Source organism: Dysidea avara, chromosome 8 (assembly GCF_963678975.1).
Source record: "Dysidea avara chromosome 8, odDysAvar1.4, whole genome shotgun sequence".
NCBI lineage: Eukaryota > Metazoa > Porifera > Demospongiae > Dictyoceratida > Dysideidae > Dysidea > Dysidea avara.
In genome coordinates, this window is record NC_089279.1 from 31,624,039 (window position 1) to 31,696,127 (window position 72,089).

Sequence of the window (72,089 nt, forward strand, 5' to 3'; positions counted from 1 at the left end):
GTTTAGCACAGAGCAGACAATCTTCCTTCCGGTTGAAGGGTGCTGTAGCGGATCATAATCTCTTTGCACTTGGAATTTCATCATCAGCAACAGGATTTTGAGGACCGGGCCTTCTCTTGTCAGTAAATTTTTTATGGCCTTCAAGATGTACTAGAACAGTTTCAACTGGGTCAGTACTGTTACATTCATTCAGATAGATATAAAGGTCATCTCTTCCATATTTCTCAAACACTCCATGATGGTTAATATTCCCTTCTTTGTTACACAAACCAGTTCTTTATTTACAAACCCTAGCTTGCATATTACACAGTGATCCTTCCTGAAGGCACTAGTAGGGTGCCCTTCAGCCATTTGAATTTATATCAAAATGAGTAGAAACTATAGATAACCTAGCTGTAGCTTCAACATGATGTGTAACAAACCTCAGTTTCCAGCAGCTCAACACATGGGTTCCAAACCTCACGAAGGTACACTTTTCATCAAAAAACTGCTTAAGTAACTGAACACATGGCCCACAAACTTCAAGCAAGTTTTAACTTGCTCCCAAAAACTGCTGAGTCATTTCAAAATTGGCTAGCACATTTTTAACACAAGTATAAACAAAAATTCTGCTCATGTTTAGGGACTTCATATGCTTCAAACTAAATTGGGTATAGAATATTTTCCCCATAGGGGATTTCAGGGGATTTTGAATATGTTGTTCTGTAAAAAATTTGCTATCTAATGATACCAAAATCAGCTTTCTTCGAATTTTTCCGGGTTCAATCCTATTTCTACTGAACTATTATGTCAGCATAATCCGGCTTGAGAATAATAGGTCACATTCCGGAATTATAGGATGGTTACAGGCATAATTTTAGAATAATCGGTGGAATTAGGGAGCGTGTCTCTTCTTGATTACCTAGAAGAAAGAGTTAAGCTACTACAAATGATGATATAAAGCTGACAGGAGTGCTGGCTGAAAGGAGCTGAAAAGCCTCTTAAAGATCTAACACTGTAACAGAACGCTCAAATACTCTAATAGAGCAGTCAGATCGTTTCATGTTACCAATCTGCAGCCAGCATCAGGGATTTAACTGCATGATTATCTGCAATTCTGAAACTTGTACATCTTATACCAGTGTATCTTCTTCAAGTCTTTGAGCATTGTTGTCTACCTAACTTAGTAGCTATACATAGTTACAGCATATTATTATAATATACTAATAATTAAATACACTTGAATTATTACTGTAGATACGTAGCTAGCTATTCTAAGTCTGCTGTAACTATTGTGGATAGAAAAATGATGTGTAAGGTGGAATGTTTCATTTAATTATGGCTATTAATAATTCACACAAAGCTACTTATAGCAGCATCTTGATAACTAAGCGACTAGCCACACATATATACTGAATGAGAATAATTATGGAATAATAGGCTGGATACAAGAATAACAAAAAGAATAACAGGAGAATTTTTTGGGAAATTCTGGAAAGAATAATAGGTAAAATTTTGAGCATATTAGGCTCAGGCATATATTCAGTGCTAAATTTTGTAACAGATATTTTTATATGCAGGTTTCCATGTTTGTAAGGATAATTGTATTGCATGAAGTCAATAAATGATGCAAATATATTAATCAAAAAAAACATAGGTTTAAGCACACACACTAAGAGTAGCCAAGTACAGTTACATACAAAGATGTAGCTATGTCAGTTAGTAGGTTCTGATATATAATATCCAGGTTGCGGTCCTGGATTATATCCCAGTTGTGGTCCTGGATTATATCCGGGTTGCGGTCCTGGATTATATCCTGGTTGTGGTCCTGGATTATATCCCGGTTGTGGTCCTGGATTATATCCTAGTTGTGGCTCTGAATTATATCCCAGTTGTGGTCCTAGATTATATTCAGGTTGTGGTCCTGGATTATATCCAGATTGTGGTCTTGAAGAATACCCAGATTGTGGAAAATGATGGGGTGTAGTTACAGAAGCACAATCATCAGTAGAAGGATTGGTATAGTGAACAGCAGGGAGTTGAGTTGGATTGTAAGCGCATAATTGAGAACTGGAAGGAGCTGTTGCCATTAACTTTTGCTGATTTGGTTGCTGAATAACAGTACAGGAATAATTCTGTTTTCTCACATGGTAACGCCTCAAACAAATAATAGCAACAATTAGTGAGGCACCAATGAAAAGAAACAATAAGATACCACCAACTATAATACCAGCAGTAGCTCCAACAGACAATCCGCTACCAGTTGAATCATGATAATCTATAGAAACTATATACATACCACAACAGTAAACAAGTACTGTATCACCACATACATACAGAGGAAAATGATGTACTGACAGAAAAGCATCACATAACCTCTTAACCATGTCACATGATGTACACAGTTTGATGTGTATATACACTTGCCATAGAGGTGCAATATAGTACTATTGTACTGTATAGTAGGGACCACTAAGGAGTAGGTGTTGCCCACAAAATAACATCACCCAGAACCAGCCTCAATTTTTCCTGACGAAGATGAGGCAGTATTGGTTAGGCAAAAGTAAGTCCTAAAAAGCTTTCAGATTGACCCAAAATGCTTTTAACAAGTTGCTACGGAATTTAAAAAAAATATTTAATGGAATTTTCTACTGACTGCCTGACTGACTTACTGATAAACACTGTAGTTTGTTGTTGCTGTATCCCTTTTCTTTGGTTGTTATTGTATGACACATTTTAGGGGGGAGGAAATGTAGTAGTGTAATGCGCATGTGTATAAACACATATGTGTATTGTAATATATATGACGCCATTGTAACTTTAGTCAGTATTGTTGTCTAGTTGTTGTATGGTGTACAGTGGTGTTTTGCTCGAGCCTATCTATTTGCTGTTGTAGTTGTTTGCGTGATTTACATTTGTTGATTAAAGAATTACTAATCTATATACCCACGATACCACAATGATTTAATTCAATATTTGATAATATTATTGTAATACTCTAATGGAGTGCACATTTTTTTGAGGACTTCTAATATAATAGAACATACATAGAATGTTCTAGAACAATTTAGTACTTCTATTGGTAGATCTATGAAATTACAAACATTTGATTATAAGCAGATTTCAACTAGAAATTTCATTTACTGTATAAAGCAAAAATTAAGTGAGGTGATCAACCAAAGTAAATATACTCACGGTGTGGTCGCCGGCTTTCTTGGCCACACGACACATTACCATGTGTCTTGATACTTACTGTGTGGCATGCCAGATTTCTTAACCACAGCCTTATGTCTTGAACTCACTGTGTGGAGCACCCACTCTCTTGGCTACATGACACACTACCACGTGTCTTGATTACAACTTAATAGCCAGTATGTAAGAAATTCCCTACTTTTGGCATTGAACGAAAAGTTGTAATCACATGCCAATGTAAGGATTTTTCCACATGGTAGCTATGTTGTATCATCATCTGGTTTCATTACCTCATAGCACATGCATTAGTACAATGAATGTTTGCTACTTACAATCACAAACCAGTCCTGCATCTTCACTATGGGTACAATCATGAGTACCAAATCCATTATGGCTACAGTAGATTAATCGAGTCTCAGATCCTGTACATAATAAATTGTCCAACCATATTGGTCCTGTTCCTTGTCCAAAGGAGGCGGATTGCGTTACTCTTACAGATGAATATGTATATGAATATCCAAGTTGACGACAGGCAACAATTCCATCATTAGTACTCCAGCTGTCATCACACACAGTTCCCCATTCACCATTATGACACACTTCTACACGACCTTCATAGATACTAGAACCACCAACGAGACGAATACTACCCTCAGTGCAAGCTATAAAAATCTTCATCACACCTTAATAGCTAACTCATTTTCATTACATACTTGTTCCAGTGCAGGCAACACTGGCATCTTCAGAATGACTACAGTTGTTGTTTCCCCAGCCATTATGACCACATTCAGACAAGTAACGGTCTCCAGTAGCACATTGTACATCATCCAACCAAATTGGCATTAATGAGCTTCCGCTTCCAAACCAGCTACTTGTGTAAGCCCTGACAGCTTCACTGAATCCAAGTTGCTGACATACAACACTGTGAACATAAGAGAGTGCAAACAGATCACAATCTATTACTTTTAGCAGTTACATACTTGGCATCTATTATATCCCAGTTATCATCACAAACTGTTCCCCATTGTCCATTGTAGTACACCTCCACACGACCTTCAAATTGGGTATCACCATTTGCTAGACGAACTGGGACTAGAAAGAAAGCATTAGTTTAGAGCATGATAATGAGCACATACCACTTAACTCACAATCATTGTCATAAGGCCTCTATTTAATGTATCGGTGCCACATGTAGATTTCCATTGCCACACTTATTTCCCTATTGTTAGCATTGTTTGTAATACAGTGGAACCACTTAATCAGAATGGGGACACTTATGTAATCTGGACACTTGGTAATGGTCTTAAATTACCCTTATCATGTAGAGTGACTTGGAAAGTCAAGACCTCTTCACAAAGTAACCATGCTTGCCCATCTAGGCATTTTTTTCCCATAAGGAATTCAATAGTACTGATTAAAACATTAAACGCACATAACTGAAATTCTCTATGATATCTCTAGACTTGTCCGTTCACCATAACCAGTGATTGAATCTTATAGACATGTGTATATTACAAGTGAACAAATTTAAATTAGGCAAATATTGGAGCAGCATTGGATATGGACACAATCAAAGGTTACCGGCCTATTGACTCTTTTGTGTGTTTGTACACATATTAAATTGCTCATTGTAGCTAATACATAGTAACATGCATGCCAGTTTTGTGTAAACATGATTGTGTTCCAAAACGTTTGTGTGCATTTAGGTATTAAAGTACACAAGTGTAAAAAAATAGGGAGTCAGGGATTGTTGATATTCAGTCAGGAGTACGAGAAGCACCTATGCCAGTCATACTGTGAAAATAAAGCACTGAAATCATGCTGTGAGTTATCACCAATCAAACACCTATTTAGTAGTGGAGAAAGAAGTAGGACACAAAGGAGGATAAAGGTAAGTCCATGACTGCAGTTGGCAAAAAAGCTTGAAATTTGTATAAAATACAAATTTTACTACAGTATTGTTGTGTAAAGACTTTTGCCTAATTTACTGTCATGCCTACAGTATAAACAAGCAATAACAGCATGCTCATTTAAAATTAGCCTTGCATCCTAGGAGTATGGTTATGAATAATTAGAATGCATATCACAGAATATAACTCTTTGATTAAACACAGCAAAATTTAAAGAGAATTACTTTGGGTTCTAAACAGTTTTACATCAAACCTATATCCAGTTGTATAACATGGTTTTGATGTTAACAATTGTGATTGCCAACCCCAACAAACAACTTACCATCACAGATCAGGCCTGCATCTTCACTATGAGAGCAATCATGGCTACCAAATCCATTATGAACACAATCAGACAATTGATTCTCAAATCTTGTGCACAACAAGTTGTCCAACCAGATCTGCCCTGTTCCTTGCCCGAATTTAGCAGTTGTGTCAACCCTAACATATGGAAATCCCAGTTGACGACAAGCAACAATTCCATCATTAATACTCCAACTGTCATCACACACAGTTCCCCATTCATCATTATGACACACTTCTACACGACCTTCATAGATACTAGCACCACCAACAAGACGAATATAGCCTTCAGTGCAACCTATTAAAATTTCAGTACATCTTAATAGCTAACTTTTTCTCATAACAGACCCGTTTGAGTGCAAGTAACACCAGCATCTTCAAAATGAAAACAGTTATTGTTTCCCCAGCCAGCATGACCACACTCGGACAAGTAATGGTCTCTTGTAGTACATTGTACTTCATCCAACCAGATGGGCATTGATGTATTTCCACTTCCGAAGAAGTTATTTGTGTAAGCACTGATAGCACCACCAAATCCAAGTTGCTGACACACAACACTGTCAACAAGAGAATGTACAACAATCAGTAGTTATCAAGAAATTGCAAAGCACATGTCTACAATTAAAAGACACATGGCCACTATTGTGAGTTATTTATGTGTAGGGATGGTTTTGCAATATTAGCCTGAACATCTCTTAATAGATTTGCACTGCATTATGCAATTAAAAATCTTTTGTAGTTGTCATCAATTTCTTGCAACCCAAATAAATATATTTCTCTACCTTGTGTTACAGCTACCGTCATATTATATCAGTCAACATAACCGTGTATGTACTATCCATCTAACACTGGCATTATCTATAGCCTGGATTGCCTCTATATTTATTTTCTTTGATAAAACCTCTAATTCAGACAACAACTTTTAAAGACACAATGTGGACACAAATCCTAATAACGTAAAACAAGTTGTGAAAACGTCAATATCATAAGTTCCTCAGGGAAAGCTTTTCAAGCATAAATCTTGTAGACTCTGTTTACTGCCATATATGCACCATGTGGTGCATTAAAATTATTGCTTTAAGGTGTGTCTTGTTAGAATACGGAGAAAATGAAACTTCAAATAAAAAGCCTTGTTGCATAGTAACACACAAGCAGTCACTCACAAGATCGCATCATGGCTTTCACCATGCACGTTAATTAGTACACATAGCTAATTATATATCATAATAAACATCAAATTAAAAATTGTTTCCTAATACTTAACTTTTGATGACACAGCAGGATAGTAACATAACATGGAAGTCAGGAAATAGCTGATAATTATTCCTTAGTACATAAAAATTCATGACACCCTTGATTTTTACTGCGTTCTGTCAATGTACACTGACAATTGAAAACTACAAAAAGAGCACTTAAAATAATAGATAATATCCAATTCTTCTGTATGATCACTGACCTAAAATTCACAACACTCTTTGATCGAAGTTATGTACCATTGACTGCTAATAAGTGAACTTCTATGACCAAATGACTACCAAAAATCAACAGGCAGGCATTAAATACAATATGGGTGCTAGCAAAATATAAGTATGGCATGTAAACTGATGTGGGTATTAGTTTTGCTGCCACCATAACAGTACACATACATCAAGGGTGTTGTGAATTTCCAGGTTAGTCTACATACTAAGAAATATTGTATTATCTCAGATGATTCTCAAATTTTCAGAATTAGGTGTGTACTCATAGGCGGTGGAAAGGGGGGGGCTAGGGGGATAAATCCCCTCCTCAGAATGATACCACGCTGAAGTTATCCCTCTTGGAGTGGGGCTGAAAACCATGATAAAGATCGAGATACTCTAATAGAGCAGTCACTCTAATAAAGCAGTTACAGTATTAGAGCAGTGTGTAGCGAGCTATGTAAGGATTTTTATGTAGTTTATCAGCTATGAATGCATAGCTGGTGAGGTGGGCAGCTATTGCCAGCTGGTTGTGATCTTTTTTTTTGGTCTAACCATACCAAACCAGAGACTAAGTCTGGGTCAGCCCAGCCCCCTCATATCAACTACTTTCTCTGCCCCTGTGTGCACTGACAATTGAGAACTACAATAATAATTCATAGGATAATACAATTCCTCCGTATGTTGAAATTGATGACACTCTTTGATTTTACATGCAGTTCCTGCCTAGTGGGACCTACCTAAACATGAACACTTGAAAATGCATAATATCAATACTTGGAGATGATCTGCAAAACTTATGAAATTTCTGCTGTCCTGCTAAGATGTCCTGACAAATGGTCAGACAGCTACCTAAATTGACTGGACATGAAAGATTTGGCTTATTGTATCCACTATAGCATAGCAGAAGTACCTTATGTTGTTATTATCTAATCCAAAACAGCCAAGCTGTAAAACAAGTGTGCGGCCCTCAAAAAGGCTATGGTGAAAAAAGATGTGAAATCCAAGGTGGCGGCCAAGAAATGGCTGTGATGGTAGGTTAATGGTAAAAAAATTAATAACGACAATTCAGGTGAATTTGGTGCCGCTTGGTCTTGGCACAAAATTCACCTGAATTGTCGTTATTAAAATTTTTACCATTAACCTACCATCACAGCCATTTCTTGGCCGCCACCTTTGGATTTCACATCTTTTTTCACCATAGCCTTTTTGAGGGCCGCACACTTTTTTACAGCTTGGCTGTTTTGGATTAGATTTCATTTCTTTTTGTATTTGTATACCCCAAAGCCGGCCTATGGCCAGCTTTGGGATTTTTTTAACCTAGCTTTTTTTCTTTACCACAGGAAGAAGAAAAGATGCAGTAGATGTACTTTAAATATTTTATCAGTAAATGTAAAAATTATATATATAATACATATATTGATTACAGAAATCTCCATGGTGGTTTCTTTGTAACTGAACACTCTACAAAGTGACTTCTTCTGGATGCTCTCTCTACAGGGTGAATTGTTTGTAGCTGAACGATCTACAAGGTAACTTCTTCTAGCTGATCTCTCTACAGGGTGATTTGTTTGTAGCTGAATTCTGTACAGGTGATTTGTTTGCAGCTGAACTCTCTACATGGTGGTTTCTTTGTAGCTGAACTCTCTAAAACGTATTCTTCTAGCTGATCTCTCTACAGGGAGATTTGTTTGTAGCTGAACTATCTACAAGGTAACTTCTTCTAGCTGATCTCTCTACAGGGAGATTTGTTTGTAGCTGAACTATCTACAAGGTAACTTCTTCTAGCTGATCTCTCTACAGGGTGATTTGTTCGTAGCTGAATTCTATACAAGTGATTTGTTTGCAGTTGAGCTCTTTATAAAATGGTTTCTTTGTAGCCGAACTCTCTACAAGGTAACTTCTTCTAACTGATCTTTCTACAGGTTGATTTGTTTGTAGCTGAACTATCTACAAAGTAATTTCTTCTAGCTGATCTCTCTACAGAGTGATTTGTTTGTAGCTGAATTCTGTACAGGTGATGTGTTGTTTGCAACTGAGCTCTTTACAGAATGGTTTCTTTGTAGCTGAACTCTCTACTAGGTAACTTTTCTAGCTGATGTCTCTACAAGGTCACTAGTTTGTAGCTGAACTCTCTACATGGTAGTTTCTTTGTAATTGAACTTTCTACAAGGTGACTTCTTCTACCTGATCTTTCTACAGGGTGATTTGTTTGTAGCTGAACTCTCTACAAGGTAACTTCTTCTAGCTGATCTCTCTACAGGGAGATTTGTTTGTAGCTGAACTCTCTACAGGTGATTTATTTGCAGCTGAACTCTCTACATGATGGTTTCTTTTGTAGCTGAACTCTCTACAAGGTAACTTCTTCTAGCTGATCTCTCTACAGGGAGATTTTTTTGTAGCTGAATTCTCTACATGGTGGTTTCTTTGTAGCTGAACTCTACAAGGTGATTTCTTCTAGCTGAACTATCTCTTTCCATAGTTGCATGAACTCCCTACAAGGTAACTTCTTCTAGCTGATCTCTCTACAGGGTGAATTGTTTGTAGCTGATCGCTCTACAGGGTGACTTGTTTGTAGCTGATCTCTATACAGGTTACTTGTTTCTAGCTGATCTCTTGAATTCTCTTCAGGTGACTGCTCTATTAGGATGACTGCTCTATTAGAGTATCTCGATCTCTTACTTGCTGCACCAAGTTGGATTTCGTGTTATAACTCCGTGGCTTTAAGTCTGATTCTTCTACACTATTGATGAGTCATTCTAAGATGATTACTCCATCTTTACAACAATTTTCGAAGCATTACCCCAAGCGGTGTATCTGGTAGGCGCGGCAAGCAGTCGTTTTTTTATTAGCTAATCTTGATTGCGTAATTGTTACATACTGTTGGTTTTTCATTGTATCTTCCTGGTTTTCAGCTCGATTTCTTTCAAATCACAAAAGGTTTGAGGTTCAATAGTTAACCTATTCACCCACCGATTTTCAGCTTCTTCCCATACGCGGTTTAACCTGTAGGCGTGACAACATATTGGTGTTATTTTTCGTCAATAATCGCTCATAACTCTTTACCTGTTTATCGTATTCCAGCCAAAGTTAGTAATGGCCATCACTTCAACACCGACGATATGTGACTAGATTAAAAGTATTCTACAACATTGTTTACTCCTCATCAGTCTTAACAGTCCCAAATTATTTCACTAACACCACATATCCCACCCGCCACCACCACCCCTTTCATTTTGAGATTCCGTTTGCTAGAACAGATCATTATAAATTCAGCTATTACCCCAAATCTATCCGCGATTGGAACAATTTACCAACTGACACAATAGAATCCCAATCTCTACAAGTATTTTTAGATAAATTATAACTGACTCTTATCTATGTGATTTGTAATGTTTTTTCCTTACCTGAACATATCAGTTTGTAACTGTGTTTTCAGTAATCATAATCATAATCATAATCATAACGAGATGCGCCTTTATACCCCCCTTCTTTGTGCCAAATTTCACGGCAATCGGATATGGCGTTCGCGTTTTATAGCAGTTTTTGTAAGTGTGCGAAAAGAGGAAGAAAAATAAGAAGAAAAAATACCAAGAAACTAAGCCAATTTTTGAAGTCGCATATCTCGGGAACGCTTTAAGCGATTTCGCTCTAATTTGGAATGTGGAGTGCTGAAGTTGGAGGGAGTGTCCACAGCAAAAATCGTCTTGTTTCGTCAAGGAAGCACAGAACTACGGAGGTGCGAAAATTGCGTTTTCTTTCTTCCTGTCAATATACTCACGGGTGTTGCGCGCCGGCTTCTTGGGCCGCACGACACACTACCGTGTGTCTTGATATCACATGTCTTGATGCAGCTGATTTGTGGTTACAATACATCGGAAGGTTAGCAATGATACATTTGTGGTCACTGCCTTAGGTTGTAAAAATGTATATCAAGACACACGGTAGTGTGTCGTGCGGCCCAAGAAGCCGGTGTGCCACCCGTGAGTATATTAACAGGAAGAAAGAAAACGCAATTTTCACACCTATGTAGCTCTGTGATCTCTTATCCGATTGGAACCAAATTTGCTAGAGAGGTGCCGGCCAGCTAGGGAAGTCTACATACCAAATTTGAAAAAAATCGCTCAAGCCATTTCCGAGATACGAGCGAACAACATTTCGTTTTAATTTCTTCGTTTTTTTCTTCTTCATCTTCATTTCGCACACTTCGCAAAATTCGCCATAAAACACGAATTCGTGCTCGGATTGGGCTAAAATTTTGAACAATTAAAGGGCTCATTAAGGCGGATCTCCGTACCAACTTTGGTAGCAATACGATGAACATTCACGGAGTTAAGATCGATTATTTACGTAAAATAAGGTCGAAGGTCTGTCACGCCTACAGGGTAAACCCCTTGGAGGAATCAGTTGAAAATTGATATGTAGATGGAGAAACCATCGTAGGAGTGCCTTTTTGTGATTTGAAAGGAATCGGAATAAAGACCATGGAGATATGACACAAAACCCAACCTGTGTCAAAATTACGCGATCGATTTTTATGAATAAAAAAACTATTAGTTTTCTTGTCTACCAGGCAAACCGCTTAGACCAACGAGTTGAAAATCAGTATTTAGCTGGAATAATCATCATAGAAAGTCCTTGCAGTAGTACAGAAGAATCGGATTACAAATCACTGAGTTATGATTCGAAAGGCAACTACGTGTAGCAAATGCGAGATCGAGATACTCTAATAGAACAGTCACCCTAATAAAGCATTCAGCTGAATTTATAATTTACTCAGTAATATTACATTGCAAGTTATTCTGTAGGGAATTCAGCTACAAACAAGTCACTCTGTAGTCAGATCAGCTAGAAGAAGGTACCTAATAGAGAGTTCAGCTACAAAGAAGCCATCATGTAGAGAGTTCAGCTCAAATAAATCACCCTGTAGAGAATTCAGCTACAAACAAATTACCCTGTAGAGAGATCAGCTAGAAGAAGTTACCTTGTAGAGAGTTCAGTTACAAAGAAACAACCATACAAAGAGTTTAGCTGCAAACAAATCACCCAGTAGAAAGTTCCGCTATGAACAGATCACACTGTAGAGAGTTCAGTTAAAAACAAGTCATCCTGTAGATAGATCAGCTAGAAGAAGTCACCTTGTAGATAGTTCAGCTACAAAGAAACCACCATGTAAGAGAGTTCAGCTGCAAACAAATCACCTGTAGAGAGTTCAGCTAGGAACAAGTCACCCTGTACAGAGATCAGCTAGAAACAAGTCATCCTGTAGAGAGTTCAGCTAGAAGAAGTTACATTGTAGAGAGTTCAGCTACAAAGAAACTACCATGTAGAGAGTTCAGCTGCAAACAAATCGCCCTGTTGAGAATTTAGCTACACACAAATCACTCTGTAGAAAGATCAGCTAGAAGAAGTTACCTTGTAGAGAGTTCAGCTAGAAAAAAGTCACCCTGTAGAGAGATCAGCTAGAAACAAGCCACCCGTAGAGAGTTCAGCTAGAAGAAATTACATTGTATAGAGTTCAGCTACAAAGAAACTACCATGTAGAGAGTTCAGCTGCAAACAAATCGCCCTGTAGAGAATTCAGCTACAAACAAATCACCCTGTAGAAAGATCAGCTAGAAGAAGTTACCTTGTAGAGAGTTCAGCTACAAATAAATCACCCTGTAGAGAGTTCAGCTAGAAACAAGTCACCCTGTACAGAGATCAGTTAGAAACAAGCCACCCGTAGAGAGTTCAGCTAGAAGAAGTTACATTGTAGAGAGTTCAGCTACACAGAAACTACCATGTAGAGAGTTCAGCTGCAAACAAATCGCCCGGTAGAGAATTCAGCTACAAACAAATTACCTTGTAGAAAGATCAGCTAGAAGAAGTTACCTTGTAGAGAGTTCAGCTACAAATAAATCACCCTGTAGAGAGTTCAGCTAGAAACAAGCCACCCTGTACAGAGATCAGCTAGAAACAAGCCACCCGTAGAGAGTTCAGCTAGAAGAAGTTACATTGTAGAGAGTTCAGCTACAAAGAAACTACCATGTAGAGAGTTCAGCTGCAAAAAAATCGCTCTGTAGAGAATTCAGCTACAAACAAATTACCCTGTAGAAAGATCAGCTAGAAGAAGTTACCTTATAGAGAGTTAATTCAGCTACAAATAAATCACCCTGTAGAGACTTCAGCTGGAAACAAGTCGCCCTGTACAGAGATCAGCTAGAAACAAGCCACCCGTAGAGAGTTCAGCTAGAAGAAGTTACATTGTAGAGAGTTCAGCTACAAAGAAACTACCATGTAGAGAGTTCAGCTGCAAACAAATCACCCTGTAGAGAATTTAACTACACACAAATCACCCTGTAGAAAGATCAGCTAGAAGAAGTTACCTTGTAGAGAGTTCAGCTAGAAACAAGTCACCCTGTAGAGAGATCAGCTAGAAACAAGCCACCCGTAGAGAGTTCAGCTAGAAGAAGTTACATTGTAGAGAGTTCAGCTACAAAGAAACTACCATGTAGAGAGTTCAGCTACAAACAAATCGCCCTGTAGAGAATTCAGCTACAAACAAATTACCCTGTAGAAAGATCAGCTAGAAGAAGTTACCTTGTAGAGAGTTAATTCAGCTACAAATAAATCACCCTGTAGAGAGTTCAGCTAGAAACAAGTCACCCATAGAGAGATCAGCTAGAAACAAGTCATCCTGTAGAGAGTTCAGCTAGAAGAAGTTACATTGTAGAGAGTTCAGCTACAAAGAAACTACCATATAGAGAGTTAAGCTTCAAACAAATTTCCCTGTAGAGAATTCAGCTACAAACAAATTACCCTGTAGAAAGATCAGCTAGAAGAAGTTACCTTGTAGAGAGTTCAGCTACAAACAAATCACCCTGTAGAGAGTTCAGCTACAAAGAAGTCATCCGGTAGAGAGATAAGCTAGAAGGATCACCTTGCAGAGAGGTCAGCTACAAAGAAATCATCATGTAGAGAGTTCAGCTAGAAACAAGTCACCCTGTAGAGAGATCAACTAGAAACAAGCCACACGTAGAGAGTTCAGCTAGAAGTTACATTGTAGAGAGTTCAGCAGTTTAGCTGCAAACAAATCGCCCTGTAGAGAATTCAGCTACAAACAAATTACCCTGTAGAAAGATCAGCTAGAAGAAGTTACCTTGTAGAGAGTTCAGCTACAAACAAATCACCCTGTAGAGATTTCAGCTACAAACAAGTCATGCGGTAGAGAGATCAGCTAGAAGGATCACCTTGCAGAGAGGTCAGCTACAAAGAAATCACCATGTAGAGAGTTCAGCTGCAAAGAAATCACCCTGTAGAAAATTCAGCCACAAACAAATTGCCCTGTAGAAAGATCAGTTAGAAGAAGTTATCTTGTAGAGGGCTCAGCTACAAAGAAACCATTCTGAAAGAGCTCAGTTGCAAACAAATCACCTGTACAGAATTCAGCTACAAACAAATCACCCTGGGGAGAGATCAGCTAGAAGAAGTTACCTTGTAGATCGTTCAGCTACATACAATTTACCCTGTAGAGAGAGCATCTAGAAGAAGTCACCTTGTAGAGTGTTCAGTTACAAAGAAACCACCATGGAGATTTCTGTAATCAATATATGTATTATATATATAATTTGTACATTTACTGATAAAATATTTAAAGTACATCTTCTTCAACTTTTCTTCTTCCTGTGATAAAGAAAAAAAAATAGGTTATAAAGTCTCAAAGCCGGCCTATGGCCAGCTTTGGGGTATACAAATACAAAAAGAAATGAAATCTAATCCAAAACAGCCAAGCTGTAAACAAAGTGTGCAGCCCTCAAAAAGGCTATGGTGAAAAAAGATGTGAAATCCAAGGTGGCGGCCAAGAAATGGCTGTGATGGTAGGTTAATGGTAAAAAATTTAATAATGCAATTCAGGTGAATTTTGTGCCAAGACCAAGCGGCACCAAATTCACCTGAATTTTCGTTATTAAAATTTTTACCATTAACCTACCATCACAGCCATTTCTTGGCCACCACCTTGGATTTCACATCTTTTTTCACCATAGCCTTTTTGATGGCCACACACTTTTTTTACAGCTTGGCTGTTTTGGATTAGATTATACTATCTCCTAACAACCAAGTGACTGTTATTATTGACAGAATCAACAGACTTGCGAACTCAGCCTTTATGCTTCCTCTTTGACTTTGTGCTTTGATGCGACACTGAATCTGAACAAATTGTATCATGGTCAGATATCAATGCAATTTGACTGGATTTTGTCCAGTGTCTGCACATTACTAGGCCTGAGTTCATGTAATAAACATTAATCCATTGCAGCCATTGCAAGGATCCCTTCTCTGGAGACCATTTCCCATGTACCTGTAACCTCCGACCCGCCATTAAGACAGGGACCAACATCAAGTCAAGACCCAGAACAAAGTGATGATGCCCCACCAAGAGGCACAACGGACAGTGTTACCTTCAGTGCAGGGTTCCCACCAGTACCATCCAAGCTGGTAAAGCGGATTCAGGATGGTGAATATGTGGACTTGGCCGAGCTGACAATAGACTGTCTAAGCATGCCGGGTCTTTCCGACGCGAGCAGATCAACCCAGATCAGGAAACGGCCTATTACTTCCATTACTGAGTGGACACAGTGCTTCAACAACTACACTTCGATCCGTGGACGCACCCAGCCAGAAAAGATCCATGATTTTTTAGGATATGAACACTTGATTATAGAGGCACACCTAGAGTATTTTGGAGATGCGTGGGCAGTGTACGACCGTCGTTTTCGACAAATTGCAGCATCCCACGGAGACATTATTTGGGCAAGACGAGACATGGACCTGTGGCACACAGTATTCGCGGGTTTCCAACGCCGACCATATTGCAAACACTGTTTCGGGCCAACTCATTCAGAGGATCAATGCTGTGCAGCTTTGGTGCCCCTACCCAGGGAGAGAACGACTGTGACACCTCAACCTTCGAAACCCAGAATCTGCCGAGAATGGAACTTCTCGCAATGCTCTTTCTTGGGTTGTCGGTATATCCATGCTTGCTTGACCTGTTACACCGACCCAGACTCCACAGGCAGCAACCACAAATGGATCCAGTGTCATCGAAACCCTAACCGACGCCGAGGACCTTCAGCACCCCCTCCAAGGGGGGTGCCCCCACTGATGGGGATGTCACAGCCCCCTTATTGAAGAGGATGCTAGACAAACACTTGCATGGCTATAATCCAGGAACCGTCTTGATTAGCACACAGTTAGGATCACTAGGCAATTACAATTGTGAATAGAAATCAACACGAGCACAACTCCAATTTTGTGACCCACCCCCATATGTTCCTTTTCTTTTTTTCCTTTTGTATATGTATTAAGCCATTGTCATTAGCGTATGGTGTCATGTGATCTGCAATTAAGATAATAATGTGATAGTTATCATTAGGGATAAAGGGTTATGCCTGCCAAAATACCCCCCCCCCCTCCCTCTTTTTTTCTTCTCCCTGTAGTGCCCATCTATGACTTACCACCAGAATTGTGGGATAAAGAGCTGGTGCAACAGGCTCCCAGGCCACCTTCCCCTGACAGCTGGTTACAGCAATGGTCATCCTCACTCCAAACTAATTCCCCTTTCCAAGTGCCCATCACAGCTAGCTTGGTACATACCCCACTTTGTGCCCCGGCATGGTATTCAATGCTGATAAATCACCCTCATAGGCAGCTGGTGCAATTCACACTATGTGGTATCCAAGAGGGCTTCCGTATTGGCTTCACAAAACCCACATCATTGAAGTCTGCCAAACGCAACTTGAAAGGAGCACGAAAACACCCTGATGTAGTTTACGACTACCTTGCAACAGAGCTATTCCTAGGCCGAATTGCAGGACCTTTCCCCCCAGCAGCAGTCCCTCAAGTCCACCTAAATCGTTTTGGCGTAATCCCCAAAGGTCAGACAGGGAGATGGAGGCTCATTGTGGACCTGTCCCACCCCAAAGGTCAGAGCGTGAATGATGGCATACCTAAACATTTATGCTCCCTTAAGTACGTAACCATTGATGAGGCCATAAAGGGGATCGTCCAGCTTAGCCGTGGCACTCTACTGGCCAAGATTGACATAAAGAGTGCATTTCGCCTAATCCCAGTCCATCCAGCAGATAGGCACATGCTAGGGATGAAGTGGGGAGATGGAGTATACATTGACACCTGCCTCCCGTTTGGGTTACGCTCAGCGCCCAAACTGTTTAATATCCTAGCAGAATTCTTAGCTTAGATAGTTAGACAAAGCAATGTGTCATTCTTAATTCACTACCTGGATGATTTCCTAACGATGGGGCCTCCCTCCTCCCCAGTCTGCCAACACAATTTAGATACAATCATTCAAACCTGTGATTACCTTGGTGTCCCACTGGCTTTGGAAAAAGTAGAGGGTCCACTTACCACCCTGCCATTCCTAGGCATTGTTCTAGACACCAGCAGGATGGAGGCAAGACTACCTGAAGAAAAGCTTTTGAAACTGCGGAAAGAAATTGTCGACTGGATCGGCTACACCAATGCAACAAAACGGGAAATTCTCTCCCTGGTCGGATCTCTGCAGCATGCTGCAAAATTGGTATGCTGCGGCAGAGCTTTTGTCTCCCGCATGTATGTAACAGCAGCCAAAGTAAGAGAGCTACATTTCTACACCAGATTAAACGTGGAGTTTAGGTCAGACCTGTGTTGGTGGCACACTTTCTTAACGGGCCTCAGTCTGCTCCGCTGGAATGACAACAACTGGTCTCCCAGCCACATCATCCAGACTGATGCATCAGGCTCTTGAGGGTGTGGTGCCTTTTGGGAGGGCCAGTGGTTGCAATGGTGCTGGCCACCTGAATGGGCCCAATGCAACATCATGATAAAAGAACTGGTTCCCATAGTTTTGAGTTGCGCTGTCTGGGGTAAACAGTTGGCAGGGAGTAAAGTACTGTTTGAATGCGACAACTCCAGCGTGGTCTCTGCAGTTAACAAGCAATACACAAGAGAAGCAACAGCCATGCACTTACTACGGGGTCTCTGGATTTTTGTAGCCTATTTTGATATTGACGTTAAGTGTAAGCATATAGCAGGGGTAACCAACACAACAGCAGATCACTTGTCCCGTGGTAACCTACATCAATTTTTCTCTTTACACCCTCAGGCATCCCTCCAGCCATCTCCACTGCCTCCACCATTGCTCCAGATCATAGCGGGAGGGCCAGATTGGACATCACCTCTATTCAGGCAGCTGTACAATACTACTTTGAGAATGGTTTAGCACCAGCTACTCAACGATGTTATAGTGCCGGCCAACAAAGATACATACAATTCTGCACACAAGCTAATCTAACACAGATACCCACTTCAGAAAGCACATTGTCACTGTTTGTAGCTTATTTAGCACGCACAGGTTTAGCACACAGCACAATAAAAGTATATCTTTCCTCTATTGGTAATTTACACTTATCCTGCAGTCAGCACCACGTGTACCGCAGGGCTCTCACTCCACGCTTGGAACAGATCCTCCAGGGCATCAAACGAGAACAAGCCAGTACACGCCCAGTCAGAATACGCCTCCCCGTCACAGTGGACATCATGCATAGCATCTACTCAGTTTTGTCTAAGACCCCAAACCAATACCAGGAAATCATGCTGTGGGCAGCATGCTGCACCGCATTCTTCGGTTTCCTCCGAGTGGGGGAAATGACCGTCCCTACGAAGACTGCTTTTAATGACTCCATTCACTTGTCCTTATGGGACGTTGCTCTTGACAGCAGGTCAACACCAACCATAGTTTGGCTCACGATCAAGCAGTCTAAGACTGACCCCTTCCGCAAGGGAGCCAGGTTATGCCTGGGTCTAACAGATTCGATAGTCTGCCCAATCAAGGCATTGCTTCCTTACTTGGCACTTAGAGGTAGCAAACCCGGTTCATTATTCCTTGTGGAGGACAAAACACCCCTGACTCGGGTCCAGTTTAAGTCTCTCCTCTCTGCTACATTAAAGAAGGCTGGGCTAGATGACTCACAATACAACACCCACAGTTTCAGGATCGGCGCAGCCACTGCAGCAAAGGCAGCAGGAATCTCAGATGCACATATCCAATTGTTGGGCCGCTGGAGGAGTTCAGCATTCCAAGGCTACATCAAAACACCCGTCCAAGTTCTCACAAGGCTCTCCAAGCAACTGGTATCTGCTCCTGGGTCTCAATGGAAATAGCTTACAAGAAACAAGTGCGTCATACATTAGCATACCAAATAATTATACCTTCATATGGCATACCTTTGTATAGACTGTTGTACTCACATATTTGCACATGTTATATAGAGTAATCATTGAATATTATAAGGGCACAAGAAAAGTGAAGTGATCAACAAACAGGCTGGCTCCTGGTGGATATGCAGAGGCTCCTGCTATTCCTATGGCTTGGAGGGAAAGGCAGTAGCCTTTCTTTGGCCTGTAGAAATTTTGTGGCTTCAAGTTGGGGGAATCCCCAAGAATTTCTACCTCCAAGCCTTTATAGTAAATAATTGGCCAAATATATTTCGGGTACTAAACTTAATTTGCTGAAAGTGGCCTCCTTTGTTAAAACAGCTAAATAGGAGAACCAGGGAGCCCTGCACAACCACCAAGAAAACCACCATCAGCTGATGGTGGCATTTCAGTGTTCAGTGGGATAGAGGAAGGGACCAGGCTTACTGGGTCTCAACTAACTAGCTACATTAAAGAGTGGTCAAACTATAAATTCTTAGATCAACACTCTCGAAGTCACTTTGTAGTGAAACACTCCATTAGAGCTCAAGGATTGAAATGTTACAAGATTAAGGTAAGAAATGCTGTTAATCTAGAAGCATAATGGAAGCATAATGGGGGCACTTAAGAGCATGACAGGTGGAAATTTTGGGAAAATTCCTGAAAGAGCATACTGGGAGGATATTCAAAGTAGACTTAAATATAATTGATACAAGATAAGTACATTGTAACCAGAGGTTACTTAAGGAGGGCTTGTGGTCACCATCAAACCATCAACACATAACTTGAGTAAATGCTAAAAACCAGATGTCTGGCTTCTCTCATAGCACAGTATACATCATCCATGCCAAGTTTACTTGTACGTATAATTTAATTCAATTGTTGTACAGAATTGACAAAGTACAATGGTACTGTGACAATTCTGAAGGTCTACCAGTAACCTGCACTGTTGGCCTATGACTAGATAATTAACAGATGATTACACTATACAAGACTACACTTAAATTTACACGTACAACTATACTATCTACAAAATATACCAATGTTTACAAATAGTTATAATTGTTTGTTGCAGAACTCTGGCTGCAGCAGGCACAAGGACACATGCAGTGGAAGCAACAGTGGGTATATTGCTGAAAAGTGATTCCAAAAGAATTTATTTAATCACATCTAATCATTGAGACAAGTAAGTTATAGGTAAGCATTTCCACAGTTGGGGTAAACGATAAAAACATAAATTCATGATGTAATTTGATGAGGCTGTCTTGGGGTAAAGCTCAGATCTGGTGGTAAAGTCAACATAGTTTGGGATATTGAATTTGTCAGATGGTTGTTTGATGGATTTTGTAAAGAATAAAATGTCAGCAATTTTGTAAACATACATTAATGGCAGTATACCAACTTGAATTAACATTTTCTGTAGGTAGATGAGTGATCAGATAAAAATTGAGTTGCTCTCCGCTGTACTCTCTTAAGTAACTCAATGTCCTTTAGCAAGTAAGGCTTCCATAGAGGTAAGCAGTAAAACAATTTATCTTGAACCATTGCGATGTTGAGAGCTTTTCTAGCCTGGGGGCAGTGGGTATTCTTAAAAACCCTGTGTAAGAGACCTAGAGATTTTTAGGCCTTAGTGGTGATCAGTTCATAATGATCTTGCCATGTCAATGAATTATTGAAGATAATCCCCAGGTCATTGCAATTTGAGGGTTCGTTTGTTTTGTGGTCATTGACATAGTATGTTGTGTTAAATTGGTGATGAAATCTCATAAAGACAAACTTTGACAGATGAAAAAAGATTATCAACAGACCAGTTGAATAGTGAGTTGAGGTCTTCTTGAAGACACTGGATGTCAACTGTAGAAATGATCTGTCTGAAACACTATGTGTTGTCAGCAAATTGTGATGTGATGACAGATGGTAGGTTGTTTATGAAAATTAAGAAGAGTAGGGGACCCAGAATGCTTCCCTGAGGTACTCCAGAGAGCACAGGTAGAGTGTTGGATAGATGGTTTACCACAACAGAAACACACTGGGTTCTGTTGTTTACATACATAACAGTTTAACCAAATCCATAAGTGCCAGTTATTCCTATGTTCCACAATTTGATCAGCAGTTCATTGTGAGGCACACTATCAAAGGGAATTCAATATATATTGTATCTATTTCTTCTTTTGAAGTGATGAGTTGGTTGAAACAGATGAGCAATTGTTGTAGAGTTGATGAGTTACTTTGAAATCCAAATTGGTGTTTTGTGATAGACTTGGACACTGACATTATTATCTTATTGTAGATTAGCCTTTCTAGGACTTTGAATGTAACACAAAGAAGGGATATTGGATGATTATTATTGACAGATGTTTTGTCACCACACTTGAATACAGAGATTATTTTGTGCAATTTCCATTCTGTTGGTATGGTTCTGCTATTTAAGCTGAATTTAAACAAGTGATGGATAGGTAAGAAGAGGGCGGAAGCAGGAGGAATATTGTCTATACCACTAGCCTCAAGATAATAAAGAGCATCCAGTACTTCTTGTTCAGAAGGTGACATCAAGATCACTAAGAGAGATAGACGCTTACTACTTCTAAGTTTGTTGGACTTGGAATCTATCTACTAGGTAAATTACTACTGATTGCCAACATAACACCACTGCCCGGGTACCTCTGTCTTGCATATAGATTGTGTAATCTTGAGGTAAAATTTCATAATCCGTATATATAATAGCCTCAGACAGCCAGGTTTCAGATACCAATGATTTGAAAATTAAATGTATATATAAAAGTTTGGAAAGGGAGTAAGCTTTTTGCCAAGCTCCACACAAACTTTGGACCCCAAAGGGCAGAGTCGCAGTGGTAGCAGAAAAAGTATCCATGTTTTTTTTGAGAACTGTTGCTAGAGGACTTATTGAGACTGAATCCTGACCTGCCTGCTTTACCATAAAGTTTGCCTTTGATATAAATTTTGTTACCACATATTTTGATGTCAAAATTTGGTGTTTTAGCCTGGATGAGTGACCACCGGACTTTTAACAGATGTGACACGTGCATCTTGTGGAAGGTCAGGTTTGATGACATAAGGTTTGATAACATAAGATGGCTTTACTTGTGCTCTCTTAGATAGGATGATATTGACATCAGATGATCTGAGGACTGGGATTCCCTAAGGGATTGCATTTTCCAAGCCTTATGGTGTCTCTGATTGTGTGAGGCTGGGTTGAACTGTCCAGGTCAGTGAAGACTGTAGCTGCATTGTTTAAGTCAGATTTTTCTCATTCCATCTTTTTTGTACTCTTGGAACATTCATCAAGGCTGAATAGTATGACATTAAATTTTCTAGCCGTGTCAAGCTTGGTAGCCATTGTAGGTACACGTGGAGTGTTCAGTGATTGGTTTACACCTGGGTTGGGGGGAGCAGCAGTGGCAGTAGTGTCACTGCTTGAGGTCAAGTTAGATGATGGTTGCTGTTGAGAACTGATTAAGTTTAGAGACATGTGTGCTGATTTGATCTTTTAGGCCTGCTATTACATTATTGTAATGGAGTTGCATACAAAACAGACAATAAAATGGATTTTCTGTCTCACTTGCAATGTCATAGGCACACTTTGAGATTCCCACACGTTTCCTATGGTACCAAGCTTCCTACCTACCCTTGCAGAACAAAGTTTTGTTGCCTGGGTCTTCGCTGTCATCTGAGGACTCATTGATTAACTGTTCACAGGCAGGACAAGTCAAAAGCTCTTCCCTCGTCTCCTCCACATTGCTTGTACTTGAAGAAGAGTCATCCTGCATGGGTCTGGCGTATGGCTTGTTGTTGATGATTCAAGACTTTCGAGACTTATCTCCTTTGCCGTTTTTGGGTATAGCCCGTCAGTGAGTGACCTCCAGTCACCTACTTGGGTACCATTCATGTAGACTTGAGAGGAGAATGTACATTTAGCAACCATCTTCCTTCGTCAATGTTTTTACTATATTTGAAAGTGAACACCGATTTGACAACAACACCATTGGGTAAACCGCCTAACATGCACTGGTATGAGAAAGCGTTCCTTTGTCCAGAGGAGGTTGGTCATGCATCATAACCCAATTATGCAACCAAGCATTGTTCCAGGTGTTAAATCTTAGGAAAATGGCACACTGTACTGACTCTACTGGGAAAGCTTGTAAGGGCTCTGAGACACTAGTACAAATATATAAGGCACACTGATATGCAGTGTTGGGCAAGTTACTTTGTAAAAGTAACTAGTTACATATTACATATTACTTGCAACTAAACTATTTAGTTACAGTTACATATTACCCATAAAATAAAGTAACTGTAATAATATTACATATTATATTACTTTGTGTCCACAGCCTTAAGCTGTCACGTGTGAAACTACCACCTTATCACGTGACATGATTGCATTAATCGTTGTTGGACAATATGCAAATCTTGGTTGTAAGTAAGAAGCTGGTGAATAAGCTTCATTCAGTAGGCCTCGTTACTTCGTTGTGGCTAGGCATTACTCAGTGGATAACTAACGAGATTAGTAACTTCGTTACTTGTAGTAATAATATTATGTAGTATTAGACTCATTACAGTAACTATACTACTTAATAGGTAATGCGCTATATTTGTAAGTAAAGTAACTTGCATTATATTACCTGCTTTTATAGCGTACAGTGGAACCTCGATTATCCAAACACTGATTAACCGAACTCTTGATTATCCGAAAACCAAATCGACTGCTCAATTAGAGTATTTTGTCAACAAGTGTATGCTTTATTAGAGTAGTTTAGCAAAGCTCTGTATATAAATGTATGGAAGTTCGATTTTACGTACTTTCGATTTTATGAACACCCTTTCCCCCAATTAGTTCGGATAATCGAGGTTCCACTGTATTTCATTATATTACTTTGTTACCACAAAAGTAATAGTATTATGTAACGCGGGTGAGGGCAAGGTTGGGATTTGCTTTGGTAGGGCTACTATGTTGTGTCTGTGTGGTTCACGGACTAGTTGGAGATACTTGGGTTTTGAGGATAGTGCGGCAATATACACTATAATTATCTGGACTATCCATAACTAAATTGTTTAATTTGTTATACTGATAAGTTTATTTGTTTGTACTATAGTTGTGTAATATTGTGACTGGTTTTGTGAAAAGGGGTCTTCCAGTGCACATATCCAATTTACCAACTTTATAAAAATTCATAGCTTCAGACAGATTGATACTTCAAATCTGGTCAATAGTTAGCACCAACATTGCTAAAATGGATGAAAAATTTTAGGGCTATATACAGCTCCTTTTTGGGTGAGTGTTAAAGACCTATATTTTCAAAAGATTAATTTACAGTACATTATTATACAGTGTGTTTAGTGGTCATGGACCTGCAGAAAAAGTTCACAAGCAAGTATAAGAAAAATTATGGTAGGGACAACGTAGTACCATGATAAAAAGTACTGAAACAAGCTGGATTGGAGTAGTATGTAATCCGCACAAAAACAGCCAAGCTGTGAAAAAAGGTGCGGCCTTAAAAATCTTGGGTGAAAAAATTTGTGGTGGCGGCCAACAAATGGCTGCAATGATGTTAATGCGAATAAATTTTAACAATACACATAGCCATTATTAAATTTATTAGCATTGCAGCCATTTGTTGGCCACCACCTTTGATTTCACAACTTTTTCACCGAGGATTTTTAAAAGGCTGCCCCCTTTTCACAGCTTGGCTGTTTTTGTGTGGATATCACTTGTTTTTGTAATTGCAAGTTCCAAAGCCAGCTTATATGGTTGGCCTTGATAATTCCTTTTGATCTTTTCCCCCTTTAATATACAGGAATCATCAAAGGCTACATAACAAATGAAGAACTGAAATAAGATAAATTTTTGAAGGCATGTATATCTTTTTGAATTTTACTTTTATTCCTAGGGTTATATACCAGCACCCTTTGCCACCCCTAGCAGGCTTACAAAGATGTTAGAAGTGCTAGACAAACTGGTGCTCCTAGTGAAAGTGGTGGACAGCCCTGATGTGTAATCTAGCTCCTCTCAAACACATAATAGTGCAGCGTAACAAAGAATAACTAATCCTGCAACACAGCCATAACATCACAGGACTCCTTCTGAAAAGACAAGGAAAGAAAGTCTTCTAGTAAAATACAGCAGCAGCATGATCAATACCACCAAATCACGGTTGAAATACAAGTGAGGTAAAAGAACCCATCTCATTTCCATAGTACTACCTTGTTCATAGTTGCATTGTTTCTCACGTTCAAAACATCGATAAAGTGAGGATACTTGGGTACGTGGATTTTTTCTCCTTTCTCCACCTTTTCAAACACAGTTTCTGTAACAACTTTAAACAGGCTGTAGGACCAGGTGTCCTACAGACCTTCAGCACTTGTGCTGTAAAGCCTTAATAAATAAAAAATAAATACCACGATATGAAGGTACATTAGCATTAAACACTTTGACATCAAAAATTCCTTCTGTGGCTTACAAGCCTCCCAGAATCCTGAAGCAGAAATGTCCAGATAAGCTCCATCCTCACTCATTTCACGAAGGCACGTATATCCCAATGATAGCTGGACAGGTTTGACTCAAATTGGGAATGAAAGCTTCCATAACAGAAATGGTTATCGATTAACACCGATCAAGACTATGGAGAAATGGATACATAAAACGGCAATTTTTGATTCTGTAAAATGAGTATGGCACCCACCCACCCACCTGCATCAGCTGTACTTGGCTGCATGACACACTTGGAGGAACACAGAAATACCTGGGAATTATATTTGACAAAGAATTAAAGTGGGGAGAACAGGTGAGTAATGTATGCAAGAAGATATCATATTATCTGTAGCTATATGCTAAGTGTTAACCGGAAGTCACTAGTATTTGAAGTCTTGAGGATACTAATTGAGTCCCTGATTCTTTCCAGAATTGACTATGCTTTACCCACCTCTCAAAAAATCACAAGTGGCACGTCTACAGCGTCTACAAAACAGAGCAATTTGAATGAGAAAGTATGATCATGTCCAGTGATGTGTTTGCGAAAATATGATCATCAGGTCTCTTTACATCGTTGCCAATTAAACTGGCTACTGATCTCACACCAGATTATGTTTAAGTCATCCTGTGCCATGTATCACCACTACCATCATGATAAACAGCCTTGTTTGCTCCTCGATCCTCCTATTGTGTTCGGAGCACAGCATAGTTACAACACATGGTGTAAAGACTGTTGGTGTAAAGACTGTTTTTCCAACCCACCTAGTTACCATTTATCAACCACTAAAAAATATTTCCGTTCCTCTGCTACAACATGGTGGAATTCTCTTCTAAAATCTATTCCAATTGATTGTAATTACAATTCCTTTATATTCTCTGTCAAGGACTTTTATCTCAACACTAAAAGCAATTAATTGTGATTTTAGTTAGTTTCTTGTGTCTGTATGTTTTTGTTTTTGTACTCTGTTGTATGTATGTGTGCTCCAGTAGGGAAGAACAGCTCTGCTGACTACTGCGAGGATATACAATCAATCAATCAATCAATCAATCAATCAATCAATCAATCAATCAATCAATCAATCAATCAATCAATCAAGAACTGTGATGGTAGGGCAAATACCCAAACCTAGATACACCCATGCTATTAGCTAGCTTTATCAGTTACTTTTGCTGATAAATCGGGGGCACCAGAGTTAAAGGTGAAAGTGGTCTCAATCCTAATGCTTTAGTCTATAGGGGGTCTGGGAGCATGGAAAGTAAGTGCTGTATGTTGGCTACATTTAGTTTTGACTTTAATAATAATGACTATGTATTTAGCTATCAGGTTATGTATTCAAGGTAATATTGCATCTGCTCGCTATAAACTGCTATTCTATGCATTATGGGACATTATCTGTTGGTTTACCTCCATCTCTCCTCAATCCTTTATACCTATTAATTTTATTGATTCTAGAAAACCTGTACACCTTGTCAGTATAGTTGCAACAAGAACACCTGCATAGGAAAATGATGATGATGCGCTTACTGAGACATATGCCTCCTCAAACATGCTTTATGTAATAGCTTTAAACAGGCTATAGGAACAGTAGTCCTACAGACATTCAGCATTTGTGCTGTAGAGCCTTAATAAATAAATAAATAAATATGAGAGGAGGCTGGCATTTCCTTGCAGTGATATAACACAAAACGTGCTAAATTATACAATATAATCTGAGACTTATTTGTATACAAATTAGCTGGGATCAATGCTGGTAAGCATTTCATCATATCACCATCCACCAGTGCTTGTGCAATGAATCTAAACAATTACTTAAACCTGTTTATATAAATGAATGCTAATGTTGTGCACAGGTATACAATCAGTTCATTATTTTCAATAGTCTGTATCGTGAATTCAGCTACACAATGACACCTCTAAATTAGACGAAATTAATAGCTAGCTGTGTAGTAACTTTAGGCATGTCAGCTTAATATTGCATAAGGTGCCATTTACTACAGATATGAGATATTCAAAAAATATATGATCGCTAAATGAATGTCACAGTAAAGATAGATCTACTGTAATAGAACAATCAGTAGTATGTACCGTAGATCGGGAAATATTCGACAGTAAGAATATTTCATGGTTGCCTATATCAACGAAAATAAATTACGCGAAATATTTTCACTCTTGAATACTTTCTATTTGCGAAATATTTTTTGGAGACTGAGCCATCAAAACCAAGGTCAAAGCACTTGAGGAATGAGTGCACTGTTGGAGAAGAAAGACTAATGGCCTACCGTCAGGGTTCCAATATCTAGTCTCGTGTGGCATGCATGGCCAGTCACAGCTGGGCATCCATCACAATTTCCCATTCAGTGTACAACAGGTACCTGTATATCAACTTTTATCGTATCTTGCATGTTCATTTCTGGCACACCAGTGGAATTGTTTGCTGTACAGAAAAATTCGCTAGTAAAATATTTTCATCGCTTAGGCTGTCCATGAAAATATAACACATTGAATTTCTAAATTATCTCGAACGAAAATTTCCCGATTTATGGTATGCCTTCTTATAACATTGTCAAGCAAGATGACAGTGATCAAAAGGTGTCCCAAAGATAATTTTTTATTAAAATTATGCACTTAATTGCTTATGTCCAAAGTTTGCTTAAACATTACCAATTTGTTGTTCCCCAGAGAGCTTATCCCTAACAAAAATGAGTGATATACCCCCATAAACACCTTTGCTGTAAAAAAGGATGAATTCAAGTATCTGTAACCCAATGTAGAAACAACTCAGCTGTAGAAAAGACTTCATGAAAGTAAAAATGAATGGTAATTTAAAGAGCTGATATCTGGAGTGGCCAAAAATCAATGCTAATACAACTAGCTATAATATATATTAGTAGCAGTCAAAGTTTTAATCCATGAAAGATGAAAGAACACCTTGACTGTAAAACACATGCACCCTTGTAAAGTGTATGAAAAAGCAACTGGCAACCAAAACAGCTGATATCTGAAGTAGCCAAGAATGGATGCTATTACAATTAATTGTGATTATCAATATTTTAACATTGAACTGTTATCATTCAGCTGTGTTCTACATTCACCCTTGCTGCATTCTATTTTAATTCTGATTTGCTGGTAATTTGGCTGCCTTTTTTTGCTCTAAATGATTAAGCTACAATGACTAATTGTATCAACATTCATTCTTGGTATCAGTTGTTATGGTTGCCAATTACTTTGTTTTACAGTCAAGGTGTTCTTGCATGGATTAAAACTTTGAAATAGCTAAAAAAACATTATTAGCTAGTTGTATTAACATTAATTCTTGCATGGTCACTCCAAATATCAGCTCTTTAATTTACCGGTTATTTCTATTTTCACAAAGTCTTTATCTACAGCTGAGTTGTTTCTACATTGGGTTGGACACACTCTTTTTTTTACAGCGAAGGTGATTTTGGGAGGGGGATATACATACTTGGCATCCACTATATCCCAGTTATCATCACAAACTGTTCCCCATTGTCCATTGTAGTACACCTCCACACGACCTTCGAATTGGTTATCACCATTTGTTAGACGAACTGGGACTTCCAAAGCATTCACCATGGCTAGCAGCAAAAAGACATAGTTAAAACATATCATTTTTATAATTGGTGCTATATGTTATGTACAGAACATGAATTGAATTATGCATTAAGTTAATAAGTAAATCACTACTATAACACCATTGGTATTATAAGAGTTTGAACAGGCCCAACAGTGATTCTGTAACTCAGATACCATAAATACATTACATTTCTCTTTCAATTTGTTTTTAAACTAAACATGCGCCCACTTTACTGAAATTGTTTTGTGAGTGTGTGTGTGTGTATGATTGTATGTGTGTGTGTGTGTGTGTGTGTGTGTGTGTGTGTGTGTGTGTGTGTGTGTGTGTGTGTGTGTGTGTGTGTGTGTGTGTGTGTGTGTGTGCATGTGTGCGTGTGTCTGTCTACCTATCTATGTTTGTCCGTACACGTACCATCACAGACCAGGCCTGCATCTTCACTATGAACGCAATCATGGCTACCAAATCCATTATGAATGCAATCAAACAATTGATTCTCAAATCCTGTGCACAACAAGTTGTCCAACCAGATCTGCCCTGTTCCTTGCCCGAATTTAGCAGTTGTGTTAACTCTAACATATGGAAATCCCAGTTGACGACAGGCAATAATTCCATCATTAATACTCCAGTTGTCATCACACACAGTTCCCCATTCATCATTGTGACACACTTCAACACGACCTTCATAGATGCTAGCACCACCAACAAGACGAATATAGCCTTCAGTGCAACCTAATAAAATTTCAATATATCTTAATAGCTAACTTTCTTATAACAGACCTTTTTCAGTGCAAGCAACACCAGCATCTTCAAAATGAGAACAGCTATTGTTTCCCCAGCCAGCATGACCACACTCAGACAAGTAACGGTCTCTAGTAGTACATTGTACTTCATTCAACCAGATGGACATTAATGAGTTTCCACTTCCAAAGTAACCTTTTGTATAAGCACTGATGGCACCACCAAATCCAAGTTGCTGACACACAACACTGTGAACAATAGAATGTACAAATGGAACACGATCAGCAGTTATCAAACATGGTAACTCAGCTCTAGAAAAAGACTTCATGAAGGTAATTTTTTCGTTGTAAAATAATTTTTGTATGCAAGTACTTGTATGAAATTTCTTACACGAAATTTTTTTTGCATAAGATCAAACTACTTTAATAGAGCAGTAATTCACGTAAATCGTACGAATTACACGAAAAAGTTTATCATGAAAATAATTTGCATGAAAATAAAGCGCATTACGGTAAACAGCTGATATCTGAAACAGCCAAGAATGAATGTTGATACAATTAACAAAGTTTTAACATTGAACTTAACAATTCATCTGTGTTCTACATTTACCCTTGATGCATCCAAAATTACAAATTGGCTGACACTGTGATTTGGCCACCTTTTTTGCTCTACACTTAATGTTGAAAACGACTGTCAAATATTCAGTCAATTAGAGTTAAGTTGGGATGCAGCAAGGGTAAATGCAGAACACAGCTAAATGATTAAGGTTCAAGTTAAAACTTTGTTAATTGCAATTAACTGGATCAACATCCATCCTCAGATATCAGCTCTCTCAGTTACCAACTACTTTTACTTTCATGGGTGCACCTGTTTTACAGCCAAGGTGTTCTTGCATGGATTAAAACTTTGAAAAAGCTAATAATATATTATCAGCTAGTTGTATTAACATTGATTCTTGGTCACTCCAAATATCAGCTCTTTAAATTACCAGATATTTTTACTTTCAATAAGTATTTTTCTATAGCTGAGTTGTTTCTACATTGAGTTGGACACATTCTTTTTTTACAGTGAGGGTGATTTTGGAAGGGGGGAGGGGGGATATGCATACTTGGCATCCACTATATCCCAGTTATCATCACAAACTGTTCCCCATTGTCCATTGTAGTACACCTCCACGCGACCTTCAAATTGGTTATCACCATTTGCTAGATGAACTGGGACTTCCAAAGCATTCCCGATGGCTAGCAGCAAAAAGACATGGCACAAACACATCATTTTATAATTGGTGCTATATGTTATGTACAGAACATGAATTTAATTATGCATTAAGTTAATTAGTAAATTACTTCTATAACACCATTGGTATCATAAGAGTTTGAACAGGTCCAACAGTGATTCTGTAACTCAGATCCCATAAATACATCACATTTCTATTTCAATTTGTTTTTAAACCAAGCGTGCGCCTACTTTACTGAAATTCTTTTTTGGGTGTGTGTGTGTGTGTGGTGTGTGTGGTGTGTGTGGTGTGTGGTGTGTGTGTGTGTGTGTGTGTGTGTGTGTGTGTGTGTGCATGTGTCTGTCTGTCAGTCTACCTATCTATGTCTGTCCGTACACGTACCATCACAGACCAGGCCTGCATCTTCACTATGAAAGCAATTATGGCTACCAAATCCATTATGAACACAATCAAACAATTGATTCTCATATCCTGTGCACAACAAGTTGTCCAACCAGATCTGCCCTGTTCCTTGCCCGAATTTAGCAGTTGTGTTAACTGTAACAAATGGAAATCCCAGTTGATGACAAGCAACAATTCCATCATTGATACTCCAGCTGTCATCACACACAGTTCCCCATTCATCATTGTGACACACTTCCACACGACCTTCATAGATGCTAGCACCACCAACAAGACGAATATAGCCTTCAGTGCAACCTATTAAAATTTCAGTATATCTTAATAGCTAACTTTTCTCATAACAGACCTGTTTCATTGCAAGCAACACCAGCATCTTCAAAATGAGAACAGCTATTGTTTCCCCAGCCAGCATGACCACACTCAGACAAGTAACGGTCTCCAGTAGTACATTGTACTTCATTCAACCAAATGGGCATTGATGTGTTTCCACTACTGAAGTAGCCATTTCTGTAAGCACTGATGGCACCACCAAGTCCAAGTTGCTGACACACAGCACTGTGAACAATAGAATGCACAAATAGAACACGATCAGCAGTTATCAAACATAGTAACTCAGCTCTAGAAAAAGACTTCATGAAGGTAAAAATTAAACAGCTGATATCTGAAACAGCCAAGAATGAATGTTGATACAATTAACAAAGTTTTAACATTGAACTTAACAATTCATCTGTGTTCTACATTTACCCTTGATGCATCCAAAATTACTAATTGGCTGACACTGTGATTTGGCCACCTTTTTTGTTCTACACTTAATGTTGAAAACGACTGTCAAATATTCAGTCAATTAGAGTTGTTAAGTTGGGATGCAACAAGGGTAAATGCAGAACACAGCTGAATGATTAAGGTTCAAGTTAAGACTTTGTTGATTGCAATTAATTGGATCAACATCCATTCTCAGATATCAGCTATTTCAGTTACCAACTACTTTTACTTTCATGGGTGCACCTGTTTTACAGCCAAGGTGTTCTTGCATGGATTAAACTTTGAAAAAGCTAAAAAATAATATATTATTAGCTAGTTGTATTAACATTGATTCTTGGTCACTCCAAATATCAGCTATTTAAATTACCAGTTATTTTTACTTTCAATAAGTATTTTTCTACAGCTGAGTTGTTTCTATATTGAGTTGGACACACTCTTTTTTTACAGTGAGGGTGATTTTGGAAGGGAGGAGGGGAGATATGCATACTTGGCATCCACTATATCCCAGTTATCATCACAAACTGTTCCCCATTGTCCATTGTAGTACACATCCACGCGACCTTCAAATTGGTTATCACCATTTGTTAGACGAACTGGAACTTCCACAGCATTCACCATGGCTAGCAGCAAAAAGACATGGCACAAACACATCATTAATTTTATAAATATTTGTGTTATATTTATATTATGTACAGGCTTTGAATAAATTATATATTAATTATGCAGTTAATTACTAGACATAAGTATAGCATAACACCATTGGTAGCGCAAGAGTATAAACAGGTTGAACACTGATTCTGTAACTCAGATCCCATAAATACATGTACATTTCTATTTCAATCCATTTTTATATAGACACAAAGTAAATAAAATCAAGACACATAGTAGTGTATCGTGCGACCAGGAAGCCAGCATGCAACACCGTGAGTATATTGACACGGAGAAAGAAAACATGATTTTCAATACATAAAATGCAATAGTACTGTATAGTAAGAACAATGAAGGAGTGGACATGTCCCGTGATAAAATATCACCCAAAAACCTGCCTCGAGTTTTCCTCACAATGACATGACAGTACTGGTTGGGTAAAATCAAGCCCAAAAGTATCTTCAGATCGACCTGTTCTGTCAATGTAATTTATTTGTTGCATTGTTGCTGTGCAAATCAAGTTTATAGCTGTTCCAACTGCCTAATGCTACGTATAACATCATAAAAGGCTGAAACTTTGGCTGCCTACTCCTTTGGTACTATAGATAACAGAAAAGCAATAAAACGAAATTCGAGGAATGTGTGAAAATGGCCAGCTGGTTACAGCTGGTTACAGAAATTACTATGATAACTAGGATGAATAAAACATGCACAAAACAACAGTATCAATTATACACAACCAATAACCTTTGTTGCACCGTTAAACAGCCAATAATTACAGTATCTACCACAGTCTTTACAGCTGAGATTAGGTGAGCAATGCAAAGTAGCTAGCTATAATATCACACATTATTAACAAAATGTTTACAAGCCATGTGAACTTTTGCTTTATCTTGAAGGAGGAAATGTTTTTCAAGCTGCGATATTCACTCTCAACCTTTCTTATTACTAAATCCAAATGGTCAGTGATTGATTTTGCATGATTTAGGGATTTGATGTTTTCTCAATCCATGTATATGCATTTTTAATTTTGCATTAATTGACATGGAATTCAAGTGTTACCATAGAAATATAAGTTGTCCCCATGTCAATTAGTGAAAACTATGAACTGAAAACCAGACTAGTGAAGAACCATGAAAACTCACTAACAATTTTAAGGTTGAAGAACATCACTTGTGAGGGACTGACAAAAGGATTTGTGAATAATGTGTTTAGCTGCTAAAATATGGTTACATGGCCTAAAGCAAGAATGCCCTATTTTACAGACCCAGCAACTATTCACAGTTTGTGTTAGGCAAAGCTGAGTGCCTTGTTTAGCATCAAGGCCAAGTGCCAAGTATACTTTATTATTCTTACAGCATGAGCAAGACAATGCTTTAAATTATTTATTAAACCTTCTAGTGGATTGAAAGCCCAGCTAAAATGTGCTAGCATGCATACCAGTTTTGTGTAAACGTACATTTCAAAAACTTTTTTTGTGTGCATTTAAAGTGCACAAGTGCAAAAAAAAAAGATATTTCACATTTGAGTAGGGATCACAGAAAAAAAAAATCAATGAACAAGTGACAGTCAGGTGGGAATTAAATGTCAACTAGTATATAGCTGCATGCAGGTGTAGATGACCTCCCTTGTTTCATTGCTTTTTAAATTTATAATTTTTTCGTACATTTGTTTGCTACTTTTTTTGCAGTAACATAATTCAATACTATTGCATACCACATCAAAAGAAAGAATGGCACCAGACATGTTAATTGCATGACTGAATGTGCGCTCCAATGTCAATGCCGGACTGAAATACAAAGTTGCCATTCTGCTTTTTTCAGCTATGTTCAACCTGTTATGCAGTGCTGCAAATGAAGAACAGTATGAGAAGTGCCTCAATCTGCAGTCAATCCATGGTTGAAGGTGTGCACCTACTATTAAATTGCGAAGTGGCCATTACGTTTCAGTTCTGGTTATGTTGCACCTCTTATACAGCATTCCAAATGAAGAATAGTACAAGAAGCACCTCAGAAATCAGTCCAGTCACACTACAGCACTCTTGTCATACCCTGAGTACCACCAATCAACACCTATGCAGTAGTGGAGAAAGAGGTGGGACAGATAGGAGGACAAAGGTTGGTCCATGATGTGTGCATTGTAGCTACTGTGGGTGGCAAAAAAAGCACGTCTTGAGCCAAAGCAAAGCTTGAAATTTGGCACAGCGATATAAATCCAAATTTTACTACTCGAATCTAACAAGAGTTATAACTTGCTTAATTAATTTACTGTCATGCCTACAGTATAAACAAGCAATAACAATATGTATTTAATGGATAGTTTAGGCTAGTGTGGTTATGAATAAATTAGAATACATACCGCAGAGTATAGCTTTTAGACCAAACACAGTAAAAACTTAAAGAGACTTACTTTAGTGAACAATTAACATGCAGTTGTACACCAAAATATATATTATCCATTTGTACAGCATGGAAATGGTTTTGGTGCTGTACAATTGTATTTGTACATGATTCACAACAAAGCAACTTACGTACCATCACAGACCAAGCCTGCATCTTCACTATGGGAACAATCATGACTACCAAATCCATTATGTACACAATCAAATAATTGATTCTCAAATCCTATGCATGACAAGTTTGCCAACCAGATCTGCCCTGTTCCTTGCCCGAATTTAGCAGTTGTGTTAACTCTAACATATGGAAATCCCAGTTGATAACAAGCAACAATTCCATCATTAATATTCCAGCTGTCATCACACACAGTTCCCCATTCATCATTATGACACACTTCCACACGACCTTCATAGATGCTAGCACCACCAACAAGACGAATATAGCCTTCAGGGCAGCCTATTAAAATTTCAGTACATCTAAATAGCTAACTTTTTTCATAACAGACCTGTTTCATTGCAAGCAACACCAGCATCTTCAAAATGAGAGCAGCTATTGTTTCCCCAGCCAGCATGACCACACTCAGACAAGTAACGGTCACCAGTAGTACATTGTACTTCATTCAACCAGATGGGCATTGATGTGTTTTCACTTCCGAAGTAGCCATTTGTATAAGCATTGGTGGCACCACCAAATCCAAGTTGCTGACACACAACACTGTGAACAATAGAATGTACAAATGGAACATGATCAGCAGCACACTAGTACTCCAAAAATTACATGACACGTGGCTACTACTATGAATTAGATATGTGTATGGGTATTATTGCAATATTAGCCCTGGATTATGCAACATATCTCAATAGATTTGTATTGAGTTAAGTAATAAAAAATCTTTTGTTGTCATCATCGTTTTCTTTTGACCTGTTTAAAAGGATATAGTTCACTTTATTTCTCTACCTTGTGCTACACGTATTACACCTGTGTTTGTACTGTCCATCTAGCACTGACATTATCTAGTTCAGGATTGTCTCTACACCTCTTTTCTTTGATCAAACTTCTAATCCAGATAATAACTTTTAAAGTCATGATGTGGACACAAACCCTAATAACTTATATAAACAAGTTGTGAAAGAAAATTGCAAGTTTCCTAGGGAAAGGAATTCAAGCATTAGACTCCATGCATCATGCGGTTTATTACAATCACTTCAATGTTTGGCTTGTCACTACACAGCATTAAGAAAGTGGAATAAATGTTTGCAAAACATTGGAGCATATTTTAGTCAGTCAGATTACGGAACACCTGGAAACAAATAGTATATTCTGTAACAACCAGTATGGATTTAGAGCTAGATACTCTTGGGAATCACAACTCCTGCTAATAATTGATCATGTATTAAATTACAGGTTACAAGTCGACATCGGAATTCTGGACTTCTCAAAGGCATTTGACAAAGTTCCACATGCAAGGCTTGTGAAGAAATTAGACTATTACGGAATACGAGAAAAACACTTCAGTGGATTAAGTTTTTTCTACACGACAAATCACAGCAAGTAGTCATTGAGGGCACATACTCATCCCCATGTAAAGTCACTTCTGGAGTACCTCAGCATACAGTTTTAGGACCAACACTATTTCTACTATATATTAACAATCTAATATCAAATATTCAGAGCACTGTTTGTTTGTTTGCTGATGACTATCTTATCTATCGACCAACAAATTTTCCTAACGACCATCAGTTATTACAACAAGACTTAAATACACTAAATACTTGGGCTAAAAATGTGTCAAATGAAATTTAATGTTGACAAGTGTTGCATTGTTCAGTTATCCAAACACCACCATAAAACAACATTTCCATATCACATGTCAAACAAACCCTTCAAAGTTGTTGAACAGTATTCTTATCTTGGAATAATAATAGATCACCATCTTTCTTGGGGACCACAAGTTAACCATGTATGCAACAAGGAAACCAGACTAATCAGTTTTTTACAACGTAACTTCAAAACTGTTCACGTGTACCTAAAGAACTACAGTAAGCTATAAACAATTTATCTTACCTGTGCTGGAATATGCTGCTGCAATTTGGGACCCATACCACCTAAAGGATGTAAATAAAATAGAAATGATACAGCATAGAGGAGCTAGATTTGTCCTGAATCGACCATGGAGAAGGAATATGCGAGGCAGTATAAATGAAATGCTACATTACCAGGTTTGGATGTACATAAGGTTATGATAAAAAAGAAAAAAAGAATCCATTACAGACATGGGAATGCAAATTTAAGGCAACATAGAGCAGTAGTGAAAAGACTGCTGCTATTAGGCAGCATCAAAAGTTATCAACCATCTATTACGTACTATATGATTTAGCATCAGAAAACCAGGAAAATATTGGTGCTATCACCTGGCAATTTCAGTATTTTATGATATTGCATTTTTAATACAAATGTATTAGAAAATGAAATATTATAAAATACTGCATGAAATTGCCAGGTGCTAATACCAATATTTTCCTGTATTAGAAAATTCAATATTACAAAATACTGAAATTGCCAGGTGATAATACCAAATTATTTTCCTGATTTTCTGATTCTAACTCATATAGTAATAGATGGTTGATAACTTTTGATGTTACCTAACAGCAGCAGTCTTTTCACTGCTACACTATGGTGCCTTAAATTTGCATTCCCATATGTCTGTAATACATTTTTTTCTTTTTTATCATAACCTTATGTCCATCCAAAGTACAGACAAAGTTGGTAATGAACATCATTAGACTGGCCACCACTCCAATTACGGAGAAATGTGTAAGATTAACTCTATTATACAAGATTATCCACAACCTAACTGAAATACGTACCTAGCAGCTACTTACCAACATTATCACCTATCACCATTACAAGGTCTCATCATGAACAAAAATACCTACACTATCATACATTAATAGACAACTATAAATAATCATTTTATCCAAAAACAATACCAGAATGGAATGGACTACCACAAGACATCATCAACCAACAAACTATTGACACCTTCAAACAATTATTATACCATCACTTTTAATTTTAATGTATATTAGCATTTATATCCCAGGAAGGCTCTGCTAATTAAACAATATAATAATAATGAAACTTATGATAAAAAAATCTGTGTTGCATAGCAACATCTACAAGCAGTCACTTGCAAGATTGCATCGTGGCTTTCACCATGCATTTTAATTAATACACATAATTATAACATAGTAAACATCACATCAAATTGTTTCTGATAATTAACTTTTGACAGTTGAATAGGATAGTGACATAACCTGGAATTCAGAAAACATCTGAGATAATATAATAAATATTTTTTAGTGGCTATAAGCTCGCACATAGCACTTTATGATATCCATTGGTGTCCATCACTCTGCCTCTGGATAAACTATTATAGTTCATTTTTTCAAACAACATGTGCTTCAAGTGAACCCTCCAAACATTTTGCTGCTGCTGCTTATCTACAAGGGGGTGACACATACAGGCACATAGATCTGAGACTGTGGTCAAATTCTAAGTCACAGGTCAAGACCACCAAATTTGTTTGTAGCTATTAGTAAGTCTTCTTTTGATAAAGATTTTGACTAGTTGAACTACTATTCAAGTTTGAGAGATATACAGTACCACTCTATGTAGAATTGCCTATCATTTTTACTTCTGATTTACAAATGATTGAGACCAGAATCACTCAAGAGTTTTACCATATTCTTGTACAGGCTACAGGCCATATACCAGGGTAGGGGCAAAAACAGCTAAGAAAGGGACATAATTACTTAGCTAGTACCACTTGGGTAACTAAACATTAATCTTGTATACATTTTTTTGTGGGTTAGAAATGTTTCCACTACACTGCAGACTTTGTTGAGTCTACCAGCTAAATGGTTATGACACAACAGAACGGTGGATTCACTAGTGGTTAGGAATCTCCGGTACGGTAGGTGCCTAAGTAACTATTGACCTACCAGTATTAGTGGCTTTAGGTGTATCTCAATGTGGATATTGGCTGCAGGTTCGAGGCTACCTAGGTCCAGTCATGGATTTTTTCTCTTTTCTCCAACTTTTCAAACACACCTTAGGTATAGCTAAAGTCTTTGAGCAGGCTGTAGGACCAGGTGTCCTACAGACCTCCAGCACTTGTGCTGTAAAGCATTAATAAATAATAATAAATTAAGCCTTCTCCTTCATCTTCTACCACACAAACACTTTGAACATGAGCAGTGAGGGTCCACTCCGATGCGGGTTGGTTTGAGCAAATGTACAGCAGTTATTAGATCTCGTGATTCTATTTCTAATCCCAGGTACTTAGTATATATAATCAATTAATTACGTAATTAATTATTACTAGTGGCACCCGTGCAAAATTCGCGTGATACTAAGACAATTGTTATGTCCTATTGTGTGAATATACTTAAATTTGAACATTACTAATGATCAAGGAGTAATCACATCATTACATACCAACAAAGACATGATTACACATAGCTACTGATGTGCACACATAATTTCCTCAATTGCGTGTGGCACTAACATCTAGTTATAATGTTGGTGGCCTTAGGGAATTACTGCACATCTGTGCAGTACTCATGCAGAACACAGTTCTCATGAAAGTGGTGTATCAAGATGTGTCCCATTACAACCATGCACATACATGAAAAAGATTAGTTTTGAGCAGCAGGGATGTACTCAACTTCATTTTGACGATGATGTTGCATGAACTAACATAAAGTGTCTGAGTGTGGTATGAGGATCAGTTTATCAATAGTTGGTGCATCACCACAATGAGCTGTTCTAATTTGACTTGTTTTTGTCACATACATTTTGGTTTATATTTATGTTGTCAATTTGAGTAACTGAATTGTAGTTCCATTTCTACATCCTATCATGGTATTGTGATATTTACTTATTGCATGACAAAGTGTGTATGTAGTACAGTATTGAGTATGGGTATTCAAGTTTATCAGCTGTACTGAGCAAGGTCAACACAACCATGTGGATTTGGATTGAGAAGAGTTGTATTCTGTTGCTTTCTGAATCAAGGTGCATTACCAAGATGAATCCTTCATATGAAGAGTGGTCACTCTAGAGAGGTTGAAAATTGATCGTTGGCAGAGAGGTTGTGTGTGTGTGTTCTATTAGGGTAGACATCGCGATGTATGTTCTATTAGGGTAGTTCAATGGAGATAAAGTAATAGAGCTTCTAGAAGTTTCAGCTGTCCCTGTGGAGTTACCAAGGAGTGAAAACGTGTCTTGTGTCTCCCTGCACATTGAAGACTGCAAAAGCAACTTCATGATATTGTCCACGATTCTTAGCCTGGTAAGGTAGATGTATGTTTTATTAGAGTAGTTGAACGTAATCTTCCCTCCTGATGGTGAATCTTCCTTGTGTAGTCTGTTTGGTAACCTGATTGGAGTGATCATAGCTCTTTAAATTGCCACACCCACTACGACTGTTTCTTTCTCCCTTGCAGTGGTGTTGCTGGTAATCCTCCGTTTTAGGTCTGTCTGTAGTCCCTGACCTGCTTGTATTCGTGTCGTAGTAGCTAATACTTCATCTGGCGCACAGTGGTGTGACGTCTATCCCTGTAGTGGACAGAGCAGGGTGCAGAGTGTGTATTCCCGGCGAGTCTTCCTTCTGTAGTCTGTCAAGTAGCCTGATCATCGCTCGTAGACTTGCCACACCCCTACAAAACTCTCCTTTTATACTGGTGGGTGTGATAAAAACTAAAAAAAAAATTGCCAGATGATTGCGTACACACCAGATCACATGATTAAATCACAAAAAAGTGATTGATCCTATATTTCATTGTAATCTTTTCTATATGACGTCATCTGATTTCTATTGGCAACGAGTGTATACCGGAACGCCGTATACGCGTATCGTAAACTTATAATGGCCATTGACAGTGATATGTATCTCGCAACCAAGGTTAGCACGTAATGATAGACACGAAAACCACCTTATGACACATTGATTTGGACGGGTAGTTGGTCTAGAAGCTAATCGGGGGAAAAACCAGGGAGGAGTTTATGTTTAAAACTTTTCAGTATAGCCTCGATTTTCCATTTCTCATTCTGTCGTCCACAGGGGGAGAGAAACGTCTAGTGTAAGCTGGGAAGGGGAAGGCTGGTAACACGATAAGGATCTCTGGAAAGTTTTGGACACATTCGTGTCTTCCTTGGCTAGCTATGGTGGTTGGAAAAAAAGAATTTGAGTAAGCATTAATTCTTGCTGGCAACTGTAAGAATCTCTTTGGGTGTCCACATGAAGAGTGGTTTAAGGGCAAGGTGGGAGTAAGGAGTCAGTTTAAATATCTACTAGATGGTGATTATTTTATATAGCATAAACAATCTATGTTCTCAGCAAGAGGGCTCCAACCAAGATTAGTAAGCATACCAGATACACTATCATAAGATGAGTAGTTGTTGAATACAAATCTGGCAGACCTCCTTTGCACAGATTCCAGAGCTTGAATGTTTTTCTGCATATTTATATGGTGATCAAATGATTGATGCATAGCCAAGAATTGATCTTACCATACTTTGGCAATCTATGTGTATTCTCTTATAGTAGCACCAGGACTGAAACGCTTCTAAAATCCAGCTTTGAAATAATTCTGTGGTGTCTAAATACCCTGGATGCTGCTAAAAGAAACTGTTGATACAGAAAAGTAATGCTTTGATGTGGTTTCGTTGGATGAAGAAGAAGACAAGCAGCAGACAGGCTCCAGTGCTCGCTTGGACTTTGTCTTGGAAATTGTCATGGCTTCAGTTCTGTACTGAACCAGAACTGCAGCCTGCCCACAATCCTGATGAGTTCCATCTTTCCACCTCATATACTTATATACTCGAGAAGGGGCTTACTTGGACATTGCCATGAATGGTTTTTGGGGTAGTTGCTCTGAGAGATATTTTGTTGATGTTCATGTTTTAATCCACTTGCCCCATCTAACAGTTATTCCCCACTTTCTTCTACCTTTAAAAAGCATGAGAATATCAAACATCAAACTTACAGTCAGCAGAGAATTTGTGAGGTTGAATTGAGCATGCTTCTTTTACACCTATCATCATGTCAACAACGGGAGATTAGCTCATGAAGCCACTGTTTTCTACAAGCATCTGATTTCACTCTTATTGGCTAAATGGTGTGATGAATTTACTCCATGGTCCTGGGTTGGCTTTGGCATTGTCTTGGTTTCTCTCTGATCCGGTCAGCCATTCAATGTATTCGAGGTGCATGCTCATCTATTGGTGCTTATTCTAGGGCTCCACCACGAATAAGTGGAGTCCCGCTTGTCTGAGTAACATGCTGTCATCGTTACTCTACTTTTTACTTTCTTTTTCAGATGTCCAGCACATGCTGTTCTTTGCGCTGGAGGTGGTAGGAAAGGGCAGTCCATCAAGCCCAAGTATAAAAAAAAAACAGTTAGGAAGTCAGACAATGAGACTAAAACTCAAGTTTTGGTGATTTTTAAAATTCTATATCCGGTCTCCTGTAAGTGTTTTGTAATATTAATGTTGTATTATATATAATTATACGAACTAATACTATTCCGTAAAGGTGATTTTCATTATGTAAGATATTTCTAGGATGATTTTCAAAGGTGGAATTTTTGGCGGCATATGAAATTTTTGGGGCGATCCCTACTTAAAAGGTACTACTGTACTGTTTGACAAAGTTGAACATGCATGTATGATTATTTACTTATTGATAGGAGCACTAACTACAATGTCTGAAACATTTTGGACCACACTGTACTCTTGAAGGTGGACCTGACCATTTCATCCACATTGCTTTGTGCATTTAAGTCTTGCATGTGTTGTTCGGTGTATCTTAGTATTATAGTGTAATTTTATGCATTATTTTAAACACATCCTGTTAATGCCATACAATGACCAGGGGCGGATCCAGAGTTTGGAAAGAGGGGGGGGCACCTTGCTGAAAAACAGTTGAAGACCAAAAAAAAAAAAAAAAAAGGTCACAACAATAATAGCTAGTGATCCTTTACCAAATATATCACGTCTGTTATGTAAAATAAAATCCTATTTATAGCTTCATAGGTAAGCTACACTGCCTCATGAACATTGTGACTGCTTTATTAGAGTAACTGACTGCTCTATTAGAGTATCTCGATCTTGTATGCAATTTCTTGAAGGGGGGGGGGGGCATTTGCCCCAAATGCCCCATCCTGGATCCGCCATTGATGACTAACTATAAAGTGCATCAAAATAATGGATTCATCACCTGGAATTCCCTGGTAAATCCCCAGAGGTTGAGTCAATTATGATAGGAAGGCTACTCTTGTTAGCCCATTGAAGGCAGAAGATGGTCTTAAAGCTGGAATGGATTAACGTGCATACGAAGCTAGTTACAACAGTTTATCTAAATGAGACACAAAATAAGAACACCTGCATAAAAATGATGATGCAATTTTTGAAACAAGGCTAGCATTTCCCTGCAGTGACATAATACACAACACTTGCTAAATTATACAATGTAATCTGAGACATATGTATGCAAATTAACTGAGATCAATGCTGGTAAACATTGCATCATATCACCATCCACCAGTGCTTGCACAATGATCCTAAACAAATACTTAAACTTGATCCATATAAACAAATGCTAATCTCATGCACAGGTAAACAATCAGTTCATTGTTTTCAATAGTCTGTAACGTGAATTCAGCTACATAATGACAGCTTTAAATTAGAAAGAAATTAATATGCATAGCTAGCTGTATAGTAACTTTAGGCACCTGCTACTACATAGGGTGCTTGAACCATTTACCACAGATATGAGATATTCAAAGAATTAGATGATTGCCACAGTAAAGATAGATCTACTCTAATAGAGCAGTCAGTTTACTCTAAATAGAACAGTCAGTAGAATCTGTGCCTTTTTATAGCACTGTCAAGTAAGATGACAGTGATCAAAAGGTGTCTTTAAGATAATTTTCTATTAAAATTATGCATTTAATTGCTAATGTTCATCTAAATATTACCGATTCGTTGTTCCCTATAACTAACAAAAATGAATTATATTCCCCCTTGAACACCTTCACTGTAAAATAAGAATGCGCTCAAATGTCTGTAACCCAACATAGAAACAAGTCAGCTGTAGAAAAGGACTTCATAAAAGTAATACAATTTGAAGAGCTGATATCTGGAGCAGCTAAGAATGAATGTTAATACAACCTAGCTATAATATAATATAATATAATATTATTAGCTCCATTCAAGAACACTTTGGCTGTAAAACAGGTCAAGAACACTTTGGCTGTAAAACAGGTACACCCATGAAAGTAAAAGTAACTAGCAACTGAAACAGCTGATATCTGAAGCAGCCAAGAGTGAATGTTAATACAATTAATTGTGATTAACAATGTTTTAACATGAAACCTTTACAATTCAGTTATGTTCTAATTTTACACTTGATGCATCCTAAATATTACTATTTGGCTAGTATCGTAATTTGGCCACTTTTGTTGTTGTATACTTAATATTGAAAAAAAAAACAGCCAAATTATACCAGCCAATTAGAGTTTTAAAAGAAATTAATTATGCAGCAAGGGTGAATGTAGAAATATAGAACATAGCTGATTTGAATGATTAAGGTTCAATGATTAATTGTATCAACATTCATTCTTGGCTGCTTCAGATTTCAGCTGTTTTGGTTGCCAATTACTTTTACTTTCATGGGTGCACCTGTGTTACAGCCAAGGTATTCTTACATGGATTAAAGCTTTGAAATAGCTATAATATAACATTGATTCTTGGTCACTCCAGATATCAGCTCTTTAAGTTACCAGTTATTTTTGCTTTCACAATGTCTTTTTCTACAGCTGAGTTGCTTCTACTTTGGGTTGGACACACCCTATTTTCTACAGCGAAGGTGATTTGGGGGATATACATACTTGGCATCCACCATATCCCAGTTATCATCACAAACTGTTCCCCATTGTCCATTGTAGTACACCTCCACACGACCTTCAAATTGGTTATCACCATTTGTTAGACGAACTGGGACTTCCACAGCATTCACTATGGCTAGCAGCAAAAAGAGATGGCACAAACATATCATTTTATAATATTTGTGTTAATAAATTATGGTATGTACAGAGTATGATACATTAAAAGTACAGTATAACACCATTCATGGCATAAGGGTTCGAACAGTGATTCGGTAACTCAGATCCCATAAATACATTTACATTTCTATTTCAGTTCATATTTAGGCACAAAATTAATGTAGATAAATTTTTCATTAGTTAGCTGAATATGATGTATGATATGCATTTAAGATCAAATGGAAAAGTATGCCTTAGCTTTCATATTGTGCCAAAGTGTGGTTTATTTCCATGGTTTTTTTCTTTGTATGGAAAAACCTCTGACAAAACCCACAGAAAATTGGAACGACCACAATAATTATTAGGCACTGAGAAGTGAAAAACCTTTATTGAGAAACTAGGACATGATCAACGAGTTGGTGTACATTTCCAAGAAAATGCATGGTGTGATGAACTGACCACGATTTACTAGGTTAGACAGCATTGGAAATCACACGTAAAGGCTCCTGTTCTTCTCTGCCTTGATCACAAAACACCATCAATCAAAGGTTTGCTGACCATGGACTGTAACACCACTGATCCCACCAGGGTGCACAAACTTAGTGCAACTTAGTGCAACAACTTGATTTGTGTTTAATGCATCATTTAAACATATGGTTGATGATTTTGAAACCAGCCACATGCAAGAGTACTTTGATAACTAAGTAAGATGAGAATTTTCTGCAAGAGACCACAGAGTACTTCTCACTAAATGAATTGGAGAAGCTTGGGAAAAGACATGCATACGCTGATGAGATAATGATTAGGGATTTCAAAAGTATAGAATTTCTGTGGCTATCAATAGCAGGTAGAAAGCAGTGATGAAGATCCATTTGAAAGTTGTAACCAGCAGAATGATAGTGATGAATCTGATGATCATATGCCTGCAATGAAAAGTGAGACCAGTACCAGTGAGGAAAGTGAGATTGAAGCTGACAGTGAAGTTAAGGTGTTGACACTATTGATCTTTGTCCTGATGGATCTGATGACAGCACAGTAGATAGAAATGCCATGTCAGAAGATTTCATCACCATGACAGAGACTTTTTACCATAATGCCAGGATTTTCCAATTACGTACCAGAAGTCAAAGATATATTTCAAGAGCCCTTACCAGTAGAGAAAATACATACACAGCTGCAACATTCTTATATACATGTATATATCTATTATTGTGCAATTTCATTACACCTTGTTGTCTCTCTTGTTATAATTTTCACAGCGCCAGAATAAATTACACCAACATAGCATACAATGATTATATGCAACTGGATCTGCGAAAAGAGGTATTATATATAGCCTTTTCAAATTTCCAAGTTTGACTAAGAACCCCGCATGTGATTACCTATAGTTGTCTTGAAATCGTACCAAGCAATAGTGCTATGATAGGAGCACACCGTGACTAAATTTTAAGTTTGTAGCTACCATATTCATGGGTCAAGTTATGGGTTTTCTCTTCTTGCAGATCCGGTCACATACATGAACTGTTTATATATACAACTGTACCATATAATAGTGCTACTGTTATAATTGTTTGTTACATAGGTAGACAGTCTATAGAGGCTTCCTGTGTGAGACCTGAGTGAGCAGTTTCTGCAGTTTTTGAATTATACATTTAAGGGTATGGAAATGATGAATGCAAGGAACTTCCAGCCCTTTACTATGCTTTCTCCATCCAGTAACTCAGCAGTCAATAGTCCCATCATGTTCAATGAAGTACCACACTATACTTGATACTTCAGCGAGGCATGTTACCAACTCTATAATGATGCTAACAGCAAAAGAATCCTCAGAATTGCCATGTTTTTGAATGCAAGGAAGCATTTCACCAATCACTGGCAACCAAATTTCTTTATGGATGTGGTGGCCACAAATCCCTTTCCCAGCTGAAGCTTCACATACTCATTTTATAAGCACATGCTCTTAAAAAGTGTAGTAAATCTCAATAATGTTCCTCCAAAAATTATAGGAGCATGTGCCAAGTCTTTGGTAAAACTAATAAGATGTTTGATTTTAATATTAAATTTTTGCATTGTGGATATGATACTTAAGTTACAGTATTACAGTAATATGGTATAGTATAGCTATAATAATTGGTAACCATACAAATAAGAACTATTGGTTTTAATAGCTAACTATGCCCTGCAGCTTAGGCTACTTATATAGCTGTAGGAAATCTAAGGGGAAAATTGCAATGATTGCAAATTCTTGGAAATTGACAAAAAGTTTATAGTTAGGTCCGCAACATGAATTTCAACCTTTGAGAATCAACTACCAAACCACCCACAAATGCTAGACTAGAAACTAAATCAGATTGGAACTATTTTTCATAAACACCTTGTTGCACAAATTGGTCTATATGTTTACAAATCACATGAATTGTTGCTATACGGTATCTTGAAGGAAATGTCTTTTCAAGCTGTGATACTCACTCTCAACCTTTCTTACTAACTTTATTCTAAATCCAAATGGTCAGTGGCTGCATTGTCAGGAGAAATTTCCAGCCACAGCATTGTGAAAATGAAATTTTAGAGTTGAAAAAATTTTAATATCGATGGAGCATGCAGCAGTGATGCCGAAATAGGTCAAATGGGTTTAACTGCTACCACACCAAATATCACCAAATTTCAAAATTGATTGCCATCTGGCTATCAACAGCATTCAAAAATTCATCAAAGATGCTGATCTAATCAATGTATAGCAACTTTTACAAGCTTAACGTGCTAATTTGCTTCTAAAAAGCCTTGCTGGATCCATGGTTAGTTACCTTCATCCATTGGCCTGGTATGGCAGCTCCCCTTGCAACTCAAAATCCACAAAAACGTTAATCTCGACCAATTTTCATCATATATAAGAAACTTTGCACATGAAATGTGATGCTTTGCCTCCCTGAACTCTAGCTGTATCCACGGTTACCTACATTCATCCACAGGCTGGCCCTGGCAGCTCTGTTTGCAAGGTCAAAGTCCATCGAATATACCAATCATGCCAATTTCACCAGGTATAGGAACTTATATATACAAGTCAAATGTGCTGTTCTATCTCTCAAAATTCTTTCTTAAGCCATCAATTGCCTCCATCCCTATAGAGCTGGTCTGTAGCTGCATGGCATAGTTTCTTCAGTCTCTTGGCAATGTCAGAGCATGCAACCAAAATACCACTTACTGTGTATTTTGTTACATAGAACTCATTAATTCCATGAAAGCATCATAAATAAAACCTATAGAAACCAATAATTTAGAGCCCCAAATGGAGTTAGCATTCTCCTCAACATTGCACTTCATATGAATGGAAATATCAGTTGTGGTTTTCAGTAGTCATTAAACATGATCCACCTATGCAAGTGAGATAAGTGAATGCACGTATGGTAAGGTAATTGGGTTTGCCACACATACTACTATCCTTTTGAAATCCCAGTAAAGATTGAGAGATACTGTAGCTATATAGCTACTCTAATAGAACAATCATTTATTGTACAAACTAGCCAGGTATGGACAGAAAAGTTCTAATGTGTGTGTGTTTGTGTGTGTATGCGCACGTTAGTATAGTTTTCTTGTGTTGTTTATATAAGCTCTAATTTGCTGACTTGGATGTAGCTAATGAATTACTAATGAATCAAAAACTAGTGGCCCACAATCTACTGTTAGCTATGTCTGCAATGGTGTTAGCTATGTCAAATTAGATACTTGGTTGCCCAATTACAGTTGAGCTGCTTTGAATGTTTAGCTAGCTGCTTGATGACATTGTTTTAGCAGAATATTTTGATTTTCAGAGTACTTGATTAAGATGATTTCGATAATTATTTCTAATTGCATAGGAAATCTTTAATCTACGCTCTTCGTCTTGCATGATGTTTCAAAATTGTAACACCTCACCAGCTCTGCAATTGATAGCTCAGTATAGCTAGCTATATAGTTAACTAAAGGCATGAACTGGTCTACCATTTACAATGATTTCACACAACATGCCTGACCATCTGATGAGCATGTCACTACATTATTATTTGTATTGGCAATTAACAGATATTTAGGCAAGTGTATTATATGATTTTGAAAAAAACAAATCTGGTAGTTAAAGCTACATTCCAAACTATGGCTTAAGGCAAGGCCAAGTACTATTAATATTGAGACCAATAGAATAAGCACTTTTAAAGCGTATGTTTCATTCTACTGAGGGTGAGTGCTTTATTAGAATAAATTACTGTGCTATTTAGTGTATATATCTCAATCTCAATCTGTACAAGGATATGTGGGGCAGGCCCATCTTCCTCATCACACACGTGTTTATCTCATGGAAAAGGTTCAACATAGTTGGATCATGTTTGATGAATGCAAATGATTACCAAAAACCACCATTGATATTTTCATTCATGTGAAGCGCTATGTTTAGAACAATGCTAACTCCACCTGGGGTTCTAAATTATTTCTATAAGTTTTATTTGTGATTCTTTCATGGAATTAACAAATTCTATGTAACAAAATACACAGCAAGTGGTATTTTGGTTACGTCTTCTGACATTGCCAAGAGACTGAACTACGCCATGCACAGCAGCCTTATAGGGATGAAGATGATTGATAGCTCCAGAAAGAATTTTGAGAGGCAGAGCAGAGCATTTGACTTGTATAAGTTCCTATACCTGGAAAAATTGGCAAGATTGGTATTTCTGATGGACTTTGACCGAGCTGCTAGACTGGTTAGCCTGTGGATGAATGTAGGTAACTGTGGGTACAGCAAGAGTTCAAATAGGCAGAGTATCACATTTCACATGCAAAGTTTGTTATGCATAGTCGAAATTGGCATTTTTGTGGATTTTGAGCTTGAAAGGAGAGCTGCCAGACCAGATCTATGGATAAAGACGACTAACCATGGGTCTAGCAAGGCTTTTTAGAAGCAAACTATGTAGCACATTAGGCTTGTAAAAGTTGATAATATCAGCATTTTTAAGTGCTGTTGAGTTCATCTAGATAGCAAACAATTTTCAAATTCAATGAATTTGGTGTGGTAGCATATACTTTGGCATCGCTGCTGTATGTGCTAGCAGCATCAAAACTTTTTTTGAGGCTGAAATTTTAGTTTCACAATTCTGTGAATGGAAATCTCTCCCAACAATACAGCAACTGACCACTTGGATTTAGAGTCCAGTTAGTAAGAAATGTTGAGAGTGAGTATTTCAGCTTCAAAAACATTTTCTTCAAGATATAGCATATGATGGCTGCTAACTGCCGAAACCCTGGATCTAAGACAGCTATAGTTAGGTAATATATGTAAAAATATGGAGATCTAGCCTATATTAAAAATTGTGGCTGAACCCTAACCTTAACAAAGGGTCATGTCTATTTTACTGACTGGACTGAGTGTACCAGACCAGACTTGCTTAATTAAGACCAAAGGACCGGACCACATCACGTGAATTGATTTATATAATCAGTGCACCATAACACGTGATTTACCCAGCATGTGATTTACAAGGTGTGTAGCTTACATATGCAAGTACCTGCCTTTTACCTGCCCAAAGAGGGATTGACCAGATCTCGGAGATCTAATGTCTTCAGTGACTAACTTTTAAAAATGGGGGGAAAGCAAATATAGAGATTTCTGTGCTCAATCTTGTCACTTTTTGCAATGTGTCAGAGCCTTAACCACTGTACCACATAATGTTTATTTGAGACTGTTTAAAGACAAAGTGAAGGTTGGTAGTTGTTTAGTATTGTAAATGAAGATAATCTAGCACTATAGGTTGACGAAAACTCGATATGTACCTGTAAGTGCATTTTGATAGGCCAAATGCATGATTCATTCTACAAGCCACAATTAGAAAGCTGCAGCCACCAAACCTGCTACACAATACTGATATAAACTGTTAAACACTATATCTGTTAATTAGCCAATTTGTGCTGGTAGTTTTCGAGATGCTAATAAAACACTCAATGTTTGGCATCCAGTAGTCCATAAAGTATCTTGGCTATTCAGATGACGTAATGGGAATCTGTAAATATATGCATTCTGGAAATACTTTTTAATATATATATATATTTTTTCCCATGGCTAGATGTGCTGCCCTTGCCAACCACTCCTAGCACAAGAAAGCACAGCTGGACAACTAAATGCAAAAAGGCCATGAAAGAAGGCAGCCCAAACACCATAGTGAGTCAGGTGGGACTCCACTTTCACTTGATCCATTGTGGAGGAACATGCTCCACAGATACATTGCATGGCAAATCGAAGCAGTGAAAAGCCCAGACAAAAGTGAAGCCAATCTAAAACTACAGAATGCTCATCTCCCTACTTAGAGGACAAAAGGGAAGCCAGGCTTTAATAAAAGATGGTAGCTTCATGAGCTAATCCACCAGTGGCAGACAAAACGATGGGCGTAAAAGAGGCATGGTCAATCTCACAAACATACTGGAGACATTTCATGTTTTCATGTTTCTTAAAAGTGGAAGATAAAGAGGCAGAGCAATTGGAGGGAGCAAACGGATTAAAAACTCGAACATCCATGAAGTACCTCTCTGAATGACCACCCCAAAAACCATTCAAAAGCAATATCTAAATGTGCCCCTCTTAAGTAGCAAGGGGAACTCATCAGAATTATGAACTTCAGATACACACCTGGCATGGGATCACACTTCAGTGAGCAAATTAGCAGTAAGAAGGTACCTAATCTGATGATGTCATACAGATAGTAAACCTCCTTTGGGACAAGACAAAACATGCTCCACTGAGAAGGAAGCTCCACGGGCACAAAAAGCAGGTGTTTGAAGAGGGGGCCACCCACACCGCAAAGCCAAAGCATTCCAAAAGACCGATTTGTGGAGAGCAAAACCTGCTCAGAGTGGCTAGCCAGTTAGAGGCACCTTTAACAAGCTAAGTCTATACCATGCCTCATAGAAGGTTCCAGCTGTTGTTGCAGCTCAGACAGAATAGTTTATAAGCTTAGTCTTGTGCAATGAGGCCTTTCTAGACTGTTGAAAACAAAAAGCATCAACAAAACACAGAGTGGTTATGAATGCATTAACTAAGTGGCTCAGTAACATAACAGGATGCAGCCAACTCACTAGTACATCCACTCATATGAACAAGGCTCCCAAATGAGCAGGAAGAGCAAAGAGCAGCCGTGAATAGCCATCAGGAGGGGGCAGCCAGTTAGAGCAGGAATGAACGCTTGGCGAATCATATTTTCAAGAGGTTAAACATCACACATAGATGTGACAGTTCAAGAAACAAACAGCCAGCAACTATACAGACTATGCCTAAAGGCACAATACGCAGCATGGGGCTGGCTTTCAGCAAATCTAAATAACCTCAGCCCTTGACCTTGTTAACAACGAAAGCTTTCACATAACTCTCACAACCAATAGCAGCCCCCAAATAGGGGTGACCTTCACAAGTAATCTTGATCCCCAAACCACCAAAACAGAAAACTGCTTCCTGCTGCAAATGACTCTAATGACAAGCCAGGTCTTGGTAGCATTTACAAAGTACCCAAAGAAGGGCCCAGCTTACAAAGACTATCCCACCACCTACGTACACAACACACTCAACTTTTCACATGCACAAACATCATCAGCATACCACACCTGCTTAACACCTGAAGGTAGCTGCTGCAGTAGAGCGATGGCAGCCAGAGCATAGAAGGGCATAGCCAAAGGGTCCCTCCCTGAGTAGTACTCTCTTCAGACAAACACATCACCTGAAATAAACAAACTAGCTGGAGACCAATAAACATTAATCAGGATTGGAGCAATTAATGGTGGGCAGAGCTGTCTGATACTATGCAAAGCAACTATTCTGTTCAATGAGTTAAAGTGTCTATGAGTAAATCAGCATCATAGTCATCATTAACCAACAGCTCACGCACTGAGTGAATAGCAGCCTCCACCCCAACCATTTGACCAGCACATAGCTGCAAAGTATCTGCCACAATCTGGATGTATTCCTCGATCTGGATGTGTCCCTGGATATGTTCCTAGAAAGGACAGCCTTGGCCACAATTCGCTTCACAACTTCACATATGCCAATCGGTATCACTCCCGGATTCTTGTTCAATGCAATCAAACAACAAGCTACAAAGGGGGAAAAACCTCTGGGAGCACAAATACGGCTAGCAAACAGAGCAGTAGCTACGCAGAGCTCACTTGAAGCTGAATGGAAGGCAGTACATAGTTGTCTCTAGCAGTGAGCATCCACCCCAGAAGGGTTTGCAGCACCTGTCCAGTAGTCCACAGTGCAGCTGAACAATCACATAACATCCAAAGAATCAATATAACTGAGTGGAAAACTGGTGGATTAGCCCAATCAGGCAACAAGCAGTTCAAATTCAAAGGCTGTACAGGAGGATGTTTAGACTTGAGGACTTCTCATACTGAACAAGTGGGGGAGTCAGTGTCTGCAATAGCATTCAAATTCAATACCCCGAGGCCTTGTTCAGTCAGCAACTGGAGTGCTGCCTTGCAGCGACGGAGGAAGTAGTTGATATGAGGGGGCGCTCTGCTGGGCTGACCCAGACTTATTTCTATAGTTTGATAAGGTGAGACCAAAAAAAAAAAAAAAAAAAAAGAAAAAAAAAAAAAAAAAAAAGGTCACAACCAATTGACAAGAGTTTTCCACCTCACCAGCTACCATTTCTAGCTGATAAACTACATAAAAATCCTTACACAGCTCGCTACACACTGACTAATTTATTAGAGTGACTGCTCTATTAGAGTATCTCGATCTTTATCACGGTTTTCAGCCCCACTTCAAGAAAGATAATTTCGTTGTGATATCATTCTGAGGGGGGGCTAAGCCCCCCCTCAGCAGACCAAGGGGGGGCTTCAGCCCCCTAGCCCCCCCCTTTCCGCCGCCTATGCTGCCTTGGTCTTCCTTCATACATCAATAATTATTTAGCAAACACACTGGAGGAATGATCTTTTGTCTGAGGACTCCTCTCAGACTGAAGGCAGGCTTGGATGGTTCTGCCCTCATGTAGGAGCTAGAGGAGGTCGCCATTCTTCCATGATCAGTAGATTTTAGATCGGGGAGAGGTACGCTGCAGCAATACAGAACAAGTCACAAATATCGCCTTAGAACTACAGACTCCAAGCATAGATTGTCGAGAGATGCTGCAAGGTGGAGCCCTAGCTCACAGCACAAAGCAGTCTAGCCAGTTCGCACACAAATACCACGCAGCCAAAGTTGGCTCCGAGCGTGGCGCTTGGCCGGAATCTGGGTGGCCTGCGGATCAAGTCACGATGGGGTTGGCTTTTTTTCACCCCTTCTAGGTATTTGTCCCGTTTCACTTTAGGATATTTAGCTCAAAGATTTTCGCTTAGGCTCCTAGGCTATGGGTAAACACCTCGAACAGGCTCTGCCTTCTGTGTACACCCTCCAGTGCCTAACTGGTAAAGTAGATAATAACAATAACATAACAGCAGAGCCACGGGGAACTTTAAGTACATTTCTTCGCCAACTCGTTCGACAACAACCACTTCTCTGGCAGCATCTGAGTCACCCCCATGTAAAATCAGGTCAGTTTTGCCACTGGAGGAAACCCAGGAAGTTCAGGTGAGCACAGATAGTATATACTATCTATAAGGTGAGCATAGTATATTCTCCGTACCATACTATCTATGAGGTGAGCAAGGTGACTCTTCATGGGTATAGCTAGACTGTATTACGTAAACAGTTCTGGAGGACGAGGCAACTCTTGAGGGGCAGGATGGATTGGGGAGGGTGATTTGAGGGTGAAGGAGAAGCAGAATCCGTTGTAGGATGACCACAGGGGAAGCATCATTTGAAATAACAACACAGCACTCGGCAAAGTTTTCCAGACTTTTATTTTTAACCCGGGCTTGATGGACTGCTCTTTCCTACCACCCCCAGCACAGATTGCAAGTGCTGGACAACTGAACAAAATTAAGCAGACAAATGGGATTCCACAGTCACTAAGTCCACTGACTGTGGAGTCCTGGTGTAAACACCAATGGAAGACCGTGCCCCACGAATACACTGAATTGCCGAGCGCAACAACGAAAAGCTCAGGCAACAACGAAAAGCTCAGGCAACAACGCAGCCAACCAAGAACCACAGAATAATCATCTCCCCACTTTGTGGCCAGAAGAGAAGCAAGTCGCTTATAAAAAAAGTAGCCTCATGGGCTAAACCGCCAGTGGCAGCCAAAACAATTGGAGTGAAAGTGGCACGCTCCACTTCTCGAACATGCTGACCATAAGCACGATGCTTAATCTTTTCATGCTTCCTAAAGGTGGACGACAGAGAGGAGGAACTATTAGAAGGAGCAAAAGGGTGGGGACTATTCTACGGAACGGAATGATGGACTAAACCACGGAACGGAACGATTACTCAAATTGAAGCTTGCAACTTACCATTGCTGAAATTTCCCTTATAAGTTAGCAGTGGCATCTCCAGTGGGTGATTAAACATAAGATAAAAAGAATTAATGGATCGATTGTGGGTTTTTGTTGGTTGTCATTAGTAACGAAGTATTATTGTGGGATGAGCTCTATCAGTGATGTTCATCCATATGGAAGGGAACTTTATGTGAGCTGTTTTTCTTATTTAGACTTTAGAAAACAGTCTGGGCCGGTCTTTCAAGTCATAAGTCAGTGTATAAATAAAGCAAGCAGGAAGATACTGGTAACAGGAAAGAGCTAGCTGAATTAAAACTTGAAGAATTTTGTGCAGTGTGTGAGGAGCAAATATTTTGGCAGACCGCAAGGAAGGTATATTCTGCAAACATCACTGAAGTGTATGCATGGAGTTATTTATATATTAACAACTGGTGCAGTGGACTAATGCTGTATTCAATAGTGAGCTGATTTTATCTGTTGCACAATTCAAGGATGTGTCTGACTGCTAGCCTTGAATTAGGCTAAATGCCAAAACTCCAAGATCAGCCAAATCTCAATTATAAGCCGCATGTGAAACCATGCCCGTAGCCACCAGGCAAACGTGATTTGGACCAAGATGTGTGTGTAATTTCAATGTATCTAGTCAGACCTGAAATGGAACACACATTAATTACATACCACCTAAGAATCCTAGGATTTCTTAAGTGTAACATTTCACATGCTTCACTTCAAGCAAAACAGGTTAAATTTGTTCGTCTATTTTCAAGTGATTTCCAGTCCAGCTGGTCCATGAAATTACAATGGGATCACATGTATTTGTTACAGTGCGGGCTGTCTTGTGTTGGATCTACTCTAGAGTTGAAATTTCAAGGTAGACTCACTGCTAATGTACTGACACTAGTACTGTTGTAGCATGTTTAAGTGGAGGACAAATGAAATAGTAATGCTAGATTATTTATGTATACAAATTTTTCATAATGAAATTGATATCCCATTTTGATTTGTACTTCCACTTTGCGACATATTCAAGAACAAGAAGCTACCACACTTAATCTCCAACCACTGTCATTAATTAACTAAGATCTCACTAGTCTGTAATTCACCTTACTGTAGTGATTTTATTGATTCATCTGTATGTTTTCTTCATTTTCCTTTGAAGTTGTACCAAGAGTTCATAATGAGGTGGAGAGTGTCTAACTTGAATGCATTCACCAAACACCCTGTTTAAAGTAACACCTCGGCCTTATTTCAGAACAAAGGCTTTACCTTCTTCAGCAACACTAATCAACAGTTTTCTATCCTCCAGTAAAGGTGTTGATTTGATGAAAGGTGAACTTTATGCAGGGTGTTTGTACAGGCCATACTGAGAGTTAGACACTCTCCCCCATACAAATCAGTATTACGAACTCTTGGTTGTACAGTATAAGTAAACAAAGATAAGTTTCTCTCCCATCTTATTCTAGGATTTCTATTGACAAGGAAAATTCAATTATTTGTATACAGGCTCAAAATTGAGAAAATATAAAGAAAGTGAATTAATATTATACAGTCAGTTTGCTTTTGGATATTTAATGTCTCCAACCACAACAAAAATTCGATGAATCCATGCATCTCATCACTGGTCGTCTGAACATTCTGAAAGTGATACCTCACTCAATCAACCACATATTCTGTTTATTAGACTGAATAAAGTCATGATTACCTAAACAATCACTTAATTAATGTTTTATAATTATCCTATTCCATTTTCCTGGAGGTTCCACTGATAAAATGCAATTTCAGCAATGATAGCAGCTAGCCAAGTTGCAAGTTGATGCAGAAAGCATTCCATTCTGTAAAATAGACCCCATCCAGAATTTAACTCAGTACTCAGGCTGAGATATCTGACAATAGTCCACTACTCTGTTAATGAATTATTGATGTTCACACAATATAGCCTCCTTGAGGTATCTGAATGTTTGCTCCTCACACACTGCACAAAATTCCTTTAGATTCTGCTTAGACTGAGTTGATTCAGCTTGTCACCATACTTGTTTCCTTTGTAGTGTAGCTATACACATACTGATTTATGCCGATAAGAAAGGCTGGGCCTCAGACTGTACATTCTAAAGTCAAGTCTCACATACTAGTAAAAACAAGTCATGCATTAAGTTCCCTACTTGATATATCCGAAGATGAACACACTGAGTCAGCTATTCCCACAATTAGTACTACGTTACTGATGACAACCAACAAGAACCCACAATCGATCCTTAAATTCGTTTTATCTTTCTTGGGGTACGTTTGATTACCTGCTGGAAGTGCCACTGATAACTTGTACAGCAATGGTAAGCTGCAAGCTTCAATCTGAGAAAGCATTCCGTTCCGCAGTTTAGTCCATCATTCCGTTCCGTTCCGTTCCGTAGAATAGTCCCCACCGAGCAAAAGGGTTAAAAACACGGACATCAATGAAGCATCCCTCCGAACGACCACCCCAGAAGCCGTTTACAGCAACATCCAAGCGAGCCGAATCCTGACGAAGTTTTCCAGACGAGTCCACGAAGTTTTCCAGCCGAATCCACGAAGTTTTCCAGACGAGTCCACGAAGTTTTCCAGCCGAATCCTGACGAAGTTTTCCAGCCGAATCCTGGCAAAGTTTTCCAGACGAGTCCACGCATGATTCCAGAAAACGACTGAGAGCGGATTTGTTGTAGCGGATATGGTGTTCTGGAAAGTTCGACACATACGAAGCCATTCTGGTGGATGCTAATTGAGTAGTTTACACTAGACTATTATATTTTTTATAACTGGCTGGTGCACACACAGCTGTTGTACCTGCCCCACTGCACATAGCTACGACGTACCTGTACTGCATGTAGTCTGAAGCCCCACAAAATATTAAAAGATTGTCAGTACCACCAAAGCATGCATGGTATGTATGATTTTGGCTTTGCTAAGTCATCATTAAGATAGATCAAAAACACATGTTAACTACATACCTAGCCTCAGACACATGCAACTATAGCTAGTGACGTTCCGCAAACATAGTACAGGCATGCAGCCCGGTCTTTAGATCCGCCACTGCGGGGCACACCATGCATGAAAGCACCCGTAACTATAAAGCGTCAGACCAGCTAGTGTAACCCGCATGTAACTAAGTTATACCATAGTACCTACAGCGCGATTGGGCTTCAGTCCACTAAGAAAAGTGCCGCTTTTGTATTGTGACGTGCGTGCTGTAAGTAATAAAAAAAAGTTGCTGTGCTCGCGTTAGCTATGCTAGAAGTCTATAGTAGAAAAAAAATTGGTAGTTGCATGGCCTCTATGCTATATAACTCGTGTCTCGAGTCTAGCACCTTGCGGCAGCGCGCTTTGTGCTTGAAGTTTTGATAGGCAAGTAGCTACCATCCATGCAAGCACTGTGCATGTAGCTATAGCTAAATTTACCCAGCAGCTAGCTAAACAGTTTGCATAACAATCCGAAACATGGAACTGCCACGATTTACTCTAGCTATATACATTCTTTTTTTATAGCATTTTAAATCATCATACAGTATTTCTACATTATAATAACTGCACCCAGACACATATTATAAGATACCTGTTAAAGCAATGGTGACAACAGTTATCAATAGCTTCATTATTATATAAACCCAAACTCGTCAAAAGCATGAAACGCCGGCACACAAATCAAATGACAAATCTGAGTGAGCCCCCTGCATGTTGGCCACTCGCCCATATTAGGGCTGGCTCATAACTATGACGTATAGATAATCATTTTGTGTTATGCATAATATTATTATAATTAAGACTTCTATATCTTGGAGTGTTATAGCACATCCTTTATAGCTGTAATAGGATTGTTGGCCATGTGACCACTTTTGGGTATTTACAGTTAAAACTGCACTGATATTGAAAGTAGCTAATAGACAGTTTAATAATATATGTGACCGGATTTCACATAACAAGGCTTCCACACACACAAAATCAAACTTACGATTTTACCAGAAATGGATTGCTGGTCTAATACACTATCATATTTCACACTGTACTTCCTTCAGCACTGACAAGTCTGGTTTCTGTAGCAGCTTTCTTCCGACCCTGTCAAAGCCACGAGTGTGAGATTGGCACCATTAAATGGCCATGGCTTTGTGATAATGGTGTGTAGTGAGCTGGGACTTCGCAGAGAGCTCGCTAATAGTGTTCTCAGTCAATTTGGAGTAATTTGAGGGCCATGGAGGGCCATGGAGAGCCCAAACTTGGCCCAAACTTGGCCTCTGGATTCCAATCGTCTTCTTACTTCATACCACCGTCCACCCCCACCCTCCCACCCTATTACTACCACCTGTGATATTATTACCCGCTCGAAAAAAGCTGCTCACAACAGGGCTAATTTTGGGTATCAGAAATGTATACACCCACTCAGTGATAGCTAGTGAACAGATGAACAATTGGTGCAAATTTTGTTTGCACAGCTGTAGGCACTGGGAAGTTATTACACAATGATTCCTTAAAATCGCCATATCTCCTAACAAAGCTTTGTGCGTCGAAGCCTTGTTTTGTCAAATTCAGTCCCATATTAGCACTTGTTTGTTTTACCTTAAGGTCAGCCTGCATGAAAATCATCAGAAATAATGAAAAAGGCTGAGGCATCATCTTATTTTGCAGCGGAAATCCTATACGAAGGAATTTTTAGTCACGTGATCACTTTTTGATATTTACACATGTTGCTGATACTGACTGCTGCAAACATTCCAACATCAAATTAGCACTTGTCATGCAGTTACTTAACTGGAAAGTAAATCTGTGTGAAAATCTCCATTTTGAGTGGAAGCCCTACTATATACGGTTGTTATAGTTATATAGTTACAAAAAGTCAGTGTATACCAAAGGCGGAAGCACCATGCAGCTTCTCCAAAGATTTTGCTACATAGCTAGGGAGGGCTATATAAGAATCAACGAGAGATGCATGGTCAAATTATAATAGCCTATATGCATGCCGGCATAATAGAACAATGAAAAAAACTATAGCTAATAAGTAGGAAAAAAGAGTTGTGGGCTGAACTTGTGTTGTCAATTGTCTCTGTGACTGTATGTGTATCTGTTGTAAATGTCTTTTTTGTTACTCCAACAAAGAAGAACAGCTTTGCCGATTGTTGAGAGGTTAAAATTAATAATCAATCAATCAATCAATCAATCGACTACAAGGGAAGATTAGCTACATCAGTATAGACATTGGGTGACCTGCAGTTCGAATCCTGGGGTTGGAGGGATTTTTTTCCTTTCTTTGGCCCCTTTTCTGTTACACCTTTTCAGTCATGAAGTCAGTCACTAGGTCAAGTCAATAAGTCTAAGTCCTTGAAATTAGGTTAGGTAATCCTAAGGCTGGGCTGTCAGACCTTCAGTGCTGGTCACTGTAAAGTGTTAGTAATAATAATAGTAATAATAAAAACTACTGACTACTGTTTTCCAGTAGTGCCCTACACATAACATACAATGATTACATACTAAGTACACATATTAGCTTCTTCTTGACATGTGCACCGCTATTACCATTGTGCAAAGATCCTGCATGTCATACCTGTAGCCATACTGATAGACTTAGCTAATACGTATGTACGTATATGCAATAATTATTGATTGTGTATTGATCTCCCAGATATTGAGTACTCTGATAGTAACATTAAAGGATATTACAGATACATGAATTAAATGACTAATCAAGCAAGAATCAGTGTTACCTGTTAGGTAGAAGGCTAGTGTCTTGATAGAACCTTTGGGGCACAGCATAGCCAGAATACACAGTGTTATCCATCTTTTGCCAACACATCAGGTGTTGACTATCTACTACCTAACATTATTTTTGATTCAAGGCTGCTGAATAGTGGAATGAAGAACTTATCACTGGGTTTTGCTAAAGCTGTACACAGTCATCTGTGCCAGAGCTCTATTCACTAAACTAATTTATATTAATGTTGGTTTTGTGTGTATTTTTGATAACGTTTTGTACTTGTTTACTAATTGTATGTTCTTTGTATAGTGTTTTGTACGTACCTATTGTGTGTCTTTTCCTACACTCTCTGTGGAAGATGAAATTAGGCCAGTGACTGATATGGTAATCATAGTATCACAACATGCTCAAGAGAATGGCCAAGTCATTTGCACTTTACAATCTTCTCACGAAAGTTTGAGTGAAAGTTACCAAAACTTGGAATACTCATATCAATAAGATAAGCATACTTATCACATTTGCTCTATAAAACAACATCTGGTGCCTCCACTAATCCACGGAATGGACTAAAACATGGAACAGACTGATTTTTCGATACCACTTATTATCAATATTGTATGACATGCAGCTTGTTTAGTCCTCGATTCTTAGCATTAATTATTATTACTGTTATTATTCATACATTGATATGGCACAGTAATTTATTATTTTTATTATTATTATACAAAAAAATGGTCATGACAACTTGAATTATCCTCTGCACACTGCAGTATTAGATTCATGTACATGAATGCTTCCCTATCAACCTTATATGGACACACATGCACATGTATAAACACACACTAAATAAACTATAATGGATATTTTTACATACCAAAATAGGTGAGTGTGCATTAGCACTGTCACAGAAACAAAATACCTAGCTGTAGCTATCAAAGCACTGTAGCTACTAAGTGTAATAAACTGCTTGATTTGTCAAATCGTTGGCAGCTATGAAGTTTTGTGTGGTTCATGTACGTATATATAGTAATAAATGTGCTTGCATAAATGGCATAAAGTTGGGATGCAATAGGTACTGATATTTTCCTATGTCCTTCCAAGCAAAGTTCCCCTATTGGTGACACAAAGACTAACAGCTGTCCACTAATGAATTAACAATAATAAAAGAATGTGCTTTGGTGGATACCCAGGAAACAAAATTTATTCATAGAGTGAGTTAATATATTTTTAGCTGCATATCCCTGTACTGGAAATTGTGAACACTAACCATTTTTAAGCATACAATTTGGGCACAAAGCTGTATAGCACCATGTTCAGGCAACACAGCTAAACAGTGTATGTGTTGAACTTTATTCCATGTTATGATCCTCTGAGATTATAACAACTCTCAAATTCATGTGTCTGACATACCGTACATGCAACCACCTACCAGTTTTAGTGTGTACATAAAGTCCAACTAGAAACAATCCAACAAAGAAATATTACAAGCTAGTTTAAAAAAGTATTCTAAGTAAGTCTACAAAACACTTGAATATAGTTATGTGTAATTCTTCAACACTATGAATCACATCACCCAAACTCTGATTTTATATTTTTGGCAACTAGCTAACTTAATTTTAAGTTCCATTTCAGAGGAGCTTTATTTTACATGAAAACATGTAAGTCCATATTGCCATCTACAACGTTCAATGATGATAACATCTACATTTCGTCCTATAATGTTATTTAGGCCTACACAATTGTAAACTTCTACTTCAGCTCGTTTAGTCAAGATACTCAGGAGCTTATGAACCACACTCTATGTAGCTAGGTAGGCAAGAGGTATACAAACTGGTTCTATGACTATAAAAGTTTGCTAACAACATTCATGTAATAGATCCATGAAGAATCGACATGAGAATTTGGAAATAGCATTAAACCAGTATAAAAGGTACTGGGTAATAATCAGTAACAGACTGTTTTGTATGGTTTCAATTGTGTATGATGATACTGCTTGCATGAATGGGTTTTAAAAGCAACTATAAAATTGACTCAGACAGAGATACAATATAGGACTGATATTTATTCATGTATTATGTCCTTCCAAGATATACTGAAAGTGCCCATTATACGCAAAGACAAATACCTGTTGGCTTAAAGGATTGTGGGAGAGAATTACACTAATGAAATAATGTCTAGTGATGGATGTCCTAGACACAAATATCATAGAGTGATATCTCAGTGAGTTACTGCATTTAGTTTTATTGTACAAGTGTATGTTGGTATCATTTACTACATAATGCATTAAATGGCAAGCATACAAAGAGCTTTCAGCTATACTTAGCTATCAATAATTCAAATCTTGAAGTATAACACAAACATTAGCCTTATTGATGCTAGCTACTGAGGTTGGCAAAAAAGAATATCTGAAGCCAAAGTAATGTTTAACAGTGAAGAAATTATGCCTGGAGCCTTACAATTGAGCTATAAGGCATTAGTCAGTCAGGCAGTCATTCATTTGGTATAATTCTGTCATACAGTAGTAGGATACATCTATACAGTATATTGGGTATACTGATACATTGATAGTATCAACTAAACTTATTGTGTGATGAATCTGACTGGGGGTGTAGGAGCAATTTTTGGAGTGCGAGGGCAAAAGCTAGCCATCACTGATCAGCAAAAACTACTTAAGATCACAACACCCATGTAGATGCAACTTGAGTGATAGGGTTCTTGTTCAGTACGTATACAGTACTTGCCATAGAGTGAATTACTTTACATTTCAGATAGTGATCCCTCTTGTTTAAGGACCTTGTATTGTAATGACCCAATGATCCTGATTTCCGTACTTATATAATGTAGCTAGTTGTGTTTGTTAATGCAACAAAATGCTTATGTTCAACTTTTGATGTATGAATTAAATATATATCTGCAAATGAAATTAAAGATGAGATCAAGCTACATACATACATTATTGTAGGTGTATGGTTACATTGAGAACTCATCTACTTTATCTATTCGTGACCGAATTTTGCAAAATACCCATATGGGTGCATTTGACACAAAATATTTAATGATCAAATCTCAAACTTTATAGTGCAAATCTACTTGTTGATAGTTTTAAGCCATTCTCAATACCTTAAATTACAATAAAATTCTCGAAATATTTTCAAAACTGCGCCCTGCTCTTATTAGCAACCCACTAAACATGAAAATTCTAATTACTTCACGTGCACCCATACGGGTGATTTTCCAAAATTCAGTCACATTTGTGCTAATTACAGTATATACAAAGCAATAAACATTTAAGTATAATGTATTTCTGGATTTATGTTACGGAATGACAGTTAAACTCTTATGGGACTAAAGATATTTCATTATATAATTAAACGTGTATACACAAAAATAATGCATTTTTATGTTATAGCAATGACCAATGCTGTGAGAGTCCCAGTTCGTCTAACAAATGGGGCTGTGGTGGTAGTCTATTTGAAGGTTGTGTGGAAGTGTACTATGGAGAACAGTTTGTGATGATAACTGGATGCCAAGTATGTAATTGCTGTATGTGACATATGTGACTGTCTCAGCAAAATCATAGTTCGCACTTATACATTTTTCTAATAAAATGCATTGGAAAGCAACAGGTGAAGTAAAGTGTGCTATATAGAAAAAGTTTCACAAGTTTTAATCACACTGTTACCCAGTGAAGTAAGTTAAACCTATGATATTTATTTGTTTCATGGAGCGTTTAGGTATCCTTGTATATTTAGCCTTATAAAATTAAACTGTATGCAAATTAAATACATTAGTGTATTATGATGCAATGTACATAAACTGTGTTGTTGTTAATTCTTCATTTAAAATATCTTCAGAGTTCAGGCTTGTATATATATATATCTAATCAAAAACAGCCAAGCTGTAAAAAAAGGTGCGGCCCCCAAAAAGGCCATGGTGAAAAAAGATGTGAAATCCAAGGTGGCGGCCAAGAAATAGCTGTGATGGTAGGTTAATGGTTAAATTTTAATAACGACAATTCAGGTGAATTTTGTGCCGCTTGGTCTTGGCACCAAATTCACCTGAATTGTCGTTATTAAAATGTAACCATTAACCTACCATCACAGCCATTTCTTGGCCGCCACCTTGGATTTCACATCTTTTTTCACCATGGCCTTTTTGGGGGCCGCACCATTTTTTACAGCTTGGCTGTTTTTGATTAGATATCACTTCTTTTTGTATTTGTATACTGCAAAGCTGGCCTATGGCTGGCTATGGGGCTTTTTTTAACCCATGTGTTTTTTTCTTTACCACAGGAAGAAGAAACGAACTTAAAGAAGATTTGTAATACTTCAATTATTTTAGATTTTATTAGTAATTATACAAATTATATACATATATTTATTACATGCCCATTATTCCCCACCGGATATTTTTTTGCAGCTGATCTCTCTACTGGGTGACTTGAAATGTAGCTGAACTATATACAGGATGGTTTCTTTGTAGCTGAACTCTCTACAAGGTGACCTCTTCTAGTTGTTCTCTCTACAGGGTGATTTGTGTGCAGCTAAACTGTGGTTTCTTTGTAGCTGAACTCTCTACATGATGGTTTCTTTGTAGCTGAACTCTTTATAAGGTGATTTCGTCTAGCTGAACTCTCTACAGGGTGATTGTTTTGTAGCTGAACTCTCTACAGGGTGATTTGTTTGCAGCTGAACTCTCTACAATATGGTTTCTTTGTAGCTGAACTCTCTACAAGGTGACTTCATCCAGCTGATCTCTCTACGGGGTGATTTGTTTCTAGCTGAACTCTCTACAGGTGATTTGTTTGCAGCTAAACTCTCTACATGGTGGTTTCTTTGTAGCTGAACTCCCTACATGATGGTTTCTTTGTAGCTGAACTCTCTACAAGGTAACTTCTTCTCTACAGGGTGATTTGTTGTAGTTGAATTCTCTACAAGGTGGTTTGTTTGAGGCTGAACTCTCTACATGGCGGTTTCTTTGTAGCTGAACTCTCTACAGAGTGATTTGTTTGCAGCTGAACCCTCTACATGATGGTTTCTTTGTAGCTCAACACTCTACAAGCTGACTTCTTCTAGCTGATCATTCTACAGGGTGGATTGTTTGTAGCTGAACTATCTACAAGGTAACTTCTTCTAGCTGGTCTCTCTACAGGGTGATTTGTTTGTAACTGAACTCTGTACATGATGGTTTCTTTGTAGCTGAACTCTCTACAAGGTGACTTCTTCTAGCTGATCCCTCTACAGGGGGATTTATTTGTAGCTGAACTCTCTACAAGTGATTTATTTGTAGCTGAACTCTTTATGTGGTGGTTTCTTTGTAGCTGAACTCTCTACAAGGTGACCTCTTCTAGCTGATCTCTCTACAGGGTGATTTGTTTCTAGCTGAACTCTCTACAGGTGATTTTTTGCAGCTAAACACTCTACATAGTGGTTTCTTTGTAGCTGAACTCTGTACATGATGGTTTCTTTGTAGCTGAACCCTTTACAAGGTGACTTCTTCTAGCTGATCTTTCTACTGGGTGATTTCTTTGCAGCTGAACTCTCTACATGGTAGTTTCTTTGTTGCTGAACTCTCTACAAGGTGAATTCTTCTACCTTATCTCTCTACAGGGTAATTTGTTTGTAACTGAACTCTGTACAAGGTGCGTTTTTGTGAGTGATCTCACTCACTGCAGGTTGATTTGTTTGTAGCTGAACTCACTAAAGGGTGATTTGCTTGTAGCTGAACTCCTTGCATTGTGTCTAGTTTCTAGCTGATCTCTCTACAGGGTGATTTGTTTCTAGCTGATCTCTCTACAAGTTGATTTGTGTGTAGCTGATCTCTCTGCAGGTTGATTAATTTGTAGCCGATCTCTCTACAGTGTAATTTGTTTGTAGCTGAACTATCTATAAGGTGATTTCTTTGTAGCTGATCTCTCTGCAGGTTGATTTGTTTTAGCTGAACTCTCTACAGGGTGATTTACTTGTAGCTGAACTCCTTACATTGTGTCTAGTTTCTAGCTGATCTCTCTACAGGGTGATTTGTTTGTAGCTGATTCCTCTACAAGTTGATTTGTGTGTAGCTGATCTCTCTGCAGGTTGATTTGTTTTAGCTGAACTCTCTACAGGGTGATTTGCTTGTAGCTGAACTCCTTACATTGTGTCTAGTTTCTAGCTGATCTCTCTACAGGGTGATTTGTTTGTAGCTGATTCCTCTACAAGTTGATTTGTGTGTAGCTGATCTCTCTGCAGGTTGATTTGTTTTAGCTGAACTCTCTACAGGGTGATTTGCTTGTAGCTGAACTCCTTACATTGTGTCTAGTTTCTAGCTGATCTCTCTACAGGGTGATTTGTTTGTAGCTGATTCCTCTACAAGTTGATTTGTGTGTAGCTGATCTCTCTGCAGGTTGATTAATTTGTAGCCGATCTCTCTACAGTGTAATTTGTTTGTAGCTGAACTATCTATAAGGTGATTTCTTTGTAGCTGATCTCTCTGCAGGTTGATTTGTTTTAGCTGAACTCTCTACAGGGTGATTTACTTGTAGCTGAACTCCTTACATTGTGTCTAGTTTCTAGCTGATCTCTCTGCAGGGTAATTTGTTTGTAGCTGAACTCTCTATAAGGTGATTTGTTTGCAGCTGATCTCTCTGCAGGTTGATTTGTTTTAGCTGAACTCTCTACAGGGTGATTACTTGTAGCTGAACTCCTTACATTGTGTCTAGTTTCTAGCTGATGTCTCTACAGGGTGATTTTTTTATAGCTGATCTCTCTACAAGTTGATTTGTGTGTAGCTGATCTCTCTGCAGGTTGATTTGTTTGTAGCCGATCTCTCTACAGGGTAATTTGTTTGTAGCTGAACTGTCTATAAGGTGATTTGTTTGTAGTTGATCTCTCTGCAGGTTGATTTGTTTTAGCTGAACTCTCTACAGGGTGATTGCTTGTAGCTGAACTCCTTACATTGTGTCTAGTTTCTAGTTGATGTCTCTACAGGTGATTTTTTGTAGCTGAACTCTCTACAGGGTGTTTTGTTTCTAGCGTATCTCTCTACAGGTAGATCTGTGTTGATTTGTTCATTGCTGACCGTTCTAAAGGTTGATTTGTTGTAGCTGAACACTCTGCAAAGTGTTTTATTTGTAGCTGATCTCTCTACAGGGTAATTTGTTTGTAGCTGAACTCTCTCCACAGTGACTTGTGTGTAGCTGAATTCTGTGTAGCTGAATTCTCTAGAAAGTGACTTAATTGTAGCTGAATTCTCTACAGGGTGCATGACTTGTTTATAGCTGAACTTTCTTCAGTGTGACTTGTAATGTTCTGAATCTCTATAGTGATATATTTGCTTAACTCTCCACATGGTGACTTGCTTCTTGCTGAACTGTCTATAAGATTAACTGTTTGCAGCTGAACTCCCTACAGAATAACTTGTGATGTAATAAAATTTTATAATGGAGTAAATAAATTAGCCGAATGCTCTATTAGGGTGACTGTTCTTTTAGAGTATCTCAATTTCGCATTTGCTACACGGAGTTGGCTTTAGAATCATAACTCAGTGGTTTGTAATCCGATTCTTCTGTACTACTGCAAGGACTTTCTATGAAGATTATTCCAGCTATACATCGATTTTCAGCTCATTGCTCTAAGCGGTTTGCCTAGTAGGCGTGAAAACTAATACTTTTTTTATTCATAAAAATCGATCGCGTAATTGTGACACAGGTTGGATTTTGTGTGATATCTCCATGGTCTTTATCTCGATTCCTTTCAAACCACCAAAAGGCACTCCTACGATGGTTACTCCATCTACATAGCAATTTTCAACTCATTCCATGAAGCGGTTTACTCTGTAGGCGTGACAACAAATCGATCTTGTTTTACGCGAATAATCGGTCATAACTCCTGAACCATTTATCGGATTTGTACCAGATTTGATGCTAAGATTCGCCTTTGGACTCCCTTTCTGTGTGCCAAATTTCATGGCGATCGGAGTACGTGTTTGCTTGTTATAGCAATTTTTGCAAGTGTGCGAAAAGACGAAGAAGAAGAAAAAAAAACCGAAACTTTGGCAGCTCGTATCTCGGAAATGGCTGGAGCGATTTCCTTCACATTTGGCATGTAGACTCCCCTGGCTGGCGGGCAACTGTGTAGATAATTTGGTTCCAATCGGATAAGTGATCACTGAGATACAAAGGTGTGAAAATGACGTTTTCGTTCTTCCTGTCAATATACTCACGGGTGTGGCGCGCCGGCTTCTTGGGCCGCACGACACACTACCGTGTGTCTTGATGCTCATGTAAATACAGGGCTAAAAATTATTGGCGAATCTGTCAATGCATGGTGAGCACTTAGCCATACACATGAGTTATGGCTATATACGTATGCATATTTAAACACCTTTAGTTTGGTATCAGTATGAATGCTGTACAAATCCACTTCTTTATTTCCATACTGTCTAGTACTATACGTAGTTCCAAAACTACTCATTGCAGTAGGCTAAAACATTCGTAGTCTATTCCTTTTACACTGTAAGGTAATGAAAAGGATTTCGGAAATGGTGTAAAGGTCAAATATTAGATGGTACTCTGTTTGAATGAATATACTGTTCCGGTTACAGTACATTAATACTGTACAAGCCTTCTCTATATTATTAGTGTTGTATGAAGTTTAACTTGTTAAACAAAGTTAATGGAGGGAGATAATTTGTGTTTGTAGCGGTGGTGTAGCAACACATTGCAGCTAGCCAGCGTTAGATAGGTACGTAGCACACCTGCATCACAATGCTAGATGTAGTATAGAACAGTAGGAAAACACTACGAATGCATGCGCAGGAAAATACTGCGTGTATGGGTCACTTCAAATGTGTAAGCAGGTGGAACAAAAAGTCCCCTCCCATAGCCCACCCTTAGGACTAGGAAACTATATCAGAAATTAATACATAAACAACCACTGTTGCTAAATAAAAGGATTAAGAAGAGGGAATTAACATTATGGTATGGGATTATTCTAGCAGGGAGGAAATGCACAGACATTAAAAGGGAGTCTTGTATGGTAGACTGAAGGGAGTCTTGTGTGGTAGACTCAAGTCCAGTGTTCCCACATTCCAAGAGTAGCTTTTCCATCCCAAGACTAGCTTGGGGTGTGATAGTGCAGGGTTTCATTAGGATTGTTAGGATGGCCTTAGAAATCCCTGTGGCTTCAAAGTTGGGAACCCCCAGGTATTTCGCCCCCAAGCCTCATGCAATTGGGAGCCACAATTTGTGGCTGATCATATCAATGGTCCTATTGAAAAATTGTATAGGAGAACCATGGAACCCTGCACAACTACCAAAACAACCACCATCATTGGACGGCGGTTGACAAGTGAACAATATCAGCTTGGAACAAAAGGCTGATTGTTTGGGGTTCTCTATTAAACGACCGACATTAAATGCTATTAACTTGGATTTGGTAAGGCTGTCAAGGCATACAATGGTCACTTTAAATTGGAAGCTCATATCAATGGCCATTTGGTTGGATGATGTACAGTGTACTACTGGATACCATTACTTGTCTGAGTGTTGTCACATTAGCATGACTACTCACAATCTGAAGATGCTGGAGTAGCTTGCCTTGTAATAGGCCTAGGTCTCCAATGAGATACACTTAGCTACAAAAATGTATATAAGATTTTTATAGAGTATTATAAATTATTATGATGGTGATATTCGTTTTGTTGGTGGTACTAATATTTATGAAGGTCATGTGGAAGTGGTTAATTTGATGAGTGGTTAACTGTGTGTAATAATGGCTGGAGTAGAAGTGAAGCAATTGCTGCCTGTCACCAATTTGGGTATTCATTTGTAAGTGTAAACACATCTGCTTCTTTTGGATGTAGAAATGAATGAACGTGGTTGGACAATTTATTGTGCAGAGACATACAGCAACACATGGCACAGTGATTTGTGAACACTATATGCATACACGATGTACATACAGTATAGATAAACATTGGTGCATGCAGTAGTCAATGCAGCAACGCATTATTGCAACAATGAAGGTGCAAGCCAGGTAAAGGATGAAGCATACAAATTGTGTAACACAAACAAACAAACTATAAACCACAAATTGTTGTAAAACATGAAACATACTCTTAATCTTCTTAATGTGAAGCATATCCACTTGCAGCTAACTTGGCACTCACTGTGCTACCTGGATGTGGTATGCTTGTAATAGATTTTTAAATAAAAATTCTTCTTAAATTTCGCACTATTAGAATCCTAGAACAAAATAACATTGCTCGTTTAACTTGTGATTGCTCCCAGTTATCTGAGTTCTTATGAAAATGGTATGTGCATGGTTTGTCCATATACTAATCATTGTGGAAATCTTAAATTTTATTATGTGTTAAGTAATTTTTGTGTCATTTCGTAGTTTTTTAAAGACTTGTAGTGCATGTAGAATACTTTGAAACTTAAAAAAATGTACTGTCAGATGGAACTGAGCTGGCATTCAGTTTTGCTTACTTTAGGCTTCAATTGTGTTAGACATCTTAG

The 72,089-nt window shown here is 38.4% G+C and overlaps 1 protein-coding gene across 1 annotated transcript; it reads right to left on the reverse strand.

Moving 5' to 3' along the window:
- Positions 1-1,595: 1,595 nt before the first annotated feature.
- Positions 1,596-59,589, reverse strand: LOC136263199 (deleted in malignant brain tumors 1 protein-like). The gene is made up of 17 exons (XM_066057703.1): positions 59,459-59,589; positions 45,340-45,472; positions 35,889-36,097; positions 35,522-35,839; positions 32,827-32,959; positions 31,924-32,132; positions 31,557-31,874; positions 31,047-31,179; positions 29,978-30,186; positions 29,612-29,929; positions 29,069-29,201; positions 5,772-5,980; positions 5,404-5,721; positions 4,152-4,263; positions 3,885-4,093; positions 3,504-3,833; positions 1,596-2,266 (listed from the first exon to the last, which is right to left on the reverse strand). Exons 1-17 carry the CDS (start codon positions 59,496-59,498, stop codon positions 1,695-1,697), a joined length of 3,903 nt encoding a protein of 1,300 aa, XP_065913775.1. The 5' UTR covers positions 59,499-59,589; the 3' UTR covers positions 1,596-1,694.
- Positions 59,590-72,089: the final 12,500 nt, after the last annotated feature.

What these genes read in the sequence shown, in the direction of transcription:
- LOC136263199 (XM_066057703.1), bottom strand. Translation starts at nt 59,498, where the DNA reads ATGAAGCTATTGATAACTGTTGTCACCATTGCTTTAACAG. An exon ending in TGGGATATAGTGGATGCCAA is followed by an intron (nt 30,187 to 31,046) that starts GTATGCATATCC and finishes TATTGTTCACAG; the next exon opens with TGTTGTGTGTCAGCAACTTG. An exon ending in TGGGATATAATAGATGCCAA is followed by an intron (nt 4,094 to 4,151) that starts GTATGTAACTGC and finishes TTATGTTCACAG; the next exon opens with TGTTGTATGTCAGCAACTTG.